Source organism: Cololabis saira, chromosome 11 (assembly GCF_033807715.1).
Source record: "Cololabis saira isolate AMF1-May2022 chromosome 11, fColSai1.1, whole genome shotgun sequence".
NCBI lineage: Eukaryota > Metazoa > Chordata > Actinopteri > Beloniformes > Belonidae > Cololabis > Cololabis saira.
In genome coordinates, this window is record NC_084597.1 from 22,341,285 (window position 1) to 22,394,184 (window position 52,900).

Below are 52,900 nucleotides of genomic sequence, written 5' to 3' on the forward strand. Positions count from 1 at the left end.
CCTCACATCTCGTGACTTTTACTAATGTTTACAGTAGTCAAATGTTGAAATACACACTACAAAATAGTGTCAGTGTTTACAACCATGCCAGAAGGGACCGCCCCCCTCAGGACCCCTCAGGACCGACAACACAAACAACCTCTCCCCGTTTACGGAGAGGGACCAGAACTTCACACGTGTGAAAGAGTATTTCTACCTCCAAATCAGGCAGATCTTTTTGTCCCGACTTATGACATCAATCAGCAGGTAGAGGGCACGTCTGCCACCAACCGACAGCACTGACGCAGATGCATGATGATGATGATGTTTTTTGTTTTTTTTTATTTATAAACTTTATTTAATATTTCAATTTATGGATCGCAGATGTTAGTCCACTGGTGGAATGAACTCTCAAGCAACCTTACACTTGACGATATTTATTACAAGAGTAAAGGCAGATAAAAAATATGGCAATCTCATATAGAATTTGACTTTAAGAATCTCGTAGGTCAATGTAAGGCATAGTGACAATGATAAGATCTGAGTGCAAAGGTTTGTGTTGTTTTGTTGTCTTGTTTGTTTTAAGTGGGGTTTTCCCACCGTTTATGTCTGTTTGTTTTGTTAGGCTTTTAGTTTTGTTTCCGTTTTGTTTTGAGGGTATATGTTTGGATATCATTTTGGTTCTTTAACAGACCAGCCCCAACTTAGGATGAGAAAACAATGACATGAAGTGTTTCCTACTTTTTTTTTATAAGTCCCCTTCATCATGAAGTATGGTAGGAAGACTATTTAACTATTTAATTATTATTTCAGAGTCATTGATTTGGTAGTACTATCTGGTATTTTCAATTAGTGCAATGAGTAGAATTTTTGGTTAAAATATTTGGCATTATTATAGCACTATGAAATATGTCTTGGTGTGTATGGACTTTGACTGACTTCATTTTTTATTGGAAGTTGTTGTGGAAGATGTGGGGGTTTGTGTTCTATGTATCTACAGTATACCCGTCTTGTTGTGATCGAAAATATAAAAATACAATAAAAAAAAAAAAAAAATTGGGTATGAACTTCACTGAGAAAATAATTCTTTGGAGGATTTCAGGTCAAAACCTAAGAAACTAAAACATGACAAAACCTCTTCAGCCTCTTGCTCTTGTCCTCTTGTTGTTTCTTTTAACGCAATGTTTTGAGGACACGCCTGCAGTTGGTTCTCTAAGACCATTGAAGTTTTTCCCTCTTGGCACTGTTTCAGCAAACTGATAAAACATTTGCTGATGATCAGATCATCAATGAAGATGATCAGCACGTCCTGGATGTAACTGACCCTCTTAGATCCTCTGGAAGCAGGGGTACTTGGTCTTGCCCACAGAATTTACTCTTCATTTTTATTAAATATTTCAAATCATGGGAAAAAAACGTAACTGAAGTTGATCTGAGGTTGTTCTCTGATACTAAACAAGAGCAACTAAATCAAACCAGCAGCTAAGCTGAACTTCTGTAATTTTCTACCTTCTTTGCTGCTTTCCGAGTCAACCTCCTCATCTTATGCTCGTTCACTTCAAATATTCTGGGTGGAGTTTATTTTCAGAGCCAGATTTGAGTTGCTGTAAAACAAATAAAAGAGTTGCTGTTTGCAGGCTTCAGTTTCAAACCAAATGATAAACGAGAGCTGGATAAAAAAAGAGAAGTGGTCAGAACCAATCTGATGATGTTCGGATGGTGTCGATCGTAGTTAGTGACCTCAAAGTTCAGCAGGGACTGAGTTGTTCTGTTCTTCTGCGTCGTGAAGCTCCGGACGGCATATGCGAGGACACGGGATGGTATTTTTGTCTGTTTTTAGTCTTTAAAGCGCAAGAAGGAACTGAAGCTCTAGTGATAACCAGGAACCGGAGTGTGCAGATCAGCCCCCGAATCTCGCACTCAGAAGGCGCGCCGATTTTTTCCAGTGGCCAGCCGCGGCACTGCAACAAAAAATCCCATGGGGCCCAGAAAGCTTTTTTCCCATAGACCGCAATAGTAAAAGAGAAGCCTCTAAAACTGTTCACAGGACACCTCCAGCTGTAATCACCGGCAATTACTAATCTTTGTATTCTATATTTTTAAGTCATGGACTTTATATCCGTCAAAAATGTTTTATAACGGCCAGAAAAGTCAAAGAAAAGTATTTTTCTGGGCGTGACGTCACGGCTGACGTCACGGCTGACGTCACAGCCGTGTCCGTGCATTCCACGGATGTATTATATTAATTAATTAATAATATTATGTAATTATACTATATTAATAAATTAATAATATACCGTATGTAATACTATACATGTAATAATATACATGAATTAATATATTATATTAATACATATTATATTAATATTCGCGTCATTGCCCCGGGGCATGATGGGAGGCCCCAGAGCATCATGGGAGGTGACTCAACTGCGCATGCTCTATGGGCCCGTGTACGCGGAAGTAAACCCGGAAGTCAGAAATTTTTTCGGCACATGCGCTGGCTGAGCAAAATGCATTGAAATGAATGGGCGGCCATTTTTGGTCTTCCATCCAGTTCTATAATACATCCATGGTGCAGACCCACATCTTTATCTAGAGCACAAATCCCAGGCTGGGGGGTTCCACGAAGAACCAGAGTTACAGTTCCCGAACTCTCACAAAGTTTCCCACCAGCAGATTCCCACCAAAATCTCAGTCGTAGCTAGAGTTCAGAAACAGACGTCAGTATCTGCAGAGCTTCCTCTTGCTTCCTGGATTGGCAGTGGATGTCACCCCCCCCCCCCCCCCCCCCGAAAAAAAAAAACTCACTGGGTTTGCACATATATATGCATTAGGTTTTTACCGGCATGGTATCAACCATTAATATGTGTGCAGACAAGGTAAAAAAAAAAAGTATCTGCAGAGCTGTCCGGCCTTGAGAACCCATCTGCACTCATCTCGTGTGTTTGAACTTTCTTTCAGTTTTGTAGAATTGTGTTTGAGCTAAAGTCCCACGTGGCCGAGGGGTCCGGGGGTCTTCTGGAGGTCCACATAGAGATCTGTGGACCACAGTGTGGGAAACCACTTGAGTGAATGAAGTGTAGTAATGTAATAGAAACACAGTCAACACCTCTGATAGCTTTTTACATTTATTTCAAATTACAAGTACTGAACTTATCAAAATAACATTATCAATTTGGTATTTTTCACAATCAGAAGAACAAGTTGAAGAACAGATTAAGGCATCAACATCTCCTTTTCCAGTTTCTCCTTCAGCAAACGTCAAAGAGAGTGATACAAAAATAAATTTACAAGTTTTCTGATTGAAAAATGTCTGTACGAAAACAAAGATACCAACAACGAGAAACAACGACAGACGCGGTCACAATAAAACCACAAACACAACACTTCCACATCAAACACAATGAAAATCCGGATGTTCACAGCTGTTTCCAGCTTCCTTAGAAGTCAAGAAGATCCTGATTTCTGAAGAAAGTCCAGTGAGACGGGAACTTTCTTAATCTGTACATTTGTACATCTGTACACAGACAGTTCAGTCCAAATAAATAAAACAATTCTGAAATTATAAACTCGCGAATTCACAAGAAAACATTTAGGTTTGTGTTTGGAAATGTATGAGTTTGCAGGAAAATTGTGGAAAGAAAAATCTGAATTTCTGATTTTATAAATGTAAACATCTGCAAGAGAATACAAATCTTGACTTCATAAACCCCACCCACCTATCGATGCCCAAACCGTTCACTGTGACACGCGGGATATCGACTTTATTAACATGCAAGTAAAATATATCAAGTAGAATGAGAGAAAAACACCCAAAAATCATCAAAAAAACCCCAAAATACAAAAAATCTGGTTTCCTAAAGAAAACGCATATCATGACCTGATAAACTCACAAATCCCAAAGAAGTAAACAAAATACAATAAATACACAAAACTTTATGACCTCACAAATCAGCAAGAAAAACCATCAAACTGTTTTACAAGCTTGTAAATTTGTTTTGTTTGCCAGCAGACGGAGAACGTCGGTGTCATCACAGAAGAACTTATTTGTTTCAAGTGAAGGTCATTCTGCCTGGAGGTCTGCTGGAGACCTGGAGCCTCATGTTCGAAACGTGCGGCGCACAAAAAATGTGCGTACGCCACTTTCTACGCTCACGATCGGATATTCGAAAATTAATTTGAACGTAGAAAGTTGCTTTTCACGCACACACCAAGGCTGGCGTACGCACTTTACTGAGGTTTTGTCCGTTGGCGACAATCACTGGTGATGCAGTGAAGTGCATGTGATTTTTTTGTTTTGTTTTTTTTGCACAATAGTCCTTATCTCTTTGATTCACTGTGACCGGAAAAAGTCGGATAAACCATTCTGGAAAAGATCGCGAACTAGCGGTCAGGGGGGGTACTGCACCGCGGCGAAATGGAGTGACGGAGAAGTCCGAAGGGTTCACGACGGCGTCACGGTGACAGCGTGTGCTCTGCGTTGGTTTGATGCAGAACCTTAATTCAGGCTTTAAATCGACGGCGTGGCCCGCGGCGTAGGCTTCGCAGCGACACGCACCGTACGGTGTGCGTCGCCGCGTACCCTACGCCGTAGGCTCTGCGTTGGTGTGACACGGAATCATAAATCAGCCTTGAAGGCTGATTTATGGTTCACCGGGAGCAAGGGCTCGCTGGCGGTTGATGTTGATCCGCGGACCAAACTTGTTAAGGAGCATCAAACTCACTCTTATCTACGCAGAAATAACGCTAAAATATAAAGAAGGCGTCCCAAAGTGTGATCCATGGGGAAATAGGAAACTGAAGATGTGCACGCTATATGTGTAGGCTATATACACTGTTCCCTCCACTTCTGCAGTGCAGCTTGAAAGCCCCGCCCACTGCAGCCATCGACAGTAAATGCTGCGGCTGCTGCGCTGCGCTCTCTGCATCGGTTGTGTGTTTGGCTGCGCTTTTTTTTCTTTTTTTTTTAATCCTGCACGTTAATCGCGCGTTAAAAAAATTGACGGCGTTAAGAGGACGTTAAAGCAGCACAATGTAACTTTCAGCTTTTGTTGAGTTTGGCGTCTCCTTTGGACAAAAGCGGTAGTGCTTTACCAGTAGTGTTGAAGGGTTCCTACCATGCACCTCAAAGTTACATAGTGCCAGTGAAGGCGATACAGACCCCCCAGACCATGACAGAGGTGTCATTAAACCTGTTGGAAGTTGATGTACCATCACAATGACTCTGGAAATATGATATTAAGGTGGAAAAGTTACATAGTGCTGCTTTAAGTTAACGCTTTATTAACGCGTTAACTTTGACAGCCCTAATAACTACTACTTCCTATTAAGCAAACCCAAAAACCAGTAGTATCAAATAAGTCCACGTGAAGCTTTGATTAATATCAGTGCAACAGAGTGTGGAAAAAGAAAAACATTTCTTGCATGTTGCAAAGTTGCACAGACCTGATCAGGCCACTTATCAGCTCTCCAGGAGGGGTGTCACCCCTAAACTTCTGATTGTACCGTAGGTGTGTGAACATGCTGATGTTTACAGCACTCAAATAGTCATTTCAAGGAAACTTTAAACATCCATGCTGTACAAATTCACGTATTTATACTTTCTATGTAAAACACAGAAAAAAAAAACAAATCACAGAAAAAACATGTCAAATACAACACTTGAGGTAATCATTAATAACACTTAGGAAGGTACTTGAAAGCTGGTATTTGTTTCAGTACTGGATCCTCACGAGACACCAACTTGAGTTTACTCAGCTTTGAACGCCGCTTCACCAGGCAGTTGGCAGCTTTTCCAATGGCACATCTGTGGTTTGTGTATGCTGCTGTTTTACTGCTGTTTTGAACAAATAACAGTCATTGTGAAGTTGAAGTGATACACCAGACTGGAGGATGATTAATACGGTACCACGCTGAGTCAGCTGGACTAAAGACATCACTCACAAGTTGGTCTGAGAGTATCTAATAAAAGAATACAAGAGTTGTGACTGAGAACACTGGATTAAAACCACATGCTGAACTTGTTCAGCCGTAAACTGAAAACATCAATTGGACGGTAAACTACAGTAGAGAAAAAGTTGATGCCCCTGTTTTAATCCTGTAACTTTTTTATTCTTTTGTATGTAAAATTCTTTTGTATGTATCAGGAATGACCTGATCCCAGCTGGTTCTAGTCTGGGACAAATACAAGCACAGATGAACACTATTTTTATCGTTTCCTGTACACTTTAATCCGTGTCATAATTTCAAGGAATCTTCTTCCAGGTCCGGAGGTTTAAGGACCTTAATGCTCAACGTTTGAAACCAATACGGAGGTGGACGTAGATCGCAATACGTATCATTCTCTGATTATGTTCGTCTTTTTGCATGTCGTCTGGGAGTGTGCACATACAGACGAAATAGACCACCAGACATCGTGGGGGCAGCAGTGAGTCGATTTCTGAATGAAACGAAGAAAAAAAAAGGAACTGCTGGACACCTGAAAATATTGAAAATGACCTTATTCATCATTTCTGCACCTGTGAAAAATGATAGAAAAATTATTAAATATGAACTTTGGTTCTGTTCACGGCGCTATTTCTGATCCTCCGAGAATTAGCACAAATAAAACTAATAATCCTGCCACAGTCGCCGTGTTTGCAACTTCAGTAGTTGACTCATCACTGTCTCCTGGTGGATGTGTTGCTTAGCAACCACATGAAGGCAAATGATGCACCTAACCAAGTATCAGTCATATGTACGTAGAACTCTTAGTTCTCCAGTTAACGGATCATTCATACTAATATATCTGCTCTTTTGTACCTTTGACAATATATCTGTCTCTCCTCTGTTCTTCATCCTCTCTTTCCTATCTCTCTTTTCCTGCTCCACCCGTCTGGTCTTCAGCAGGATCCAGTTCCTGGTCCAGGTTCCTTCCCCGAGGGTAGTTTTTACCTGTTATTGATTATGTAATAATTGATCAGTGGTCATGTTCTGGTCTCTGGAAAGATCCTGGAGACAACTTGTGTTATAATAGATACTTTATAAATATATAACTGAATTGAATAGTGTCATCGCTGTTGTTTGTGACATCGTGCCCTAAAGCTTTATATCACAAACAGACAGCCCGCTAGTCCAGGGCTACTTAGGCTGTTTTTTACCAACAGCAGTGACAGAAATGTGTGACAGCTAAACAACGCCTCCCATCTTTCGTGCTGCTTTAATGTCCAGAACCACGTTTGGAGATAGCCAGAGTGGCGTCACACTGCTGTCGGGCACAGTGGTGGAGGGATGAAGGTCTGTATTAACGATTGGCCAAATATTTGAATTCATTTTTGTTAAATACATAACGACAAGGCAAAAAAAACCTTTGTTGTTGTCCGTCCGAGGTTGTGTTTTCCAAATGTCTACGATCAAATTACTTAGCTTTTTAATAGATACTGTACGTTTTTACACAAAGACAACATTGGATTAAAAGGAGGGGTACTAACTTTTCCACACTTTTGCACATTTTTGACCACACTGAAATACTCTGAGCTACAAAACTGCGTTGGTTTACATCTGGGCTACAAGTACTGTACAAGCTGTTCAGAGCATTTAATAAATGTAAAAAAAAAAACCAGTAGAAAGACCTGCAGCGACCAAAACAGCGAGGATCTCATCAGTTTACTGAGACCTGAGCAGAGTCCTCAAACACTGCTTTTAAAAGAGTTTAAACTGTTATGACCCAGCAGCCTCTGACCGACTGCAGCGGCGACGAGGCGGTCAGCAGCCATGTTTCTGTCCACCAACAAACGCCGGAGACACGGCGACTCTGAAAGAAGCTCAGACACTTAAAAAAAAAAAGTTTTACACTCGCACGAGGTGTTTTTGTTCTGGCCTTTTGAGCCGCAACAACACGTCATGTGACTGTCACCTATGGGTCACATGACCAACCGAAACGAGCGCCATTGTTTCACCGGTAGGAACTGTGGCAACATAACGGGTCAACCAGCTACGACTCCTGTGAACTCTTGGGCAACGATGTCCCAGAAGCCCCTGAGGCGGAGGTCGCCTAGCGACGGGTCGCTGCAGACGCTGTTTCTCGTGGTAATAATGATGACTAGAAAGATATAGACCTGCCAGAACTGATTCCGGGACATTCAAAGATTTGGACTTATTTTAAAAAACAAACATTTCATCAACATCGGTGAGGTTTTGCACCAAAAGTGTACTGGAAATGTACAAAGTTATCAAACCTTATCTTTGAGTCTTTCCAGTCAACAAGAACAACAAAACCCTGAATATTAGGATATGACACATTTCTAATGAGTCAAACCTTTTTGAACTAGGTTAACTCGGGCAGTCATGTGACAAAGTTTTAGAAAAGTTTCCAGAAAAAAAACCAAAATTTTTTTTTGCCATCTGAACTTTAGCTGGAATGGTCTGAAGTTTGACTCGTACAAGAAACGAGTTAAAGGTCAAGTGTGTTGGATCGAGCGCCCTCTAGTGACATAAACCACCAACTGCACCAACAGAACCCCAGTCCAAACATGCAGCAAAGACATCCTAAAACCTCCCAGAGCCAGAGCTCGGGTTGAGCGTTCTGGGCTACTGCAGAGACGGGAGGTGGATCTCATAATGATCACGTTTATGCGACTCTACGATACTGAAAACAAGATATAATATTGTAAATCTGACCCATGCTGTTGCTGTGAAGGTGAGCAGGCCTTGTAAAGCCATGTCTCCCATTCAGATCTGAGATCCAGGGTCCTGCTGGACCTCAAATTAAAACACTAAACAGACACAGAGCATCCACGTTGGCAGCCTCGGGTGGCTCCGTCACTTCCCTCCATGTACCTGGCGTCTGCCCCGGGCGAGGTGCTGGTGTTTTCAGCTCTGCAGTGACGCCTTCCGGCTGTCTCTCAGGATGCCGTCCAGGCCGTAGAGCTGCCGGAGGAAGCCTCGGTTGGGGATGACGCCGCGGTGGTCTTTCACAGTCTTGATGGCCTCCACCAGAGTCAGGTTTTGTCTGATCATCAGGTAGGCCAGCACGAGCGTGGCTGAGCGGCTCACTCCCACCGTGCAGTGGACCAGCACCTTCCCTGCACCGGACATCACAGTAGTCATACGTTAGCATGCTTGATTTTCTTTGTTTCCAGCCTCAGTTCTGCACCTCGTGGACTCATTGGCGCTTGTTGAAGTTGTTACCAGTAAATATCAGACAGTCTTCTTCTTTTGGCCATTTTAAAATCATCTCTTAAAGGTAGTGTCATTGATTTTGGAGAGCTAGCAAGATTTGAAAGTGGCACCTCCTCTAAGCCCCGCCCCCTCCTCCCCCTCCCAGCTTAAATCATGTAAAAACTCTAATCTAAACGGATTGGTCCAGGACCAGAGGCTTGGCAGAGGGGGAAAGAACCAAAAAACCAACCCCCCCCCCCCCCCCCCTGTCCCATGCGCGCACTCGCTTCCAGCCCGACGTGTCCACTTCCCACGGGTCCTCCTGGGCTCACAGTGTCCCAGTGTAACCCCCTCCCTCCCCTCTGCCACGGACCCCCAGTTTGTAGTTATTATGTAGTTATTTCCAGAGCGGCTCGGTCCCGCTGTGTGTGAGAGCGGGCAGGAGAGTCGTCGGTCCGGGCTGCTGCTGCAGGACTCTCCGCCCAGCAGCAGCAGCCCACAGGGACACGTGAAGCCGCAATGAAGCGCCGCAGCAGCTCCGGCTCGGAAGCAGTATGGGGGTCCGTGGGGATGGAGACGCCTCCATCCCGGCGAGAGCGGAGAGCGGAGAGCGGGTGGCGGTGGGCTGCAGGCTCTAGAGCCACGGCTACGCCGTCTACGCCTTAAGCTGTCCAAAATGTCCTGGAAAACTGGACTCCTGCAAATGCGCGTTCCCCAAAGTTTGTGGGGGGGGTGGCTTTGGACGGAGCGCTGACGGGAGGGGGAGGAGGGGGCGGGGCTTAGAGGAGGCGCCACTTTCAAATCTTGCTAGCTCTCCAACATCAGGACACTACCTTTAAGATTTTTCTGACAGGCTTTTAACCCAGTATGAGATGTTGACTTTAACTTATTTTAAATTATTTTAATTATTTTTATATAAATCTTATTTATTTATTTTATTCTTAATTTCTATCTTTGTTGTTTTGTTTTTTTTACGTTTTTGAATCTAGTAGTGGTGCAAAGTGTATTTTATATTAAGTGCTTTATAGATAAAGTGGACTTTTTTGTTTGTTTTGGCTGTATTAAGTGTCTATTGAGCTATTTAATGTTTATTTGTTGTCATTCTGGTTCTTTCTGGTTGTATGAATATTCTCTGTGGTGGATTTATGTCTTTGGGGCTGTTGTGAGTATTACTGAGTCTTTGTGACAGTTTAGATTATTTTTAACTAAGCTTATTACATTTTTTTATAGGTTTGAAGTTTGAACTTCATAAAAAATGTTTTAATGTTTGTTTTTCTCCTTGAAATTCTTTTAAAGAGTTCTTTTAGTTGTTCTTTTAAGCTTTGGAGGTTATTTTTTAGGTTTCTCTGATCTGTCTAAACTATGTGATGGGCGTATTGAGCCTCTTTGAGGTCATTTTAAAGGGGACTTATTATGGCATCTAATACCTATTTTAAACAGGCCTGGAATGTCTTAAAAACAAGCTTTGATTGTTTTTGCTAAATAAATTAGAAATTCAGCCTCTGAGCCATGTCTTTATCTTCCCATTCTCTAACTTCATTATCTATGCGGGATTCTGAGTGGGCGGGGCTATGATAATGAGGCTCTGTGCTGATTGGTTGCCTGAATGACGCGATACACCACTATGAAAAAATGGCGGAAGCTCCGGCCGGCGGAGTTAGTTGTGGGCGTGGTTTCACGCATCAAAGGCCAACCTATGTAAATCGCGCCCGTCGTTACGTAAAGTCAAGAGCAGAATCTGAACGACTCGTAGAAGCCACATCACACTGGATGGATCATCCGGGCGGCTGTACAGACACTGCAGAATTTGATTGCTTTCCTCCTTCTCTGAGTTGGCAGGCTGAGGGGAGACCACTTTATATATGTTAAAGCAAGAGAAAACATGTTTTTCATAATAGGTCCCCTTAAAGTGTCTTTGTGGGTATTTTAGCAGTTAAGTCTGTTTGTTTTGAGTGCTTTTAGTGGTTATTCAGAATTTCTCTGTAATCATTTTTATTCCCTCTGTTGCCACATGTATCTTTGTGATTATGGTTATTTGATGACCGTATCAATAAATGTCTGTCTTTGCGGTCATTTTGATTGTTTTTGAGGTTTCTCATTGAAATCGTTTGAACTCTGTGGACTCTTCTGGAGGCCATTTCAGTCTTGCATCCTTTCCTTGTCTTCATCTGGTTACCTCCGTGTGGTTATCACTGCAGTTTCCTGTTAACGGGACATTAGGTGCATAACTTTTACCCACAGACAGACTTGCCTCCACTGCTGAGCGCTCTGTGGATGAACTCTGCAGCAGGATAGAAGTTGACGCTCATGTCAAAGGTTGGGGAGTCGTGGGCCTCGATGCCGTGGTAGGTGATGTCCATTCCTTCGTAGTACTCTGCTCCCCCACGCCACTTGCTCTGAGCGCAGTTCAGGATGTGCGTGATGCCGAGTCTGGCCAGCTCACGGCGGTCTGAGGCGATGTCTCTGCAGAGAAGAGAGTTACAAATCCATCTATTAGGCCTACTTGAAATCTCCTGGCTGCACGTAAGATAAAGATGTCTACTTAAACTCGTTCACCTTTGTACCACTCCCATAATATTAATCTCCATTTTTAAGGTTTTCTACCCCGCACCAAAATAGTAAATGGCATTCAGCCTGGGCACAGCGCCCAACCGTGACCCCTCCAGCTTGACAGTCTGAGATCTTTCTGCTGAAATAGGCTGGTTTCTCATGGAAACCAGGAGAAACCCAAATCTTCTCATTGTTTTTGTCTTGGACTTGAACTGTGACATCCTCTGGGATGCCTGTGGGCTCTGAGGCGGAGCGCTAAGGCTTTCTTTTTCTTTTTTGTATTTCTCTAGAGTATTACACATCTGATCTTGTAGTAAATTTGCTGGCACATCGTCCTCCTGGAAGATTGGCAGTAGTCTTGAATGTTTTCTACTGGTGAACAACTTTTCCTGCTATAGGATGCTCAACTCCAAATAGTTAAGAAATGGTTTCGTAATCTTTTCCAGCACGATGTGTAAAACAATCGCATCTCTTGCGATTGTTTTAGCGGCTTTAGAGGCTCGGGCTCTGGTGTTGGAACGATCTTCCGCTCTCTCTGCGTTCCATGGAGTCTGTTGACTTCTTCAAAAGGCAACTAAAGACCTTTTTATTTGTGCAGGCTTTTGCCTAATTGTCTTGGGGCTGTTATGATCGTAAATGTGTTGTCTTGGCCTTTTAATCTTAAATTTGTATGTATCTCTTAACTGTGTTTTTATTTTAATTGTGAAGCGCTCTGTGACCATGGTCTGTGAAGGGCGCTGTATAAATAAAGTTTACTTACTTACTTACTTACTTACTTACTTACTTACTTACTTACTTACTTACTTACTTACTTACTTACTTACTTACTTACTTACTTACTTACTTAAACCATTACTATTGTCTTTTCCTTTAGCACTGGGTTAACACACCTGAATGATCAGGACCAAAAAACTACCAAAACGTTTAGCGTTTACAGAGGTTTGAGCATCTGCTGATGATCAGCTCATCATTGATGACCATAATTGACGAGTGATCATCATTATTTATATGATTAGTTATCATTATCATCACATCCATCATCATTGATCAGTTCATAGATGATGATGAGGATCAGCTCATCAATAATGGTGATCAGTTCATCAATGATGGTGATCAACATCAAGTCCTCCTGCAGCTCCTGTTTTTTTGCTGAAACACAAACTCACTGATCCCCGATGTAAAGCCGCGGCCACACTTCGTCGGCGTGGTTACACGCCGTCTTGCCGGTGTACAGAAGCCTCTCCAGCTCCGACACACTCAGGTTTGGGGAGGCGCGTGAAGAATCTTTCCGGTTCGGAGACCTGGAGCTGCTCCGGGACCGCGAAAATCGAGACATGAACGCCATCTAATCTGAAACACAGAGAGGAAAACAACAGACTCATTTCAGAAAGACCCAAGAACATAAATAAAGCTGGAAAACAATAGAGAAACAAAACTAGACAACATCTTCTGTCCTATAAAAGCACCTTGAAGCAGTTCGTGCACAAAATACCAAAACGTGGAATGAAAAGGAAGAAGAAGGTGAGATAACTGATGGAAGACAGACAGTCCAGAATGTTTGGCCCAAACGCTGTCCACATCTGTGGGTTCTTTGGCCCACGTAGAGCTTTAACGGACAGGCCCAGGGTGAACCCAGGGTGAATGTTGCTGCCTGAATTCAGCCCCATGTCCACCAGAAGTGGTCCAGTGTTTCATTGTCGTTGGTCGTTGGGCCAAGCTTGGCCCTCTCAACCATGTTACAACTAGACAATGAACTCTGGGCCACATCTGGCTGATGCGACACCCAGAACTGGTCCGGCTCCTGGACTCTAGGAATGGGCGATATTTTACCGTTCACGATATACCGTCAAAAAAATTCCCCACGGTAATAGTTAGAGAAATAACAGGAATAATCGTTCAGTTGCGGCTACAAGCACCAAAATTGGCACACATACTCCTTAGGGGTTGCTCTTTTGATAAAACCATTGTGCCAGAAAAAAAAAAAGATGGCAGCCTTTTTTCAAGATGGCCGCCATCGAATATACAGTAATATTGCATTTCGCAATAAAATCCAATAGAGTTGTCCTATTGGAATGATCTTGGTGTCAAATCATAACCTTTTCACTATGTAGAATCTAAATTTGTACCCATGGACTTACACTTTGGCTTCCTTGTACCATATATCAGTCCCAGAATCCTAATATTCTGCAAAATTTGAGTTTTTTTTGTTATGTTTGACACTGGTAAAATGGATGGCAGTGTATACTTTAGTATTGTTAGAGGTTTTGTGTGTGGTTTTTTTGGCACAATGGTTTAATCAAAAGAGCAACTCCTAAGGAGTATGTCTGCCAATTTTGGTGCTTGTAGCCGCAACTGAACGATTCACCTGTTTTCTGCCTGTTATTTCTCTAACTATAAGAATTTGTCATCTCGCGGTAAAAACGATAAATTCCCGTTGATGACGTTTTTATGTAAAGCGAAGACAGCGTTAAATCAACGCACAACGTACGTGAAGGAAGGAAGGAAGGAAGGAAGGAAGGAAGGAAGGAAGGAAGGAAGGAAGGAAGGAAGGAAGGAAGGAAGGAAGGATGCAAAGATATGAGCCTGAAAGAAAGAAAGAAAGAAAGAAAGAAAGAAAGAAAGAAAGATAAATTCCCGTTGATACGTGTTTGTGTAACAAACATGGCGGATCTGAGTCATTCCAGTTTTTCAGTACAGGTGTAACTCATTTAATTGATTTTTATCAATTCAATTTAATTGGTGTAGTTTAGTAGCATTTAGTATTCTTTTAGAGCAGTGATTTGGGGTTCCAAAGACACAATGTGGTGATAGATTTATAGTTACAAAGGTGGAGTTGAATTGGTATTTTTTTTATCGTCATTTTTATCGTTATCGGGATAAATGCCAGAAATTATCGTGATAAATCTTTTAGTCCATACCGCCCATCCCTACTGGACTCTGGGCCACATCTGGTACCATAACTGAGCCGTAATTGATAAAAGTAGCCCAGATTAGACCCAAATGTGATGGATGATGATGGATCCAAATGTTTTTTTTGTGTGTGTGATAATTACAAATTTGGTGAAGATGGATTTAAAAAGTTTAACAGCACACAACAAAACATGTAATTAATAGAGGCTTTTTTGCGTCTGTGATGACGGATTCCCTATCATGAAGTCCTAACATCTGCTGTGAACAATAATTGGAGGAACAAACAGGTTGATGCTGAAAACGTCTCGTCAGCTTCGCCTCGTGACAAAAACATACCTGTAGCTTGGTTTTGGATTGAACTTGGCAGCGCGTCTCCTCGCGTTCGAGGCTCTAGAATAACAGCCAACCTTCGTGTTTCTCCTCATATCACCTTTATTTATTTTTTTATACCTCGCTGGTGTTTAACTCCGTTTTTCTCAGCGGTTGAGCTGCTGCTGCGCGGCCATGTTAGTGGGAGGAAGGATGGAGAGGAGGAAGGACGACGGTAATCCAGCTGCTGCGGTTCCCCTGACTGTCTCCCCCGTCTCCCCACCAGTCCTCCAGACGCGTCTCCAGTCAAACCATGGATAAACCCCCAGTCACCGCTGAGCCGCAGCGCTCAGCATCCCTGCACAAACCTCGCTGCTTTATTATCATTTATAGTTTCTGGCGTGGACTCGCGGACTCGTGGTGTCGATAGCCATCTAGTGGTCAAATCAGGAAACGTCAATATGAAGGAAAGGAAAACGGAAAATGAGTTTTGCGTCATTTATGAGAGTCTCGGCCGGATTATCCATACCTCTCATCAGTCAGTGAATGCCAGAGAGCCACATGAGTGAAAATAACAAATTAAAATAACATGTAAATGTTTCACTTGAAGACAATCAATGTGTATATACACTGAAAAAATGTAAAATAAATAAATGTGCTTTAATTCCCTTTTGTGTTTTCATTTAGGTTCTATTATAGGAATTACATACATAGGATGTACACAGCATTTCAGTGTAAACAAAGGTAGAGCTATCAGATTCTGAGCACCTACTTATATTTTGTAACTGGTTGACAGGTAGATATTTTAGATTTGTTTTAAATCTGTCTTAAAATGTAAGATACTGGACCTCGGTTTGGCTAGTGGGACAGCGGGTGGAAGAAAATGTCTCTTATTTTATCCAAAACTTGACAAATATGAGTTGGACTGATGTGGTCCACTTTTCTGGTCTTAGTGAGGACTGGAGCAGCGAAGATCTAACTGATCTTTTAAGGTGGACGTGTAAAGATGCTGTTACAATAATCAAGCTACTAAAGATGAATGCATGGACTAGTTTTTCCAGTTCCTGCTGAGACATCAGATCTTTCAACGTGGCGGAGACGCAATGGAGCTTGGAAATGCGAAGACGGAGGCTGGATGAAACAGTCGCAGCAGCAGGCTCTCTGCATCCTGAGCATTGCATCCATTTAAGGTTCCACATCTAGGCGAGATTATCCACATACTGAAGCGGGCGAGCACCCAGGGGCACCAGCCAATGAGGGGACACCAAATCAAATGACTAACTGGACCATATATGTCATATTTTGTTATTTTCTCTATATATTTTCTGGAAGACGAGCAAACAGGTGCAGCAGTAACCAATGATATAATAAAAATACATGAAAATAGTAATAATAAAAATACAATAGGGCCTTCGCGCTGTCAGTGCTCGGGCCCTAATAAAAAGAATTGCGTTTGAGTGAGAGTCTTAACAATTTAACAACCTTAAATCTAACAGCCTACACATTGCTATTTTATTAATGTGCTGTTCTCTACCTTCACATCAGCTCATTCAGTAGGCCTGATTGATTGTTTAGTCATGTGCTGTAATAGTTTTGCATGTAATCCTCAGACAGGCCAGATATGATGGAAATGATGATAGTTAACATGTGGTCTTACATTGACATGTGAGGTTTATTCTGATTGGAGCATCAGTGTAGTTTGGCGTTTGTAGACTCATGTCTATGGTGTTACTCTTAGTTGGTTGCTTGTCTTACATTTATTTGTAGTATGAGTGTTGAGCAGGTACTTCAGCAATACGTTAATGTAAATCTATGGTCTTTATAACCATAGTAAATTTCCCCTTTTTTTACTGTAAAATGTGGAAGGAGGGGGCCACTTCAAGTGTGGTCACCCTGGGGCCCCACACTGAGTTAATCCGGGTCTGTTTACAGTCAGTGGAATATTCTTTCGTTTTATCGGGATCAGGACACGCCTTTCACTGAATGTTAAAAAGACTGTCCACATGTTTGCTAAACAGCCGGTTAAAGCCCCTTGATTGCAACCGAGGTCATCCACTTTGGGCCCCTGAGCAAGGCCCTTAACCCTTACTGCCCCACGGGCGCTGTGCCATTGCATGGCAGACCACTGCTTCTAGTTTGACTAGAAATGGGTTAAATGCAGACACTAAAATTTCCCTATTGTGGGATTACTAAGGGAAAAATTTAATTTAATTTAATTTTAAGATCGAACACTCTGGTGTGTTTCTGGGAGGAGAGGAGCTCAAGTTGGTCACTGAATTTAAATGTGCGAGTCATCTTGGACCTAACACTCTCCTTCAGGAAGCACATCAAGAAAGTGTGTAACTCTGTTAAATATGGCTAGGCAAACTTCAGACAAATAAGAAACTCATTGACTGACAGTGCAGCAATGATGTTTTTCCATTCAATGATCCTATCAGACATTAACTATTGCCTGCCTAACTGGTCATTACCATGTTCCACAGAACTCAAGCCGATTGAATCCCTTTATAAAAAAGTACAAAAAATCTTAGACAACAAACCACATTCATTTCATACTTGTAACATTTAAAAAAAAACTTATATTTTTAAGCCTCCAAATTTTGAAAACCTTCAGATATGCATGCTCTGTGTACAAAACCCTTCATGGTCTTGTACCGCCGCTGAAAGAGTTCTTCAGAAGGAAATCTGTGGGTGGTATGAACACTCGGGCGTGTGATAGAGGGGACTGTGAGATACCGCATAGACAAACCACCTTTGGGATGAATGTGTTATCTGTTGTATGCGGGAAAATCTGGAACAGCCTTCCATCTACAATAAGGGATTCTCCCTCATACTCTTCCTTTAAGGGAAATCTCAAGGAATGCCTTAAAACATCTAAAATCTGTGATCATTAATTGTTTTATTGTATTAACTATTGCAGTGTTGTGACATTTTTAATTGTTGTTGATATTGTGTGTCGTGTAATGTTGCTTGTATCTTTTTACTGAGTCTTGCAGGGGGACTGTCAATGCAAATTAGCCTTTTGGCTACATATATATTTACATTTTAAAATGTTTATCAATGTAAAATGTCTACACAAAATAAAGTTAAATGAAATTAAATTAAATGGATTGATGACATTTGTTTAATCTATCTAAATCTAATTTAGATAGCTTTTATCTGCTATAAAACAGTGGCAATTAATTCTCCTCAAGATGTTTTTATTCAGAAGGAAATTCCTCAGAAAATATTAAGACCTGTTATGAACACCTATGTAACAGTAAAAGGTAAAAAAAAAAAAAAAAAGCTTTAAAATGACACAATAACACTTACAAACACATTTACAAACACCCTTAACTCACCACTGCTGCCATGAAAATAATCAGATAAAACATGGACAATGAACAACTATTTTCAGAAATGAAATAACGTTAAGAAAGATAACAATAATAGCTTACAATAGAACTGGAAACTAAACTGCTGTTGGAGTTCAGATATATACGAAACTGGAAATTCCGATCCGTGCGAACGCACCATGATGACGTGTAATGTCCTCGACGCACATGTGGTAGAGATGGCTGCGGAGCGTCTGCAATTTCACGAGCTCGGTTTAGACGATCGTCTGTTAAAGGTAAATAAACGAACCACCTCGGTGATAAAGTTGAAGGTAACAGTTGTTTAAGACTTGAACTTTCAGACCAAGGTCAGAAAACTGACAAGAAGTTTGAAAAATGGACTCAAGCAGCTTAAACTCTGTCCTGCAGCGATGCTGACGTTGAGAATAAAACCCAAACTACGCCACTCGGATGGCTCTTATTTACTATACTTTTTTATTTACTTTCTTATTTTCTTATTTACTTGTTTTTAAATACTTTATTCACTTTGATACTACTTATTTACTTGTTTTGATACTACATAAGTGACATAGTGCTATTATGTGATGGTGATAACATGCTGTCCCCTCATACTTGTAAGCAGTACTCGAGTTGTAAAACAAAATCAGGGGGGATGGTGGATTTTATCATATGGGGACAGATAATTTCTGCTGAATACAAATAATATAATATATTACAAATAATAGCACTGACCAAAACACCTGCAGAAATACTGCAGGAATGACATAGCAGCAGTTAAATGCAGCCTTCTGTAAGCTTTAAATATCCACTGGGCTTACATCAAATACATCAAAACACAACAATTAAAAACAGTTTTCTGAACTTATCAATATGACTCTGTCCTTCACAGGATAAGTAAAATGGATCACTGCAAAAACTCAAAATCTTAACAAAAATATTTGTCTTATTTCTAGTTAAAATGTCTCATTTTAGTAAAAAAAAATCTAATTACACTTAAAACAAGACTCATCACTGGAAAAAACAACAATTTTCACCTGTTTCAAGTAGATTTTCACTTGAAATAAGTAGAAACATCTGCCAGTGGAAAGAGATTTCTTTGCTTGTAATGACAAGATAAATCTTGTCCCACTGGCAGATTTTTCTACTTATTTCAAGTGAAAATTTACTTGAAACAGGTGAAAATTGTCAAATAAGATATTTTTCTGGTGATGACTCTAAATGTTGAAATAGCAGTAAAACCACATTCATTGATGAAATGACAAGGGATGGAAAGGAGGGATGGCAGTTTTACAGGGGGGATGATTTTGACCGTTTTTATTTCAGGGGGGATGCCATCCCCCCTCAACTCGACTACTGCTTGTATTTCATCTATTTCTAATTCTAATAACGTGATAATGTAGCTCGATCAAAACGCCATTAAAAACAAAATAAATGTATAAAATAAATAAGAGTTTTCAAAGAGATTTTTGCTTTTATCGCTGGCACCAAAGACTGTAAACAACAAAACGAAACCGCATGTGATTTTAGTTCAATGTAAAAGGTTATTGGAAAAAAAAAAGTTGTGTATTTTGAAAGAATTGGAACGGATGACGTTGAAGTTTGCTTCTGAATTCCTGTATTTTGTAAATGGTAACGATTAGAAAACAGTTCCTGATATGCACAACCTTTAAAAAGCCCGAAGTCCCCGGTACAAGGGTCAAAGTAAGTCAACCAGGTACACATAGTAAAGTACTGTATCTTTAGTATATTATATTTTTGAACGAGATGTTCTACAGGTGTAAATAATTAAACTAACTTCAGGACCATCTAGTCGCTATTATTTCAAAATAAAGGTCTTAACCCACGGAATTTTCCCAAAATCAATTTTTTTTTTCACGTAGGTTCTCATGCAGCTTCACTTTTTTTTTTTCATGTTTGTGTCATCTGATGCCACTCGGTGTTTGAACCCCGACCCAGTTAAAGATCCCAGAGGTCCGGTTATGTGACTTTAATCTTTGTTGGTGAATCTTGGAGAAGGTAAATGTTAGGTTTAGGCACGTAACATTTGTATCATCAAACTCTCTGGAGACAAAGAAAGACACAAACACGATTAGAATTTACTTGCAAGGAGAGCAGTCGAGATTTGTAAGATCTCCAACATACTCTGATTTGTCTCTGCTGCTTCCTTGCTTTTATTCACTCTGGGTGTACCCTAGTTTACATAGCTGACTGTGCCCCTAAAGGGAGGGGGAAAGGGAGTGGTCGAACTCAGTGTACAGGTATAGATTGTTGTTGTTTAGCAACAAGAAGTTTCCTCTTCTCTGCAGATTTCTGCTTTATGCTGACAAACAGGAAACTTCTTGTGCAGCACTTTTTAATCACTTAACACAGCATTGTTTTATCAGTGTGTCACAGGCATAAGCAAATTATCATACGTTCTGTTAATAGCGAGCATGATAACTTACTACAATAATTCCAACAGTAAACGTCCCACAGAGAAAATGAGCTTTGTTTTCTCCCATCATCTTGATGCAGGCGGTCGCAGACCTGGGCTGGTCCCAACCCACCCTGATCCAGGAAAAGGCCATCCCGCTGGCTCTGGAGGGGAAGGACCTTCTGGCTCGAGCCCGGACCGGATCTGGGAAGACTGCGGCTTATGCTATCCCCGTCATACAGCGTATCCTGTCCTCCAAACAGGTGGGAAGCAAACAGACGCGGCCGCTAATGAAAGCTGTCCTGTCTGTTACTCCGGTGGGCCCAAACCTCTTTTTCATCCCGTCGGTCCTCGCTGACTCTTATGGGTTTTTCTGCAGAGCGTTCGTGAGCAGGCCGTGAGAGCTCTCGTCCTGGTTCCGACCAAAGAGCTGGGCCAGCAGGTCCAGACCATGATGAGACAGCTAGCGACGTTTTGCTCCAGAGACGTCCGGGTGGCTGACATCTCCGGAAAAGCTGATGTGTCGACGCAGAGGTCAGTGTCGTAACTGGTTGGTGGTTCGAGGGTCTGCTGGCTTGGGTTTGGAGTTGGTTGCCATCTCCAGTTTGACCTCTAGATGTCAGTAATTGTTCTGCATTAAAATAAGAGGGGATGCTCTGTCAGCGTTGATTTTGGGGTGACTGATGGTGTCTCATGTTTGCACAGGCCCATCCTGATGGAGAAGCCTGATGTGGTGGTCGGTACGCCGTCCCGCATCCTGGCCCACCTCAACGCTCAGAACCTGGTCCTGCACTCCTCGCTGGAGATGCTGGTCGTAGATGAGGCAGACCTGATCTTCTCTTTCGGCTTCGAAGATGACCTAAAGAACCTGCTGTGGTGAGATTGACAGTTTTTGACCTCTGGTTGCTCGTCAGGAAAATAATTTCAGAATAAACCATAAAGCTTCGAGTTTGAGTTTCCTCAGAACAGAAGCAGCAACGTGTTTGAGTTGGTTCAAAGTAGGGCTGGGGATCAATTCAAATGTCAAGAATCGATTCGATTCCGATTATTAAGATTCAGAATCGATTATCAAGATTTGATTCGATTCAGATATTGATTTGGGTTACTGTTATTAAAAGTGTTTTTTGAGCTGTTGCATGAATTATATGATTGTAGTTATGCAAAATATTACTACTAGTATCATATTGAGATTCAACAGCAAGTATTGGCAGTTAATGATGCTGTAAGGAATCAGCTTCCAGAATGCTGATAGAACTGCTTTCAGAAACATTGTGTGGGTCAGAATGATCAAACAGATCCAGGGAGGAAACAGAGACGGATGAAATCGGTTTTATTTTTTCCCACATTCCGTTTTTATTTGTTCCATTTTCGGTCTATTTTGGTTTTTAATTTTTGAGCATTTGGTTTTTAGCATTTTTTGCAAATGTAACCCCAAGACAGTATATAAAGTAATGAAATATAGACAATTTATGCAATTATAACCTAACACTTTAATGTTTTCATACCTTTTAAACATATTTAAATGAAAAAACATGGCACCAGTTATTCTCGTGTCCAACAAAACATTCCTTTTTTGGGGATAAACAAAAAAATAACCAAAAGTTGTAAAAAAATAATAATAATACATAAATAAAGAAAAGAAAAGGAAAAAAAAATCGATCTTTAGACATATGAATCGATTTTTAGGAATTAATATAAGAATCGATTTAGAATTGGGAAATCGATTTTTTCAACACAGGCCTAGTTCAAAGACTCTTCCTGTCATCTTTGATGTTTGTGGAGCTTCGTGGATGTTAACAGACTTGTGTTGATCTGCTTGCTTCGACAGTCATCTTCCAAAGATCTACCAGTCATTCCTGATGTCGGCAACGTTCTGCGAGGAAGTTCAGGCTTTGAAGGAGCTGCTGCTTCACAACCCGGTATGCTCTCCGTCCTCTTTCGGCGGGGACGTTTGTTCCTGCAGGATCTCATCGCGTCCTCCGCAGTGGAGATGCTTAGAAACAGCAAACGGCCGGCTCTCAGATGTTCGTATTTGGTTACGTTTTAGGGCTCAAACACAGCCTCGGGTAAAAAATTGAGACAGACCTGAAGTACCTGAAGAGACTCGGACTAAAGTTGTTTGTTGTGAGTAAAGTTGGGTCCATGACTGCTGGTCTCAGTATCTCTGGTTTCTCCGACAGCCAGGCTGAAAGGTGGCTCAGTCTCCTCCCCTTTAGGGGACGCTGCAGCTATGCCGTTTCTGGATGTCGTCGAGTTTTATTTCTCAGTGAACCGAAGCTTCAGAAATGACGTAATGGCCCGTTAGCATTGTCAGCGTTAACGCTTTTATTTAATCAAAACGGTCTAACTTTTTTTTCCAACACCAGATTAACGTATCTGTAGTATCTGTAGTATCTGTAGAAGTATGACCCTCAGCTCAACCCGCAGTGTACAGAACCAATATGGGCTGCAGCTGTAACCTTCGGTCACGTGACCTGTTGGTTCCCTTAGACTGTAAAACACATCAACACCTTTTTCTTTGTATGGCGGAGACACGCCCCCCAGAAGTCAATCAAAACGATACGCCTCATTAATGAATGTTCTCATTTAAATTCAGCTGATGTGGTCAAAACAAATGAAGCGTTCAGGGTCATGATGAGAAATGAAACGCTAAAATCCAAAGCAGTAAATGTGTTTTTTAAAAGTCAGAATCATTCCGGCCAACATCAGCTGTTGGTTGCGGGACAAAAGTTTGTCTCCAGAGCTTCAGGACAGGTTTTTGACATATACAACAAAAGTTTAAAGTGAATATAATGGTCTGCTCGGGTTTTACTGTCACTTGAAAAAGATATTTTTTAATGAACGTAACATAAGAATATCCGTCCTCCGGTCCGGGTCCCTCTGGTGAATCCAGAGTCGATGTTGTCCGTCTGGGAACAGCAAATTGTCATCGGCGACCGTGGCGTTGAAGGGGTTGGTGAACGCAGCTCAGAGGGTTCCCGTGTGAGAACACAAAGAAATTGTGGCAGCAAGTGTGAAGATGAGCGCCGGGTCCTGCTGCCACTCATCTTTACACGCTTGTCTCCTCAGGTGATTCTGAAGCTCCAGGGCTCTCAGCTGCCGGACGGCACCCAGCTGGACCAGTACAGCATCACGTGTGAGGAGGAGGACAAGTTCCTGCTCATTTACACGCTGCTGAAGCTGCATCTGGTCCGGGGGAAGACACTGGTCTTCGTGGGAGCCGTGGATCGCAGCTACAGGCTCAAACTGTTCCTGGAACAGTTCGGCATTCCCGCCTGCGTCCTCAACTCCGAGCTTCCTGTCCAGTCCAGGTGAGAGCTCGTCTGACCCAGAACATCCGGGCCATCAAAGGGAGCTGGTGTTGAGATGCTGCCACGCTTGTTTCCGCAGGTGTCACATGATCACGCAGTTCAACCAGGGCCTCTACGATTGCATCATTGCCACGGATGAGCAGAGCCTCGTCGACCCTGCTGGGTCCTCGCAGACCAAAGGAAAAGAGAAGAAGAAGGGCACAGAGAAGGGAGGGAAGTGAGTAAAGATGCACCTGTGTCCAGCGTAGGGATGCGCGGTATGGACTAAAAAATGTATCGCGATCATTTCTGGCATTTATCCCGATAACGATAAAAATTACGATTTAAAAAAAAAGAAAAAAAAAAAAAAAAAAAGAAAAAAAAAAAATATATATATATATATATATATATATATATATATACCAATTCAACTCCACCTTTTCAACTATAAATCTATCTCGCTCTCAGATCCGCCATGATTGTGAATGAATTTTTCTTTCTTTCTTTCTTTCTTTCTTTCTTTCTTTCTTTCTTTCTTTCTTTCTTTCTTTCTTTCTTTCTTTCTTTCTTTCTTTCTTTCTTTCTTTCTTTCTTTCAGGCTAATTTCCTTCTTTCTTTCTTTCTTTCTTTAAGGCTAATTTCCTTCTTTCTTTCTTTCTTTCTTTAAGGCTAATTTCTTTCTTTCAGGCTAATTCCCTTCTTTCTTTCTTTCTTTCTTTCTTTCTTTCAGGCTAATTTCTTTCTTTCAGGCTAATTCCCTTCTTTCTTTCTTTCTTTCTTTCTTTCTTTCTTTCTTTCTTTCTTTCTTTCTTTCTTTCTTTCTTTCTTTCTTTCAGGCTAATTTCCTTCCTTCTTTCTTTCTTTCTTTCTTTAAGGCTAATTTCCTTCTTTCTTTCTTTCTTTCTTTCTTTCTTTCAGGCTAATTTCTTTTTCTTTCAGGCTAATTTCTTTCTTTCAGGCTAATTCCTTTCTTTCTTTCTTTCTTTCTTTCTTTCCTTCTTTCCTTCTTTCTTTAAGGCTAATTTCTTTCTTTCTTTCTTTCTTTCTTTCTTTCTTTCTTTCCTTCTTTCTTTAAGGCTAATTTCCTTCTTTCTTTAAGGCTAATTTCCTTCTTTCTTTCTTTCTTTCTTTCTTTCTTTAAGGCTAATTTCCTTCCTTCCTTCCTTCCTTCCTTCCTTCCTTCCTTCCTTCACGTACGTTGTGCGTCGATTTAACGCAGAACCATAAATCAGCTTTACACAAAAACCTCATAAACGGGAATTTATCGTTTTTGCCGTGAGATGACAAATTCTTACCTGAGGAATTTTTTTGACGGTTTATCGTGAACGGTAAAATATCGCCCATTCCTAGTCCAGCGGCGTCCAGGTCTCTGAAGATCACAACCACCTGGATTTAATCTCTGAACCTTGTGCTTCCAGGGCTAAGGACAAGGAGTACGGCGTCTCCAGAGGCGTGGACTTCCAGAACGTTGCTAATGTGATCAACTTTGACTTCCCGACCTCTGTGGAGTCGTACATCCATCGAGTGGGACGGTGAGTCCGGTCTAGACGGCCCTCGTCCTCTCAGTTTGGTCCCTTCATGTTCTGGAGCGATAACGTTTTGTTTGTGCAGGACGGCGAGAGCAGACAACTCCGGCACCGCCCTGTCTTTCATCTCACACACTGAGCAGGATCTGCTGGCAGAGGTGGAGGAGGCTCTGAGTGGAGGTAACCCAGACCCAGGCCTGCTACATTACTCCTTACAGGGTTCCTACGGGGGCTTGAAATCCTGGAAAGTTTTCAAGGCCTGAAAAGTGCTTGAAATTATAACTGTGTCTTTCACAAAATTGGGATAAGGCTGTACAGTTTAGTTATTACAAGAAGAAATAAAATCAGTAAGATGAAACAAAACTAGATGTTTACAGCATGATACAATGTACATAATTGTGATTAAAAAAAAAAAAATATATATATATATATATATACACATACATATTCCTGTAGATATTTTACCCCAGCGATAAGGTGCTTGAGAATTTGAAAATGACCCTTTAAAGTGCTTGAATTTGACCTTGAAAAATGTGTAGGAACTAGGGCTGCAGCTATCGAATATTTTAGTAATCGAGTATTCTACTGAAAATTCCATCGATTAATTGAGTAATCGGATAAAACATATATTTGTTTAGTTAAAGAGCAATTATAAATATACATAAGATGTTAGATGTTAATTGACATCAAGACTAAATGATATAATACAGTAGGTTCATGGTTGTGCATTTAAAAACCCTGAACTTACACCAGTTGACCAAATTCACTGCCTTCACTCAAAAAACTAAGGATCTTACCAAGAATTGTTCTTATTTCTAACCTTTTTTCTGACATTTTCTGCCTTTTTCTTTTAGTTAAAACTATAGCGGGAACAGAGGTTTATGTACCGGGTAAAGGCTGATTTATGGTTCCGCGTTACAACAACGCAGAATGGCGCACGTCGCTGCGTACCCTACGCCGTACCCTACGCCGTACCCTACGCCGTACCCTACGGCGTAGCCATGGCAACGCCAGCCGGACCGCCGCTCTCCGCCCTCGCCGGAGAGCGCCGTAGACTCTCTGTCGATTTAACGCGGAACAATAATTTTGGCTTTAGAGGGGGAACATATAGGAGAACGGACCAGAAGAATATGGCGTGGATTAAAAATAAAAGTTAAGCACTGAACTACATGTGTCTCCCGTCTGGGCCATTGCAGACTGCCTGAGCATGGCATGTTACAAAACAAACATATCCGCCGCCTCTTTCTTCCCCCTTTAACGTGCGCAGCGCATGGATGTATGGCGCAGCGTCAGCGCGTTGTGTCGCATTAAATGGGGTCCGGGCGTAATACGAGGATTTGAGCTGGTGAAATTAAACGAAAAAAAATAATAAATAAATAAAACGATTCCTCGAGGCAGAGAAAATTCCTCAATCATTTTTTGTAATCGAATTACTCGAATTATTCGAGGAATCGTTTCAGCCCTAGTAGGAACCCTGTTCTTACCTTCTAACGGACCAAATATTCTCCCCGGTCTTTTGTTTTGTCTAGAAGACGGCACTTCCACTCTGAAACCGTACGAGTTTAAGATGGAGGAGATTGAGGGCTTCAGGTACCGTTGCAGGGTAAGTTCCTCCTCGCATCCTCTCAGAGCAGTGAAGACGTTTTCTTGGTGATTGCGCGGCCACAGCTAAAACGTCGTTGTCGTTTCTCTTGTCGACAGGACGCAATGCGAGCAGTGACGAAGCAGGCGGTGAGGGAGGCCAGGCTGAAGGAGATCAAGCAGGAGCTGCTGAACTCTGAGAAGCTGAAGGTGAGAGACGGCCAGTGCCAGCGTAAAAACCAGCAGAAATGTTCTCTGGCGGTCCCATGACGAATTTCTGCTCTCGCACAGACGTATTTCGAAGACAACCCTCGAGACCTGCAGCTGCTGAGACACGACAAAGACCTTCATCCTGCCGTGGTCAAGCCTCACATGCGGAATGTCCCCGACTATCTGAGTAAGACGCCAATGCGGCGACCTCTGAACAACCTCCAGGAAGACGTCGACTGATCAGCGACTGAAGTTTATTTTTTTTAATCTGACAGTTTTGGACAATCTTCAGGGTTTTTTTTCTGTATTCGTATAAATCTAAGAGTTTGATGTAACAGGTCGTCTCTTAAAAAACTAAACGATAATGTATTCAGCAGCAAGAAAACATGTTTGTTAAACTTCACAGATACTTGGACGTAGCAGAGACGTGAACATAGCAGAACCAACATTTACAGCAGCATCCGCGCTATGAAAACGCGTTGCTATAAAGGGACACATAGAAACAACTAGGGCTGTCCAACTTAAAGCGTTAACGACGCGTTAACTTAACGTTCTCTTAACGCCGACAATTTTTTTAACGCACATTTAAAAAAAAAAAAAAAAAAAAAGTCTGGTGAACTGAAAGATAGAGAATGAAAAGCGACTTTTGAACAGCAAGTTCCCTTTCAAAAAGATGCCAGATGGTTCGCTGGACAAGACTGAAGTTATTTACATGTACCATCGATTTGAAATTAATTACCATCGAAGTACGTTGAGTCTCAAATACCAGAGAGCGCAGCGCTGCTCCGCCCCCCCCCCCCCCCCCCCTCGTCAAAATCAGACAACGCTGGATAGCAGCTTGCAAAAAAGGACGAATCAAATCAAACTTTGATCCCACTTGGGAGAAGGGGATATTTTTGAGCCTTTTATTTTCCTCCGTATGAAGTTAGACATAATTACATGGAAAATTTTTACTGACCAATGCACTTCTTGTACAATGTTTGTGATGCATATGGTTCATTGTTTTACTTTGAGCTGCTTAAAAAAACAAGGAATCTTAAGTTAGTCTTTACAAGTGTAAAGTTGGGGACTACATTGTGTTTGTATTTATGAAGGAATGTTACATTCAGGTCAAAAGCCTTTTTTGTGGCAAGTTGAATAAACATTGGCATAAAGCAGCATATTTGCCCTTTCTCATGTTGTTAAAGGGATTAAAAAACATAAAAACCTTGAGGTAATTTAGAACAGCACAAAATGTGTGAATACATTTGCAATTAATATGCGATTAATCGCAGTTAATTACAGAAATCATGGATTAATTGAGATTAAAAATTTTAATCGTTGGCCAGCACTAGAAACAACTAATCAAACAGTTTGTGACGACTGCAGATCAGTTCAACAAGTTCAGCAGATTTTCTGTCTAAAAGGAAAGTTTTATTCATCAAATCAAAAGAATTTATTCTGTGAAGCCAAAGAAGCGAGACATTTCTTCTTCTTTTTAAAAAGTTACTGAACATGAACCATGGTCTTTAAGCAGGACCCTGAGTATTAACAAGTTTGTTAACAGATGCTCCAGTCTGTTAATCAGCGAATAACTCTCTGATGCTGGCCACATCAATTATTGATGGATGGTCAAAAATAAACAGAAGATGTCTGCGTAGTTGGTTGTCCAACCGATTCCCCCGCTGAGCTCCATCTTATAATACATCTGAACCTGCAGCACCGGCTGCTACCGGTGACCACGTTTCCTTTCTCCCCCCAGTCACATTCACCGCTGTCATCTCGTTCATCTGGTGATGCTCCAGGCCTGCAGAAACTCACACTGCCCCTGACTGATCGTTTACTCTAATTTCCTACAGTTCCCGAGACACTGAAGGGGACAGGGAACCCGCTGTCAAATAATCGGAGGAGGAGGAGGCTCAAATCCAAACCAGACGGAGTCCTGAGGAGCAGCTTCAAGGTGAGTCAGTCGAACATCTTCATCCACTCGTGGAGATTGGTCTGTGTTCTGGTGCCAGTTAACTGAAAGCATGTTAAAACTCAGAGGTGGATGAGAAGAAACAGGTTTTGTGTTCACAGATGAACGTTCCTCTGACGTCACTTATTTCTGTTCATCAGTAACAAGTCTTTTTTACGACGGAGTATTAGGGCCAAACTAAGACAAAAAAAATTGGAAATTACGAGAATAAAGTCATAATATAATGAGAATAAAGTCGTAATATTACGAGAATAAAGTCGTAATGTTGCGAGAATAAAGTCGTAATATTATGAGAATAAAGTCGTAATATTATGAGAATAAAGTCGTAATATTATTAGAATATAATTTATGAGAACTCTAACAGGAAGAGCTTCTTCTCCCTGTGTTAAAATGAGGAATATTGAGCATCTTGTGAAGTTATATTTATATATTTATAATATATTACGACTTTATTCTCGTAATATTACGACTTTATTCTCGTAATTTTACGACTTTATTCTCGTAATATTACGACTTTATTCTCGTAATTTTATGACTTTATTCTCGTAATATTACGACTTTATTCTCGTAATTTTACGACTTTATTCTCGTAATATTATGACTTTATTCTCGTAATTTTACGACTTTATTCTCATTACATTATGACTTTATTCTCGTAATTTCCTTTTTTTTGTTTTTTTGTTTGGCCCTAATACTCCGTCGTACTTTTTTACAATTTACAAAGAAAGAAAACAGATTTTATCCAGACCAGGACAAGCTAACACCCCCATTTTGTGTCTGGCAGAAGAACATCCCGGGAAAGAACCCACTGAAGAGCTTTCGGTACAAAAAAGGCCACGCTGGGAAGTCCTAGGTGCTGGAGTCCACCCGGATGACGACGGCTGGGCTCCAGGAGGCACTACGGGACGGATACGACCCCGAGGACTGGATCATGAAGTTCTAACTCTAGGTGGACCACAGATGACATGGAAGGGATGATGAACTTGCGTTGAGAGACTGCTGCGGGGACTACGTGTCACACGTCACAATGTTTGGAGATGTTTATTAGAATTAAATAATTCCTAAAAGTCTTGTGAACCAGGAACGTTGACTGGATGAAACCTGAACATTTAAAATGGAAACATTTAACACCTTTGATCACCTTCTGAAAACATTGTTGTCAGTTTTACTGTATTGTATCCTTGGTTTTATGAAAGGCTATTAGAAATAAAATGTATTATTATTATTATTATTATTATTATTATTATTAGTAATCCGTCCCGCATGTCCTGGGTTTTCCTCGGGACATCATCCTCGTTGGACATGTCCAAAACGCCTCCACAAGGAGGGTTGATGGCTTAAGCCTTAACTGGACTGGATGAGGACAGAGACCTCGCTGACCCACCTGCAGATCTCCTGGTCCATCCTTCCCTCACTGATGGAGGCAGAACCTCAAACCTGACCCTCAGAGGACTTTCTACCCATGATCCTTCAGGCGGAAGCAGAGTTGGTCCAGCGCTCTACATGTGCTTGTGTTGGTACTGAACTGAAAACACTTGCTGCTGAGACGTCACCAGCGTCAGAATCATCGTCAGAAGTAGGGCTGGGGATCGATTCAAATGTCAAGAATCGATTCCGATTCTTAAGATTCAGAATCGATTATCAAGATTTGATTCGATTCCGATATTGATTTGGGTTAGTGTTATTAAAACTGTTTTTTGAGCTGTTGACTGTAGTTATGCAAAATATTACTATTAGTATTATATTGAGATTAAACAGCAAGTATTGGCAGCTAATGATGCTGTAAGGACCAATCAGCTCCCAGAATGCTGATAGAACTGTTTTCAGAAACATCATGTGGCAGAATTATCAAACAGATCCAGGGAGGAAACAGAGACGGATGAAATCGGTTTTATTTTTTCCCACATTCAGTTTTTATTTGTTCCATTTTCGGTCTATTTTGGTTTTTAATTTTTGAGCATTTGGTCTTTAGCATTTTTTGCAAATGTAACCCCAAGACAGTATATAAAGTAATGAAATATAGACAATTTATGCAATTATAAACTTACACCATAATGTTTTCATACCTTTTAAACATATTTAAAGGCAAAAACATGGCACCAGTTATTCTCGTGTCCAACAAAAAATTCCTTTTAGACATATGAATCGATTTTTAGGAATTAATATGAGAATCGATTTAGAATTGGGAAATCGATTTTTTTTCAACACAGACCTAGTCAGAAGGATCAAGGGGCGACAACTTGATGAAGTTCCATAAATGAAAACGCGTGTGGTATTTTACAAAATAACTTTTAATCAAATGCATTCAGCAGTACAATAAATCAGTTTAAAAAGAGGAGCAAGTCACACTGAAGCTGTGAAGGTGGAGAGAGAGAACATCCTCATTGTATCCGGTTTGATCTGGATCGTCCTGCACGCTTGCTGCAGCACGAGCCGATCAAACGCCGGTGGAGTCTCTGCTCAGCAGAGGCTCGCACTCCTGGAGAGTCCTGGGAGTTTCCTAGAGTCACACCCCTCCCTCCGAGAAGCTTCAACTGTTTAGAGTAGGGGGTTAGTGAGGGCTCTGGGTAAAGCTGGTGCTAATCAATCAATCGATCGTGTATTCAAAAGCGTACTCCTGCGTGGGGGCGGAGTTGAACATGAAGCTGTCAAACGGGTTCTCTGTCCAGATGTCCACGGGGAACCAGGAGTCGTACCAGGAGGTCGTGCTCTCGGTCTCAGGTCTGGTGGTGGTTGTGGTCGTGGTGGTTGTAGTGGTCGTTGTCGTAGTAACAGGAGTTGTTCTGAGTCTGGCCTGTATCCTCTGCTGCTGCAGTCTTCGTAACCGCATGAGTCGCAGCCTCCTGAGTCGCTCGGCGTTCTGGGCAACGACTCGCGTGTCCGTCCCGGCGGTGGTGGCGGGGGCCGCCACGGTGGCGGCCGTCGCTTTGGGCACCAGTCGGATCGGCCTGTTCCCGTTGAGCGCCATGATTTGTTTGATGCGGTTCCAGTTGGATCGGGCTAAGGTGAAGCTGCAGGGGGAGGCTCCGGAGTCGTACCCAACCATGCACAGGCGCGTCTGGGACGTGTAGCCGTCGGCTTTGGCCGTCACCCTGTACTCACCGGGGTTCAGCAGCCGCCAGTAGTCTCCTCCTGCAGCTGGAATCACGTGCTGGTTAGAACTTTAACTCGAGACACGCCCCCAGGAGATGAGCTCAACAACTTCCCCATCTTACCAGTGGTGACGTCGTGGCGTATTCCCTCCACAGAGATGGTGGCGTTGGCCAGCGGGCTTCCATCGATGTCTCTCACCAGACCTTTGATCCCTCGGTTCACCTGCACCAGGACGGCGAGCATGCAGAGACAAACACGTCAACATTTGTGTCAGTCCCAGTCCTGCCAGACCACCTGGAACAAGGTCTTACAACTGGTCGAAGCCCACCTCACCAAAACGGTTGATTACATTTTTAAAACCTGAATACCGTATTTTCTGGACTATAAGCCGCACATGTATATAAGACACACCTGTATATAAGCCGCACCTGCTCTATTTTTAAAAAAACAATAAAAAAAAAGATATACAAGCCGCACCTGTATATAAGCCGCATCCGCTCTATTTAAAAAAAAAAGATATGCAAGCCGCAGATATTTATGTTGTTAGATTAGATATTTACTACATGTACAGAACGATTTTGAACTGTAAATGATGTACATGTTTGTACCTAAATAGATCATTTCCTAACAGTGTCTTTTAAGCAACTTGCTGATTAAAACGGGACAGAACCAAGAGAAAATAACCGGTATTTATTTATCTATTTATCTGTTTGAAATCTGCTTCTACCTACTTCTATCTGCTAAAGAAGAAGTAGCGTATTCTTCTTTGCATTTATTTTGTCTTATTTTTTATTCTAATTCCGGTTAGCACTCCCCCTAGCGGTGGAAGAAAAATCCACAGAATAGCCGCACCTTTGTATAAGCCGCATGGTTCAAAACCTATGAAAAAAGTAGCGGCTTATAGTCCAGAAAATATGGTAATTGAATTTGAGAAACGAGGCAGAAGTGAGGACCCCTGTCCTGCTTCCTCAGGACCTGAGGAAGCAGGACGACTTGCTGCCAACCACCAGCTCTTGATGAACTGATGTGCAAACCTCAAGAAAAACAGTTGTTCTTGAATTTGCTTGTGTTAACACAATGCCAGGAGGGACAGACATCAGCAGCTTGTAACTATGGCTTTACTCTTGACCTGGAAGCACCATAAATCCCTCCGACATCTTTGAGTGACTGTGATTTTATTTCTCAGGAAGTTAAGTAACAACCTTTAAGATCTACCACCCACACGTTAATCTGAAGAGGGTTAGGTACAACTCTAAAAAACTCATCACTCGTTTTAAAAGCGCTCTGCTGTTATGGGGGAGTATCACGACACCAGAGGTGTCAAAAGTATTCACATTCATTACTCAGGTAGAAGTATAGATACTAGAGTTTAAAAATACTCCTGTAGAAGTTGAAGTATCAACTCAAGTTTTTTTTTACTCAAGTAAAAGTATAAAAGTACTGATTTCAAAACTACTTAAAGTATAAAAGTGAAAGTAATGTAAGGGGGGAAAAGGCCATTAAGGACAAAAGCCATTGAAAATGAATGCATCTTAGTATAATGCAAATATATTAAAGAACCATATATGTGTACTATTGAGCATTAACGTGTTTCAGAGAGCAGAAGATATGATGACTAGTTGCCTATAAGTATTGTAATGGTGCATAAAGTCAAACTTCAGAGGCATGTTATCATTTATCCTAACCTTTATTGGAATGTACATCCAAGTTTAGTTGCAGGAATCTGAGGGAACGGATGTAAGAACAAAACTGGACAAGAACATCTGAAACAACCACAACCAAATTCACTCTATCCGGATGGAGCAATTTAACTGGATAGTTTTTTTTAAAGGCCGAAATGAGATAGAGTAACAAGGCTGTTTTTAAAATGTAAGGAATAAAAAGTACAGATAATTGCGTGAAAATGTAAGGAGTAAAAGTTAAAAGTCGTAATAATAAAAATAAATACTCCAGTGAAGTATAGATAACCGAAATGTCTACTTAAGTAAGGTAACGAAGTATTTGTACTTGGTTACTTGACACCTCTGCACGACACTGACACTACAGTCAAAGAATAGATTAAAGTGTAGTTCTGACCTGTTCCATGAAGGACAGCAGAGCCTCCCGGTTGTTCTCCCACTCCACAGCAAGCTCGCTTTCATGGGGAAACTTGTCACAGCCCAGGAAGACTGACAGCTCAAAGCAGTTGGTGTGCAGGTAGCTGAAGTCATTCATACCTGAGGAAGAGAGAGAGGTTCCTGACGCCCCTTTGGAGCTCCTATAAGGCTGAGACAGAAACCAGCTGATTGTCTGCAGTATCGTTTTGACCTGTTTTGTAAGTAAAATTTCAGATTGGTTTCTGACCGAGGCCAGTTCATTGCGTGTTGGCTGAACTTTGGTCTTTTCTCAAACCAGAAACAAACCAGGAATTTAAACAGCCAGATCATGTTTGTCAGAATGTCTGTGTCCTCCAGATGTTCTTGAGTCCTCATGTAGTTACTTACTGCCCACCACCGGCTTCCAGCCGGCTCTGTTGACGATGCCCTGCCCTCCAGTGACATCGTCAGCGTGGCAGGCTCCTCGGTAGGTCTCCGTCATGGTCAGGTGGCTGTGGGCGTACGACATGGCCAGCCAGCGGAACATGGTGTCGTCTGGAGTCTCCCTCTGAGCTCCTTCGTTCTGCCGCTGGATTCGGGCCCACGTCTCCTCGTTCATCTCGGCATTAACTCTCCAACGCCGGTTGTCGATTGACTTCAACATGGACAGAGAAGATCACGAGTGAGCTGATGCTGAAGTAACTCTGGAGGAGTCATGATTGGGGGCTGTTCTGCAGGATCTGGACCAGGAACAGGACACCCATCATTAGGGGTGGGCAAAAATATCGATATGGCAATATATCGCAATACTTTTCCAGCCGATTCAATATCGATATTAAAAATTTGAATATCGATTTTTTTTTTTTTAAATTTAATTTTTTTTTTTTTTTATCGGTTTTATTTCACGTTTTATTTCATTTTATAATTTATGGATTTATATCTATACTGACTGATCACTGTGCCTGTCCTTGGTTTAAGTACCAATCTTTCTTGTGTTTATTATCATTTGCCACATAATTAAAGCAACCTCATACTAAATGTAATGTTAATTTCATATGATGTAAATAATATGAAAAACATATACAAATATGTTGTAACTTTAGCTTGTATAGTTATAATAAAACATTGTTTTGACTCAGTTTGTCCCATGAATTGTCACTATAATCTGATGAACGTGCAACTCGGATTTTAAGATCCATCACTATCATCTGATGTACATATATACAACTTGGATTTTAAGATGTGTAATGAATTTTTAAATTTTTCGGTGAACTATGTAGAATATAATAATCGGGATATCGCATAATCGGGATATCGCAATGTGTATCGTATCGTGGCTCAAGTATCGTGATGCGTATCGTATCGTGAGGTCCTTCCCAATACCCACCCCTACCCATCATGAACTCTATCAGACCGTTTAGTCGAGGTCTAGAGTCGAGGTTTTGGAACCTCAATCAACCTAAAAGTTCAAAAACCTCAAAGAAATAAATGTATGTGGTAAAGACGTGGGATGAGAAGCGGGGTGTTTAGGTTGATCTTACGGATGGTGATGGACGCTGCATGTCATAAGGATACGCCACCAGCTTCTCCCCTCCTTGCAGATTGGCTCCCAGCACAAACGGGTGTCGCTCCATCCACAAAATTAAAGCTTTGGTCTCAACTGCGAGCTAGAAATAATAAAAAAAGGTAAAAACAGACTATACACAACTGTAGGTGCTTTTATTGTGAAAGGGTTCCGTGGGGGCAGACACAAACTCACAGAACCATTGAGGAAGTTCTCTGGCAGGGGGAGGTGATGGTTGGGGACTATGCGAGGTACCCAGCCTCGCTCCTCGGCTCCCCACAAGATGCTGTTGAGATCTGGGAAGTTCTGGAAGATGTCGTAACCTTCTTCGGTCCAGTGGCCGAGAGCCCAGTTGCCCATCTCTGACCCCTGCAGGACGGGAGGGAGGTTTGGGTCACGAAATGCACACAATTACTTCAGAGAACCTGCCAAACTGGTCTGACTTGAGCTGGTTTGGAACCATTTGCAAACATGTTGCACGTTTAGTCAGTAGTTTCTAAGTTTTCCATTTACCCCAGTAACTTGTGTATTCTTCACACATGGTGTTACAAAAAGGAAGAAACATTTATTTTGAGTGAAATCACATTAATTTGTTTTAATGTGGTAAATGTTGATTTGGAAATTATGTCTTAAATTTGATGCATACTAAAGATTTAGTAAAATGATGGGAATTTATTGGTAAATCCTGAATATTATAGAGAGGTTTCAGACCCCAGGACAGATCCCTGTGGAACACTCGTTTAAGCTGAGGTGTAACACAAGGGAATATCATCTACCTGGCTCAAATTTTATGATTTTTTTCAATCATAATGGACCACCGGACTTCCTGACAGGGCCCTGGAGACGGCCTAGACTAGACTGGAGATGTTAAAGTTGTGACAGTCTGACATCATCAGTCTTGTGCCGTGTTTTTATGTTTTTGATGTGAAGTCACGTTATAAACTGAACAGAAACAAAACACTCTTACTGTTGGGACTTATTCTTGTTTCATACATCAATCTACTGATTTCTTTAGGTTTATCATAGTTTGCCTCTGAAGCAATCTGGTGTCACAGACATTTAGAAGTTTGCAGTAAGAAAAAACACAATGATCGTTGCGCGAGGTCGCAGGTCCACCTCACCATCTCGTAGGCCAGCTCGTAAGCGTCCGGGTTCAGCGACGGCACCAGGTGGATTCTCACTCCGTCCACCAGGCGGCGCACTCTCGGGTTTTCGTCGTTGTATTCTTTGCACAGGAACTGCATCAGCAGCAGGAGCAGCTCCCGCCCCAGCGCTTCGTTACCATGGATACCAGCTGTGTAACGGAATTCAGGTTCACCTGCGGGTGATATGAGATGTTGGCGCACAAGAAGGTGCTTTTGTGGGGACAGAGGTAAAGAGCATCCTGAAGCTGGTGAGGAGGCGTGCCTGTTTCATGCTCGCCGGGGTTGTCAGAGATCTCCATGGCGTACATCTTCAGGCCCTGTGAGCTTTTACCGATGTTGTAGATCCTGGTGATGTTGGGACACTCCTCGTTTATCGTCTTCATAATCTGTTGAGCAGGAATCAGAGAAGAAACTGAATCTTGCTTTTGTTCAGAGTTGTGTGTGCATCTTCCTAAGTGTGGACATGTGGAGGAGGAAAAGCCACCTGTCTCATCTCTTTGTAGTTGTGGTGTCTGAAGTCCAGGTCGTCAGACGGGACAACTTCGTTCTCACTGGCGTAGCTTTCTGAAACAAGCAGCACTTGTTTAAAAAAAAATACTAATTTAATAATAGTAATACTAATTTCCTCTTGTCAGCTGTTTTTTCAGAAAAATTCAGATGTCAGTGAAATATCACACTTAGAAAGCTGATAAAAAAATACTAATAATGAAATGTAAGTATTTCCTCTTCAAGTCAATAATGTGCATAAATGGCACCTGTTTTATTAATTTTAAGCGTAAATAGAGGCCGATCAGAATGAATCTTGGTAATACACAGATACACCCTCAGACGAGCAGGAACATACAGCTTTTTTTGCTGCACCATTGTGTTTTTAACAAAATGAGGCCGAAGAAATAAGTAATGTGGGCAGTACTATGACCCCCACGATTCAGTAACTGGAAGAGGGATGATCTGAAGTAGTCCTCTCCTGCACGACTTAATCCATTCCTCAGATCATTGTGGATGAACTTTGGCTCCTTTGTATTTGTCTGGGTGTTGAGTTGTCTGATCTGGGGATAAATCTGCAGGGACGTCCACTCAGATTAACACCCGTCCTGAAGGTTTTCTACTTGTGAATAATCATTCTCACGGTAGAGAATTTGAACTCCAGGCCGTCTGGAAATGGTTTCATAACATTTTTCAGATTGGTGGGCAGCAACAGTTATTTCTCTAAGACCAATGCTGATGTCGTTCCCTCCTGGCATTATGTTAACACAGCTGAATGTTCCAGACTAGCAAACTAAAAAAACATCTGCCGACGATCATTATTGATGACAATGATCAGTTCATTGATGACGATGATCAGCAGCACCTGGCTGCAACTTTCCTCTTCAACCTTACAGAGCAGTAAGGGGGTCTGTTGTTTCGCTCACATCTTTCGGGCTTCTTTTATTATTAAATTGATAATGGCATAGTGAAAAAACTCATGTTGCTCATGAAGGGTTTGGTTGTATTCGTCTGGTAGACTCATTGATCAGGTCACTATGGAAGGTTACCATGTTACTGTTGGAGTTGTTGGAGCTCCAGACTGGTCTGTTTATGGGATTATTAATTGGTTTGTTTTGTTTTTTTTAATCTGGTGTCAGAATTAGTTTGTGGTGCTCTGGTGATACTGACTGGGTAGTTGGCAGGCCAGGATCTCCGCTCTCATACAGAGGCTGCCGTTCCAGCTCTGAGGCAGGATGCGGATATACCGCGCCACCACGGGGTAAGAAAACTGACTCATCACCGGCGTGTCCTTATCCACATTCCCATAAAACAACTGCAGGAGAAGACCAGAGCAAGGAAACGCGTCACCATTGTTAAAAAAAACAAACAAAGACCTTCACTGTTTGCTTCGGTTTCTACTCACCCATTCGGCATAGCCGTCGTGCATCACAGTCCAGTCACGACTGTCATTACTGAAGGATATGAAGTAGGACGACACAAAGTCCTCACTGAAACGTAAACACCAGTAATTATTTCCATCGTACTGATAACCAGGGACTGGATCTGGACCTGCGGTTCCTCTACTATCCACCAGGGTCTGGATCCAGACTTGCGGTTCCAGGACTGATAACCAGTGTCTGGATCTGGACCTGCGGTTCCTCTGCCGACACTAAGGTCCAGATCCAGACCTGGGGTTCCTCTGCAGCTTCTGCCAGTTTGGTTTCGTGCAGAAGCCCCAGAAATGAGCTCAAAACTACTCTAAACCTTTGAGGGGACCCCATTTCTGAAGAGAACATCAAAGTTACAGTAGTAGTAGTAGTAGTAGTAGTAGTAATTGGAGAGCTTTCCAGTGCAGCTAAAATGAAACAACTTCAATGTTGTAGTCAGAAGGTTTGCTGGCACCAAAGATGGAGTTTTTGAGCCTCCGTCACGACGGGAGCACCGCCCACCATTGAACAAGGCTGGCAACGCTTTAACCTCAATGTTACGTACAGCCCACGTCCAAGTTAGGATGAGCAAAAACTTTTAAATCAGCAGAGCTCACTCTGAATCCCCAAGTAGCTGCAGACCAGCTGTTCCTGCAGACCAGCTGTTCCTGAAAACCAGCTGTTCCTGAAAACCAGCTGTTCCTGAAAACCAGCTGTTCCTGAAGACCAGCTGTTCCTGAAGACCAGCTGTTCCTGCAGACAGACCGGTTCTGTTCCTTCAGACCGGTTCTGTTCCTTCAGATTAGCTGTTCCTGCAGACCAGCTGTTCCTGCAAACCAGCTGTTCCTGAAAACCAGCTGTTCCTGAAAACCAGCTGTTCCTGAAGACCAGCTGTTCCTGAAGACCAGCTTTTCCTGAAGACCAGCTGTTCCTGCAAACCAGCTGTTCCTGAAAACCAGCTGTTCCTGAAAACCAGCTGTTCCTGCAGACCAGCTGTTCCTGAAGACCAGCTGTTCCTGAAGACCAGCTGTTCCTGAAAACCAGCTGTTGCTGAAGACCAGCTGTTCCTGAAAACCAGCTGTTCCTGAAAACCAGCTGTTCCTGCAGACCAGCTGTTCCTGCAGACAGACCGGTTCTGTTCCTGCAGACTGGATCTGTTCTGTAATAATAACACTTAAGGCTGAATTATGCTTCTGCGTCAAAACGACGCCGCGTCTACGGCGTGTGGTTTTTGTACACGCAGAGGACACGCCGTCACATGCGCCGTCAGTGACGTGCACCTCCCGAAAATTGTAACTACGCGTCGAGGAGACGCCGACCACACGCAGACCGAGAGGGCTGTGATTGGTTCGTTTGAAAGCGAAGCATTTCCGGTTTCCGGTTTGAAGCAGTAGTGAACTTCCAGGGCTTTTTTCTTCGTTTATATGTGATTTTTTTTTGTTTTTGTTTTTTGCACAATAGTTGTCCTTATTTCTTTGATTTACTGTGACCGGAAAAAGTCGGATAAACCATTCAGAAAAAGATCGCTAACTAGTGGCCGCGGGGGGTACTGCACCGCGACCAAACGGAGAGACGGAGAAGTCAGAAGAGTTCAGCACGGCGTCACGGCTGCGGCGTGTGCTCTGCGTTGGTGTGACGCAGAAGCATATTTCAGCCTTAAGTGTTGCAGGTCATTTTTGAGTTTCTCCAACAAATCCAGAGAAGCAGGATAAACGTTTTCCTCTGATATAAATGAACCTGTACAAAAGCTGCGATCCTTTCAGTGGTAAGTGATGAGTCTCACTAAACCTTCATGAGGTCCAGATCATTGAATGAAGCTCTCTCCCCGGAGGGTTTTACTCCCATGAACAGATATTAAACAGCTGTGAGCCTCCGCCGCACCATCAGGCTTCTGGGTAAGTCCAGACAGAGGTTTATGACGATGGAAGACTCACTACTGCTCTGAGTTTCTTCCTTGAGTGATGACGCCAGAGAACTCCACTTCTCGCATGGCATCCACCTCAAACCAGTGGTCTCTCTCTTCAGGCTCTGCACACCAGCCGCCACCGTACGGATCCTCCTCGTTTTCGGAGGCCTGCACACATTTTACATCCCATAACTAGAGGAGTAGTGTCCGTATGTAATAATTTACAGACGTTTGTGCCTCATCTTTTTATTCTTTTATAAATAAAAAAAAAAAAATCATGTTTTAATTGTTATCTATTCATGTTTTTCTTTTTTTGGGGGGGGGCTATAAAACCGTGAAAATCATCGGTTACAGTGGGACTAAGTATTAAGCAAATAAAACCTCAGACAAGCACAAAGTTAATGTATGACTTTTTTCACCATGACGTTATTTTACAAAAACGAAGCCAAAACTACAAATGTGGTCAATACCAAGTTCCACCGCCACTCATTATTCAGCAGCAGTAACGCAACGAAGGGGTTTCCTGTATGACGGGTTCAGGTCTGGACTTTGACCAGGTCATTCTGTAATGTCTGGGATCATTTCCTGTCATATGACTCAGTTTCGGCCAGTCTTCACAGTCAGACAGATGTCCTCACATGTGTCTCTAGAAGACTCTACAGAGGCGATCATGGTCCAAACAGGGACTGACAGGTGTCCAGGTCCAGACCAGCATCCCTCCACTACAGTGCTTGAAAGTGGTTTTAAATCCATTTCCAGACTAATGAGCACCAACAGTTGAAGACCATCCCTGATATCGTTCCCTCTTGGCCTTCTGTTAACACACACCTGAATGATCCAGACCAGCAAACTGACAAAAACATCTGACTTTCTCGAGGTCTGATCAGTTTATCAATAACAATGATTGGCAGCTCCTAACTGTGACTGACCCTCTTAAATCTTCTGGACTCAGTAACATGCTTCTTAGGGTTGCCAACAATAATTAGTTTTTTTCTTTTTTTGTTAACTGAATGGCGTCATGATAAATGTGTTCTTCGTCTGAGGTTTTATTCCTCACATAGACCCACCGCGATCAGGAGAGTACAGAGAAGGTGAGACGGGCGCTTGTGGCTACGAGTTTTGTGTCCTCAGTGCTGAATGTGGCATGTTGGACCTGCATGTTGAGGCGTCCCCTCTGAGCCGAGAAGCCTGGATTAGACTGGGAGGACGCCAGCAGGTGGTCGTCTTCCACCCGGTGAGACTCCAGGCCGAGAGGAGGACAGTCTGACGGAGTGGAAAAACAAAACACGCAAACAGGATGGTTGGCCAAATGTGAATCACTCTAAAAAGCACACTTTCACAGCTGCAGGTAATAAACAAGTCCAATAAAAACCGCTCAGGGACGAGTAATTATCCTACTTTTGGGTTTAGGAGGCACCGGGGTCTTCCTCAGTCTCTCCTCTTCCTCCTCCTCCCACTTCTTCTTCAGCCGCTCAGCTTTCAGACAGGAACCAGAGAACATCTGTCAGGTCTGAGCCATCCCAGTGTCCACCTCCACACAAATGCTTACAAACTTCCACTCGTGCAACACGAAATGAAATCGGACATGAAAATCCTTTTAAAAATAAGCTTTTATCTCCGTTCCTCTGTAGTTTTTATTTTTTCACATTAAAACACAAATGGAAAGAAAATGAACGTGAAAGGAAGTTTATTTTCTGTGATTCATAGTTCTGAAGTCCAGTAATACACACACACACACACACACACACACACACACACACACACACACACACACACACACACACACACACACACACACACACACACACACACACACACAAAAACACAAACACAAACACACATTTGCACATGCACACACCTACACACTAGTACACATACACTCCTGCACACACAAACACACATGCACACATACACACCTACACACACATGTACACATACACACATACACGCATACACACCTGCACACACATGCACACGTACACACTTGCACACACATGCACACATACACACATACACGCATACACACCTGCACACACATGCACACATACACACTTGCACACACATGCACACATACACACTTGCACACACATGCACACATACACACTTGCACACACACGCACACATACACACAGGTAATGGGGCGGGACTTTGATAAGCGTCAGCTTCTCCCGTACCCTTTTCGTCATGTGCTGAGTATGCAATGTATAATGTTCTGGAGATGAAATGTGTCTATATAAACATGCCGAAATAAACGAAAATAATAAAATAATACACACCTGCACACACACGCACACATACACACCTGCACACACACGCACACATACACACTTGCACACACATGCACACATACACACATGCACACATACACACTTGCACACACGCACACATACACACATGCACACATGCACACACACGCACACATACACACTTGCACACACATGCACAAATGCACCGCTGAGAGAATAAGTACTAAGTACTTCATAAAAGTATGAAGTTGTTAAATGTTAAACGGCCAACACAAGGAAGGTTTTCTGGGTGTTGGTTTCAGTAGAAACTGCTCGGCGTGTCTCGGTGACATGCGGAAGTGTAAGTTGGAAACCTTTCTCCGCCTTTTCCTTGCGAGCTCTCTCCTCCTCCTCCTGCTGCTTCTTGGCCGCCACTGTGGTCAGAGAATCAGAAACGGTCAGTAACTGCTGCGTTCGCTGTGGCTCGGAGATGTCTGTTGAGCTGCCGCGGACGTGAGGCACACGTACGGTCCGTGTAGTCGTACTCCTCGTACCAGGGACCAGAGTAGCTGACTGGGGTGGTCTCCTCTGAAACAGAAGCACATCTAAACTGATCAGCCAATCGACAACAGAGACACAGAGACACCTTGTGTCTGCTTTTACATCATGAATTTGAATACAGATCTTTTGTCTTGTTTTATCAGGAGTTCACTGCTGACCAGGCAGAAAGGTGATTTCTGACCCTCCAAATTCATCATTAGTAAAGTTTAAAGGTGGAACGCTGGAGTAAGGAGGAGTACCTGGTATGTACATGATGACCTCCGGGGTTGTGACTTCAGGGAATCCGCCGCGACGCTTATCTGTGAGGAAGAATGTTTCAGAGGAAAATCCCACGGTTGTAACTGCGGCGTTAGGCTACATCATCACAGGGACGGTGTGTAAAATGTAAATAAAAGCAGAATACAGTGATGTTCAAATGTCATAAACTCGGTTTATTCACAATAGAAAACATCAAATGTTTGAACTGACGAAACGTATCATTTTGAATTTGAGGGCTACAACAAGGGCAACGTTTACGTCTGTAGCTTCTCCTCAACAGTCCAACATCTGGAACTGAGGAGACCGGCTGATAGAGGTTGAGGACAGGAACGTTGTTCCAATCTGGTCTGAGGCAGGATCGGAGCAGGACACAGCTTTGTCTTGCTGAAAGATGCAAGACCTTCCCTGAAGAAGACGTTGTCTGGACGGGGTCAGATGTTGCTCTAAAACCTGGATAAACCTTTCAGCTGGTGGTTCCATGAGGCTAATGCAGCTCCAGACCATTGGAGATGCAGGAGGCTGAACCAAGTCTGATAACGGATGCAGCACACAAGAACCGTTCCCACTTTGGGACTCCACCTCTCCAAGATGATCCTCTCGTGTCCTGTCACCCACCTGTCATAGACCTGTCGGGGGCCCGTCGGGGACCTGTCACAACAAACCTGTCACGGACCCGTCATGAAATGATCAAATGTCTCACCTTAAACATCTGATTTGTTTTTGTCATCTATTGTGAATAAAAGTTTAGGAGGTTTGAGAATCGCTGCATTCTGATTTTATGCTTACTTTTGTTTTGGAACATCGATGATAGAATAAAAGTATCTATTCATTAAAAACAACAAACTGCTCTCAGAATTTAGTTTTTGGGTTTGAGGTGGATGGGTTATGCTTGTCTCACGGTTTTTTGGGAAGTCACCAGTGAAACCGGTTCAGAGTCCTCTGTGGTCTTACCCAGGCCCGGCTCCACAGGCTCCTCCGGTTGAAAAACTGTGAAGAGGAAGAATAAAGGGTTAAACCCACCGCCCTCTGGACGTCAAATGAAAGGTGACAATGAAACCCTGAATGTGAGAGATGCTCACTCGTGTCCAGACCCAGCTCCAGCAGCAGTCTCTTCTCCTCCTCCTCCTGAGAGACACCCGCGGCGGTGGTGGTGGTGGTGGTTCTCTTCGGTGCTTTGGTGGGTTTTGTTGCTTTTGGCTTCTTTGTGGGCTTGGGCGGTTTTGGTTTTTTGGTTGGTTTGGGGGGTTTGGGTTTTTTGGTGGGCTTGGGCGCCTTCTGCTTCTTTGCCTTGGCTTCCTTCTCTGCTGCTTTCTTCGCTTTGGCTTCAGACAGACGGACAGACGGACAGACGGACAAACGGACAGACGTCAGTTAATTGAAAGCAGGAGGAAGGAGGAGGAAGCTGCAGGGATGTTTTACTGCAGCAAGACACACATTTTCTCTGCTTGTTGGATGTTTTTACAGCTGCAGATAAAAAACAAAAACTGAAGATTCATCTGATCAAAGAAAACTCAAACTGGATGAACAATAGGGGTGTAACGATACACTAATCTCACGATACGGTACAATACACGATATTGAGGTCACGATAACGATACGATACGATATTATAGCAGTATTTTTTTAACAACCTTGAATGAGGAACATATGACTGGAAAAAATGGTCTTTTATTTGAAAGACACAAAATACAAAACAATACTGTGTGTTTGTCCTATTGTTACAGTTTGTAATGCTTTATAACTGTTTAAGTTTTAAAGAGAAAGCCAGGCCAACCATTTTCCACAAACTGAACTAAAAGTAAATGTCAGGTTTGCATTATGCATCTTCAGTTTCATACAAGTACAAATATTTTGCCACAAACTGAATAGTTTCTCTCATGTATGATTTGACTTTTTTCTTTTTTCGGATGCGCGTTACTAGTCAACACAATAGATTAATATTAATATTCCAATATCGCAATACACTTTTTCACCTCCACGACACGTATTGTGACGTTTTTGTATCACGAAATTTTGTGGCACGATATATTGTTACACCCCTAATGAACAACAACTGAATTTTTCACCATCCAATTATTTATGTAACACAAATAATGACACATAAAGACATATCCTTGGGCAAGACTAAGTACCCCCTTATGGGTTCCAAAACATCTGAGACGAGAAGTTTCAGCCAGATTCTGATCACCATCATTGATGAACCTCCGGAAAGGCCTATGCTTATTATTCTGGGACATTCAGGTGTCTGTTAACACAATGCCAACAGTGAAGAATATCAGTAATAGTCTTAGAGAAGCAACTGCAGTGCACATTAATCTGGAAAGAGTTAAAAAAAAATACCATTTCAACAGAGTTTAGACTTCAAGATTCTAAAAGGAGAAAGAATATTCACAAGTGGAAAACATTCAAAGACATGAACCCTGGAGTGAGTCTCCAGACCTCACTGAGCATGTTAGATGTTAAAGTCCATGACACCACAACCAGAAGAAGTCTGGACCAGGACGGTTGGTCTGGCAGAGTTCCAGGAAAACACCTCTTCTGTCTCAAAAAACATGAAAGCAAGACTGAGGTCCACAAACTTGCATCTGAACAAACCAGCAGACTTCTGGAACAAGGTAAACTAAAAAACTACACCAACAATCCAGCCAGGTTCTCCTGGTCATCAGTGATGAACTGACTCATTAGCACAAAGGCTTCCTGACCTCACTGAGACGTTCGATGTTCAAGTCCAAAACGGCAGAATCAGAAGAAGACTGGACCAGGACAGTTGGTCTGGAGGGGTTTCAAGAGAAAAGCTCTTCTATCTAACAAGAACCTGGAAGCAGGGCCGAGGTCCACTAACCTACATCTGGACAAACCAGCAGACTTCTGGGTTAATGTCTTCTGGGACATGTTTGGTCTTCATGTCTAGAACCATGTTTGGAGGAAACCAGCAGAACCTCCTCAGACTGACTGTCAAACACGGTGGTGGAGGGATGATGCACGGCTTCAAGTGGAATTAGTCGTCTCTCCTTGAACATGTGATTAAAACCTGTGACACGTCAATGTGGGTGACCTCCGGACCACCAGACGGATCTGAAGTCCTGCGGAGGTGTTCAGGTCCACCCTCTCAAGAGTCTGATGACAAGCTGCTTCTAAGGTTCAAAGTAAGAAAGCAGGAAGTTTGACCGCAGAGATCATCAGAAGGCGTTGGTGCAGTGTCTTTGATCTGGCTTCAGACTCCAACGCCGCCACTGAGTGCTCGTTTTCCCACAAGCTCCAGTGGTACTCAAACACACCACAGCTGGACCATTACCCCTGGCTCACCTGCCCCTGCTGTTTCTGGAGGTCAGTTCCAGCCTCAGACTTATTCAGTAAAGATCTGTTGAGTCAGTTCTGTTACGAGACGTGACATTCATACATGTGCTGCAGGTGTGACGTGACGTCATCATGTCATGGATAGGGTTGCCACCTTTCAGAAATAGAAATAAGGGACGCCCTGATTTCAGCAGCGCAGGAGCCAAAAAAAGCCCCAAAACTTCTAAACTGAATAAAAATGTGTTTATTTTATATGAAAAAACAAAATGCTTTGATTTAAAGTTTAAAGTGCTTTAATAGCATTGAACTTGCATGACTGTAGAGACAGACAACCATACTAGCAACTGAAATAGCCTCCTATTCTATGTATGTCCACATCAGCCAAGGTGTAGAATATAGCTACAGGTGAAGAATATGGTGTAAAAGTTAATTTATTTCAATAATTCAACTAGAATATGGTGTAAAAGTTAATTTATTTCAATAATTCAACTAGAATATGGTGTAAAAGTTAATTTATTTCAATAATTCAACTAGAATATGGTGTAAAAGTTCATTTATTTCAATAATTCAACTAGAATATGGTGTAAAAGTTAATTTATTTCAATAATTCAACTAGAATATGGTGTAAAAGTTCATTTATTTCAATAATTCAACTAGAATATGGTGTAAAAGTTAACTTATTTCAATAATTCAACTAGAATATGGTGTAAAAGTTAACTTATGTCAATAATTCAACTAGAATATGGTGTAAAAGTTAATTTATTTCAATAATTCAACTAGAATATGGTGTAAGGGTTCATTTATTTCAATAATTCAACTAGAATATGGTGTAAAAGTTAACTTATGTCAATAATTCAACTAGAATATGGTGTAAAAGTTAACTTATGTCAATAATTCAACTATAATATGGTGTAAAAGTTAATGAAAATACGGTACAAATCGTGTCCCGTATTAGTTCAATACGGGACGCAACATTTTTTTCTCAAATAAAGGACAATTCCGTAATTTACGGGACGGGTGGCAACCCTAGTCATGGACTTGAACATCTAGTACGCTCAGCGAGGCCTGATGGCTCTGAGATGCATCTGTTGGGTTTTTCTGTATATACATGGTATGACCGTGGGGGAGTTTTTGGCTCGGCTGTGGCGCAGCGGTTCTGGGGACTGCAGCAGCTGCTAATCTCCACTAATGACCACCTCACCTTTAAAACAGCGGCAGCCGGAGATGGAGGAGGATGGCCTGCTCAGAAAAACTACGACAAACCCCTGTCTCCTTTTCTGAGCCGGTCTGGACCCGGACTAGCTGGCTTACAGCCACCTTGGTGTAAATGTGTACATTTATCAAAAGTCTTTCTAACTATAGAATGTTAAACTTCAAACAGTTTGGAACTGGTTTTATAACTTTTAGAAGATTGATGTGTGGCAACAGTTGCTTCTCCAAGACCATTGCTGATGTCTTTCCCTCTTTGCATTGTGTTAACAGGACACTGTCAAAACAGCTTTGTTTACAGGTCTGCACACCTGCTGATGATCAGTTCATCAGTGAAGATTATCGGCTGCACCTGGACGTAACTTGCCCTCTTACATCCTCTGTGAGCAGTAACGTGGTACTTGGTACTGCCCACATGGGTTCTGTTTGGTTCGTATGTTCTTCTTAGATTGTGTCCCTGCTTACTCAGGGTCACTACAATCAGATAACTCAACCTAGGACCAGGATCAAGGAGGATAAGTCTACGCCTGCGGTGACGGTACGTGCATTCCTAGCAGCGCACGTTTGCAGCAGAGAACTGACTGCCAAAGAAAAGTTGGACCACCCGCTGAACGTGAGCTGTCCTCTCCGAACCAGATATTTCCATCAAGAACCCCCCCCAGAGCTCCTCTGAGCTCCTCTGAGCTCCTCTGAGCTCTTTTGAGCTCCACCGAGCTCCTCTGCTCCTCTGTTTAGTCCCTGCAGGGGGCTGGCAGAGTGCTCGTATCCGAAGCGTTTCCTGCCTCAGAGAGAGATTGCAGCCTCTCCTGCCTGCGTCATCTCTGTCCGGCTGCAACTTGGAGCTCAGATATCAGAGACCTGAAAACATCCACAAAACTTTTGTTCAGACTCAGGTGTTTGCTGGCTCCCACGTACCTGCTTCAATTTCCTCCGGTGTCTTCTTCTTCGGCTTTGGTGCCACCTTTGCTGCTAACTCTCCATCGTGCGGCACCTCGACCTCCTTGCCATCCCCTCGTCTCCTGCGGGCCAGCGGTCCTAGGGCCCCTCTGACCTGAGCTGGGTCCGTGGAGACCTCCTTCTCCTCCGTGGTGTCCTGAGCACAGACCAGGGCGCCGCAGAGGGCCACCAAAGCCCAGAAGACCAGAACCTCCGTCCTCATCCCTCCAGTCAGAACAAGACCAGGACCAGACGGACTCTTTGACGCTAGCTGTGCAAGCCACCGAACATGTGAGCTGCAGATGCAACGATGCAGATGTTTCTGATTTCACAAGTCTTCAGATGAGGACTGGAACGTGATGCGCGTCTGCGATGAGTCAGCTCGGAAAGAAGAAGAAGATGGTGAGCAGGAGGTTTTAGAAGCGGAGCCGACTGGAGTGCAGGAACACCCCCTCCCGTTTTCCTCTGCCTCTCCAAAACTCCCAGTCACATCTCTCCCTCATGGCCCTTCACCCCCTTTTTCCCCTCACCCATCTGTGAGCAGGAGGAGGAGCATCGGCCTCCTGCATTCCTGCGAGGGAGGGAGAGGAACAGAGGTTCAGGAGGGGGATTTTCCATTTGTTCACAGACCAACACTCAAGTCACATTCAAAACAGTCCTGAAATGAATAAACTTGGAGAGAAACCAAGAGAAACAGGCCGAGGCTCCACTTTTACTGAGAGGACCGACGACGCCTGCTGACAGAAACATGAACGGATGAGAACCTGGCCTTGTAAAAAACCATGTCAGAACAAAGCCAGAACCACGAGTGATGTGGTTCCTGGGCCGTTTCCAAGAGCTGCGACACGAAGCAGAGTCGGTTCTCAAAGCAGCTCCGTCGCCCATAAGCCGAGCTTGGAAACGCCAGAACATCCAACAAAGACCTGTGCACACGTAGTCAAGAGATCACTTATTCAACAATAAAGAAGCCGAACACATAAAAGATCACATAGGCAATATCAAGTACCCCTGTTCTGGTTCCATAAGACCATCATTACTGATGGACTGACAAACCTTGCCATGTTTTGGTAGTTTGCTGCTCTGCAGAATTCTGGTGTGTGATAATACAATACCAAATGGAAAGACATCAGCAGGGGTCTCAGAGTGTACATCAGTCTGGGAAGGAATATAAACGTGAACGTAGGACCAACATTGGCTGAGAATATTCCTGATCCTGTGACATCTGAAGAATACACTGACAATATTATAGAAAGAAATCCATGTTCAATGTTTCTTACAGCAGTAGAGGAGAGTGAAATTATAGATATTGTTGATAACTGTAGTAATAAAATGTCCACTGACTGTAATGATATAGATATGAAACTAGTAAAGAAGATAATCAGAGGGATTTCTAAACCACTAACATACATTTGCAATTTATCATTTCAAACCGGTACATTTCCTGATGGCATGAAAATAGCTAAAGTGATACCAATATTTAAAGCTGGGGACAGACACAACTTCACGAATTATAGACCTGTTTCTTTACTTCCTCAAGTCTCCAAAATTTTAGAAAAACTTTTCAACAATAGATTAGATGCATTCATTGAAAAACACTGTCTACTCAGTGACAGTCAATACGGATTTAGAGCAAACAGATCAACAGCTATGGCCTTGATGGATTCTATTGAGGAAATAACGAATTCTATAGATGCATATAATTATGTAGCTGGGGTATTTATAGATCTTAAAAAAGCATTCGATACTATTAATCATGATATATTATTTAATAAATTAGAACGATATGGGATTAGAGGAATAGTGTTAAATTGGGTGCAAAGCTATTTAAGTGATAGGAAACAATTTGTGAAGTTGGGTGAGTCTGTGTCTACATGCTTGAGCATTGCTTGTGGGGTCCCACAGGGGTCAGTACTGGGTCCGAAATTGTTTATTTTGTATATAAATGATATGTGTGATGTATCTAATATCTTCAAAATGGTTGAAGTGGCAAAAACAGTGAAAGATGGTTTGTCCATTAACCCCTCTTCTTTCCTTTGTCTGAAATGTTTGCCACATGGAACACAGGTACCGACTTCTAACTGACTCGCAGCATTTCAGCAATAAACCAATGATGACGTATCCATTCCTTGCGGTGTAACAATGATTTATTTTACAAAAACAAATTTTAACACTGGGCTTTATCCCAAAATAATGAATTTGCTGAGCTGAGCATGGCTGAGGTCAATAATGGTGTCCGCCTGGCACCTGCTTCCTCCACCAAGCCCAAGGACAACCCCTATATGGGAGTCAGTGCACCGCACCAGGTCACCTGCAGAGGGCGTACACTGACAAAAGGGATTAGACACTCAAAAAATACAGGGTGAAAGGAAAACTTAATTATGGCTCTAACAATGGTAGTTTTTGCAGATGACACAAATATATTTTGTTCTGGAAAAAACTTACAGGAGCTATTGGACAAGGTCACATCTGAATTATATAAGTTAAAAAGGTGGTTTGATAAAAATAAATTGTCGTTAAATCTGGCTAAAACTAAACTAATGTTATTTAGTAATTATAAGATAGATAATCAGGTAAAAATACAGTTAGATGGTGTTGAAATCTAGAGAGTTTCAGAAAACAAATTTCTTGGGGTAATAATTGATGATAAAATTAGCTGGAAATCTCATATAAAATATACACATAATAAATTATCTAGAAGTGTCTCAGTTTTAAATAAAGCTAAGCACTTATTAAATTATAACTCACTACGCATGCTATACTGTTCCCTGGTTTTGCCATACTTGAACTACTGTACAGAGGTCTGGGGAAATACTTATAAATCATCACTGAATGTATTAACTATACTCCAAAAACGAGCTATAAGATTAATACATAATTCTGGATATAGAGATCATACTAATAGATTATTTTCAAATTCATATCTTTTAAAATTTAAAGATATTATTGAATATAAAACTGCCTTGATAATGTATAAAGCAAGACACAATCAACTCCCTAGGAATATTCAGGGGATGTTCTCTGATAGAGAAGGGGGGTATAATTTAAGGGGGGAATTAAATCTAAAAACCAGAGTGGCTCGGACAACACTTAAAACCTTCTCTATTTCAGTATGCGGAGTCAAGCTATGGAACAGTATAGATGTAGAACTCAAGCAATGCTCAAGTATGAACCAGTTCAAAAAAAGATATAAAGAATGCATTATTATGAGATATGGACAGGAAGAGTTACATTAAAAAAATAGCGTGTTAGATAGTTGAATTTGTATGATGTATGTATGTTGACCAGTATATGATATATGCCAAAGGAAGGCTCTATTTAAATGTATAATATATAAAGTATAATGTATTGCTCCAACGGGCTTTGTGTGCCCGAGTGATCCTAGGAGCTATGTTGTCGGGGGCACTTTCGCCCCTGGTAGGGACTCCCATGGCAAACAGGTCCTGGGTGACGGGCCAGACTAAGAGCGGTTCACAAAGCCTTCCATGGATAAAGTCAAATCAAGGACCGTTACGTCGCCCGGATCGGCGTCACCGGGGCC

General features: G+C 42.3%; 3 protein-coding genes across 3 annotated transcripts; 1 reads left to right on the forward strand and 2 right to left on the reverse strand.

The window, feature by feature from the left end:
* Positions 1 to 3,111: 3,111 nt before the first annotated feature.
* LOC133455141 (dual specificity protein phosphatase 26) lies at positions 3,112 to 15,163 on the reverse strand. Its single transcript, XM_061734023.1, has 4 exons — positions 14,914 to 15,163; positions 12,834 to 13,017; positions 11,369 to 11,580; positions 3,112 to 9,041 (listed from the first exon to the last, which is right to left on the reverse strand). The coding sequence occupies exons 2-4, from the start codon at positions 13,010 to 13,012 to the stop codon at positions 8,830 to 8,832; spliced, it is 603 nt and encodes a 200-aa protein (XP_061590007.1). The 5' UTR covers positions 13,013 to 13,017; positions 14,914 to 15,163; the 3' UTR covers positions 3,112 to 8,829.
* Positions 15,164 to 18,429: 3,266 nt separating this feature from the next.
* ddx56 (DEAD (Asp-Glu-Ala-Asp) box helicase 56) lies at positions 18,430 to 30,426 on the forward strand. Its single transcript, XM_061734025.1, has 14 exons — positions 18,430 to 18,496; positions 20,736 to 20,897; positions 21,014 to 21,168; positions 21,340 to 21,510; positions 22,463 to 22,553; positions 23,704 to 23,945; positions 24,025 to 24,162; positions 25,343 to 25,456; positions 25,536 to 25,630; positions 26,980 to 27,053; positions 27,152 to 27,241; positions 27,323 to 27,428; positions 29,080 to 29,180; positions 29,983 to 30,426. Exons 1-14 carry the CDS (start codon positions 18,440 to 18,442, stop codon positions 30,049 to 30,051), a joined length of 1,665 nt encoding a protein of 554 aa, XP_061590009.1. The 5' UTR covers positions 18,430 to 18,439; the 3' UTR covers positions 30,052 to 30,426.
* Positions 30,427 to 31,471: 1,045 nt separating this feature from the next.
* Positions 31,472 to 49,853, reverse strand: aebp1a (AE binding protein 1a). The gene is made up of 20 exons (XM_061734024.1): positions 49,342 to 49,853; positions 45,000 to 45,242; positions 44,872 to 44,907; positions 43,902 to 43,961; positions 43,630 to 43,689; positions 43,476 to 43,535; positions 42,275 to 42,352; positions 42,030 to 42,139; positions 40,905 to 41,044; positions 38,967 to 39,051; positions 38,732 to 38,876; positions 37,560 to 37,639; positions 37,338 to 37,461; positions 37,052 to 37,248; positions 36,126 to 36,299; positions 35,908 to 36,033; positions 34,775 to 35,021; positions 34,368 to 34,507; positions 32,414 to 32,513; positions 31,472 to 32,336 (listed from the first exon to the last, which is right to left on the reverse strand). The coding sequence occupies exons 1-20, from the start codon at positions 49,583 to 49,585 to the stop codon at positions 31,786 to 31,788; spliced, it is 3,000 nt and encodes a 999-aa protein (XP_061590008.1). The 5' UTR covers positions 49,586 to 49,853; the 3' UTR covers positions 31,472 to 31,785.
* Between the last annotated feature and the right edge of the window lie 3,047 nt (positions 49,854 to 52,900).

Excerpts from the sequence above, each read along its gene's own strand:
- LOC133455141 (XM_061734023.1), bottom strand. The coding sequence starts at position 13,012 with ATGGCGTTCATGTCTCGATTTTCGCGGTCCCGGAGCAGCTCCAGGTCT. Across the intron at positions 11,581-12,833 it reads CGGCTTTACATCGGGGATCA|AGACATCGCCTCAGACCGCC; the intron begins GTGAGTTTGTGT and ends TCTTCTCTGCAG. Across the intron at positions 9,042-11,368 it reads CAGAGCGCTCAGCAGTGGAG|GGAAGGTGCTGGTCCACTGC; the intron begins GCAAGTCTGTCT and ends TGTCCGGTGCAG.
- aebp1a (XM_061734024.1), bottom strand. The coding sequence starts at position 49,585 with ATGAGGACGGAGGTTCTGGTCTTCTGGGCTTTGGTGGCCCTCTGCGGC. Across the intron at positions 45,243-49,341 it reads ACCGGAGGAAATTGAAGCAG|CCAAAGCGAAGAAAGCAGCA; the intron begins GTACGTGGGAGC and ends GTCTGTCTGAAG. Across the intron at positions 44,908-44,999 it reads GGAGCTGGGTCTGGACACGA|TTTTTCAACCGGAGGAGCCT; the intron begins GTGAGCATCTCT and ends TCCTCTTCACAG.
- ddx56 (XM_061734025.1), top strand. The coding sequence starts at position 18,440 with ATGGCTGCGGAGCGTCTGCAATTTCACGAGCTCGGTTTAGACGATCGT. Across the intron at positions 21,511-22,462 it reads GACCTAAAGAACCTGCTGTG|TCATCTTCCAAAGATCTACC; the intron begins GTGAGATTGACA and ends TTGCTTCGACAG. Across the intron at positions 27,242-27,322 it reads TGAACTCTGAGAAGCTGAAG|ACGTATTTCGAAGACAACCC; the intron begins GTGAGAGACGGC and ends GCTCTCGCACAG.